At 43.0% G+C, this 72,089-nt stretch overlaps 1 protein-coding gene across 3 annotated transcripts; it reads right to left on the bottom strand.

The window, feature by feature from the left end:
- Positions 1-19,138: 19,138 nt before the first annotated feature.
- Positions 19,139-57,226, bottom strand: LOC147608764 (putative protein S-acyltransferase 22). Of its 3 annotated transcripts, none has more exons than XM_086788144.1 (9): positions 56,726-57,226; positions 56,379-56,492; positions 21,775-22,119; positions 21,622-21,690; positions 21,435-21,506; positions 21,077-21,205; positions 20,918-20,998; positions 20,657-20,833; positions 19,139-20,531 (listed from the first exon to the last, which is right to left on the bottom strand). In XM_086788144.1, exons 1-9 carry the CDS (start codon positions 56,765-56,767, stop codon positions 19,773-19,775), a joined length of 1,788 nt encoding a protein of 595 aa, XP_086644270.1. In that variant the 5' UTR covers positions 56,768-57,226; the 3' UTR covers positions 19,139-19,772. The 3 variants fall into 3 exon arrangements, with proteins under 3 accessions (XP_086644270.1, XP_086644272.1, XP_086644271.1); XM_086788146.1 differs by having other exon boundaries at positions 56,366-56,492; positions 56,726-57,158; XM_086788145.1 differs by lacking the exon at positions 56,379-56,492 and having other exon boundaries at positions 56,726-56,914.
- Between the last annotated feature and the right edge of the window lie 14,863 nt (positions 57,227-72,089).

Raw genomic sequence — 72,089 nt, 5'->3', positions numbered from 1 at the left:
TGGTGCATCAATTCATCCACCAAGAAACTCTATCAAAATTGGAGTTATCACAAGCATGCTTCAAAGAGAAACATGTGATGGAGGGCCACATCATCAGCATGTGAATCTTTTTTTATGTTTGGAAAACTAAAGTGTGGCTTGCTAGTGCCAGATTCAACTAGATTGGTCCTTCTTTGATAATTTGCTTTCCCCCATAACATTTTAGTAGCTTATGTGCTTAAGAACTATATGTAGAAACAATTTTTGGAAGTGTTTATTAACGATTTGTGCTAATTCCAAGTTGAAGGACCACTTGCTTACTTAAGAAAGGTATTTCTAAGATATCGATAGTATTGAATATCCCTAAATCCATTAAAATGATAATTTTGGGTAAAGCCTAGGAAAATGGTATCTATAGGATAAGAGCAAAGTCAAATTAATCATAGAATTACCTCCACCTAATAACTTCAAGGGAGTATAATGATTCATGGGATATGTTGGGTACTACCAAAGATTCATTGTATTCTATGTGTAAATTGCAAGGCCAGCATATAGACTACTCATGAATGGGGACTAAGGAATGTCAGTAGGTGTATTATAAACTGAAGAAGGCCTTGGCAAGTGCACATATCTTGAGATCCCCAAACCAGGACATACTATCTTTCATATGCATATTGATGCTTCAAATTTTTCCATTGGTCGTGTGCTAGCACAACTAGGGAAACATAAATTGGACTACCACGTTTGCTTTACTAGTAGGCAACTCAATGAAGTTGAGATGAATTATAAGACCATAGAAAGAGAGGGGCTACCCACCATGATCTATGATGACCTTCTAGCCAACAATTTTGTATTCTTTGTGGACCACCAAGCATTGTTATCAACAAGGCTTGCACAATGAGATGAATTACTTGGATGGTTGCTTTTACTTTTGTAATTTAACTTTATATTCACTATGAGAAAAGGATTGCAACATGTTTTAGCTTATCATATGTCATAGAAAACTTGCCATTTGGAATATATGGTGATCTCCCAAATGCATGCTTGTTCAAAATTGTAAGGGGGAGTGACAAAATATCCTAATACCTTGCTTATGGTTTTCCACAAGATCGAACCTTGAACAAAGATAGGATGTGGCAGCTCATCAAGGTATTGCATAAGAGAAAATTTTATTGGGGAAGTGACATCACAAAACCTTCTCCAAGAAAGACTATGGTGGCCCAACATTGTATGGCGATGAAACAAAATTCGTCAAAGGTTGTGATGATAAGTTTCCAAGATAGTTGTACCAAGCAGGATTATGGTCACCCAACATTGTTTGGCGATGAAATAAAATTTGTCAAAGGTAAGTATCCAAGATTCATTATACCACAGTAGAGGGACATGATGCTCCTCACTACTCCAGTAATATTCTAGCAACCTTTTGAGAAATGGGGAATTAACTTTGTAGTACGCTAACCTTGACACACATAAAACACAATCCTGCCACATCATAGTAGCTACGGACTTTTTCACTAGGTGGGCGAAAGCCGCATCTCTACGGACTATTTCACTAAGTGGGAAAAATCCAGGGCTACCAAAAACGATGATGCTTATACCACTACCAAATTCTTATACAAGCATGTCATTTCTAGGTTTAGATGCCCATTGGAGTTGGTGAGTGATTCCAAAGTCACACTTTGTCAATGAGGTGATTAATTGCCTCATGAAGGGCTTGAGGATAATTCACAAAAAGTCTTCACCGTACTATCCATAATCCAATGACCAAGTAGAAAGCACAAACAAAATCTAATGTGGCATCTTAACAAAACTAGTTCAAGCCAGTAATTAGGAGCATAAGCTTACAACTACACTATATGCACATCTTACAAAGTGGCATCTTAACAAAAATCATTCAAGCCAGTAAAATGGATTAGGATCATAAGCTTACAACCTATGTATACATCTTACAAAGCTTACAACTAAGCTATGTATATATCTTACAAAGTGGCAACTAGTTATACATCGTTTTTGTTAACCTATGGGGTTGATGTTGTAATGCCAGTGTAATGGATTGGGAGATATGGGATACTAAACATCTTACAAAGTAGCAACATAGTATACACCATTTCTGTTGACCTATGGGGTTGATGTTTTAATTCCCATGGAATATATAGTATCCATCTTGAGAATCATAATCAACAAGAGATTGACTAAAATGCTATGGCTAAGTGACTAATTAACCTAGAAAAATTGAAAGAGACCAGACTCTTGGGTATGCATGGGTTAATGGTAGAAAAGCTCCAATGGAAGAAATGGTTTGACCAAAATGTTAAAGATAAGAAATCAAGGAGGGCATCCTTATTCTTCTATTTGGAACATGGAGTAATAAGTAGAAAAAGCTAAAACTTTGGGGAATGGGAACCTTTAGAATAACAAAAATTAATCCACAAGGGTCGGTCAGAATTGAGACTCTTGATGCCATAGTAGAGACTAATGGGTACATCAATGGGAGTAAGCTGACAAACTATTATAGGCCCTTGGCCCAAGACATGCTTACTCAAATCCCTAAGAAGAAAGAGGAGAAAAAATAACAAGACATACTAAAAAGACTCACCCAAGAAGAGGCTACTAAACAAGGCTAAACAGTAGTTCTAGGGGAAAAACTCTAACAACTATCATACATGGAGGATGAAGACCTAGATATTGAGCCTGTAAGGATCAACACTCAAGTGTATGTGGCTAAAAACCATAACATGATCATTGCTCTAATTGACACATGAGATAAAGATACAATTTGATGTCCCTTGAAACATGGGAAGATCTGGGTAAACCAGAATCGTAACCAATAAATGTGAGTACTCATAGTTTTCATAGAAGTGTGGTAAAAGTTGAAGGGAATTTAAAAGTTAAAATAATTATCAACAATAACCATGTTGTGGCTAAAAGATGTATGTTATGCCTTTGGGATTTATGGAAGAATAGGTGTTGTTGGGAAGAGCATGGATTGGTGCAACCGATTGCTCTAGTCAATATGGAAGAAAAGAACAATCCAAATGTAAACAAAGACTAGCAAAACAATGTTACATGGTACCACCTTGGTCTCTAGTTTCCAATAAATTCTCATCTTCTACAAACACTGTGAAGGTGGCTTGACCTCAACGATCAAGGACACCATGATGACTACACCAACATATGCTCGGCCATGGCTACTTCCAGGAACCATCATAATTCAAGCCAACAAACTATAAAGCAATGGTGCACTCCTATGAACCTCTTGAACACACAAGACTATAATGAAGGGAATAGATAGACTTGGATACCCAAACACAGAGTAAAGAAATCCATAGCTCAAGATTGGGAAAATCTACAATATTGACAACAAAAATGGGAAAGAGAATTGACAAAGGGTACCTAAAGTTGCTAGGTACCTAAAGCCAACCTAGCAGTACATGGGTATTACCAAGTGGGATGCATGATTTTCCTCATATAGTAATGTCGTGAATATCTCATGTTTTTTGACACGAGGATCCCTACACAAGGAATTTGCGAAAGATAATATCTCAAGAAAATTAATTATTCAACCATGCAACTGAAGCTATTTCTACAAATTTAGCCATTCAACTTAAGATATTGCTACAAATTCAACATAAACCAAGCTTTAGAACTTAACACATGAAAATACTTAGCTCTTGTACGACACCACAAACATTGGGTAAAATTCCCCCCCCCCTCATGTGTGTGGCCAATTCACCACACATGAGTATTTTTTAGCATTCCATTGCTAAAATAAATCATAGCCTCCAACAATACAAAGTTGTGTTTTTCTTGCACAGTACTCTCTCTTTTCCCAAAATAGAGAGCTCTTCAATATTATATTACTTGGGGCTAGGGGAAAGCTTTTAAGCTTTACAAAATAAATATTTGCAAGTCTGTGCTTAAAGTCTAACCTTGTAGAAATAAATAAATGGATGTAGCACATATATGCAAAGCTTGTCCAAAATAATGAATGCCTTCCAAGAAAAATAGTTCGTGCACTTTCACCTCAATCTTTCGAGTCCTCTTCACTTATAAATATCCAACTATAAATTTGGTAATTAATTATTCCCTATACATACAAAACATCATCACACACGTGTTCATCAGGCATAAGTACTCCAAGAATCAACATGCCATACAAACCAATTGCTAACAAACATAGGAAGCCCACAAGCATATGTCAATGTGCACCAAATGTATTAATATTTAAAATGGCATTATCCATGATAGTAACATAATTTGGCATGATGTAAAAATAATCCAAGCGTCCCCAAATTATCTGACAGGGTAGAATAATATTTCTAAGAGGGCTTAAAGGTTTGTTAAAAAGAACGGAGAATCTCAAGAAAAGCACAAAAATATTTCTCAGGCACCCACCATCTTACATCCTCACGAGCATGATTTTGAAAAGGCATTAAATATTTGATATATTGATTATGCAGTATGGGTCCATATATTGATTTCCTTTATGGATTGATGTAATCTACTAGTTAATTATAGTATCTGGAATAAAAAATTCTTGCTCACCCTTCTTTATCATCTTTCATTAACCATACTGTATGACTGTCATAATCAATCTAAGGGAATCAATCTAAGGATTATGTTTATGTCTCGATAGTATTCCTAATATGACATAACACCTTACAAAGGAGCAACTAATTATTCTCTTTTATTTCAATGAATTCATTTATAATTCAAGATTCTTAACCTCTTTAGTACAATTGCACTTAGTTCCTTGAAATAGAGCTCTCTAGAGTGTAATACATCTAGGTTAAGTGCGCACCATAATACTAATTTTCAATTGATGTGAATTTCTCCACATGCCATGCATGAAAAACTACCTTGGTTTTTCACATCATAAAATCTTAAAATTTACTAACTTCACCTCATCACCCCTAAGTGGTCTGTAAATGAAACTTGTCAAAGTAAAACAATTTTTATAACATGAATATCTCTAGATATTCACACCATGAAAAACTAGACTAGTTTTTCACATCAAAAAAATGTTCAGGATGAGAGTATACACTAATTACATGTTTTGACATACTAGACCATGTTAACATCTTTTTATCTTTAAATGCTAACAATTACAGATGTGAATAACCAGCCTGGTTTTTCACATGGGTGGAAGTTATCATGAATGAAATTATTAACTTTGATCTCATCTTCTTTTTTTGCATTACTGAACCATTCTAGTATGTTTGTGTTTCAAGATGATGTCATTTTCTTGACGTGAATATCTTAAGATATCTACTCATCACGGTCGTGAAAAACTAGTCTGGTTTTTCATGCCTGATGAAACCCTTCTAGATCATCACACAAGTGTATAGGTAACTTCACTAATAATAGCTTCTAACACTAACATACTAACATCCAAAAAAAACTGGGAAGGAGACTAAGTAGTTACCCTACTAGCTAGCTGGTGGCTGACAAATTTGATGATTACTTTTATAGGATGACTCCCTAGAACAAAGAAAATGAGGACTCTAACTACACCTCAACTAGGCTTGAGTCCTCAGGAGATATCAGGACCACCCTAACTAAGAAAAATGGGAAGAAGAAGATCTCCAAGGCCCAAAATTTGACTCACCTGAGGCCTTATCTCAGGAATGTGGCTGGCAAAATTATTAGCAGCAAGGAAGTGCCAACCACCATATGGGGTGGGTAGCCTTTCAATATCACTCACCAAAATGCAAACTATTCCTTGAAACCCTAGAGATCAAGACTAAGTTGGAGGTGATAGGGTTGGACCAATATGTAGAAGAGCTTCCAAGAATCATCAATGCCCAAATGTGCATGGAATTCATCAAGTCCTATGACAACATGACTCATGGGGCACTTACCAATGCTTCGAGCTTGTGTCCCTTGAGGTCTCCAAGCTCACTTGAGAAGCTCCATTCCTCCAAGCTCCACCTCCACACTATCACCGTAGAGTTGCTCACACCACCACATAAGGCAATCACTCTCTCTCAGTTCTCCACACAAGCATACAAGTATAGAGAAGGCACATGTGCTAGAGTACTCTCTCTCAATATCTCTCTCAAGACAAAAGCAAGAACTCTCATAGCACAAAGGGAGATTGTGTCCATTCATTTATGAGAAAATGTCTTTTGTACAATTGGCCCTTATTCACACTTGGGTGCCCAAAACTTAATAACTACGGCCTTGGGTGGCCAATATCTCATAATGTAAAACTTTTATAGTGCCTTTACATGACACTTATCAATTTCCTCAAATGGAGGAGCATAATTGTTAATCCAAAATGGGATTAACATCCCCCCCTACCTGACATCCCCCCCTACCTGATGTAGGTTCTGTCCTCAAAACCTGTCACACCGAGGTCTAAATACCTGGTCGCAGAACTCATGAGATGATAGAAGTTATGGCATGATTAAAGCTTTTTGAGGGTTCTTCTAAATGGAGAGTGTGATCTCTAGAACCCGGTGTCAACCATATCTTCAAATGTTACATGCATGTATGATGGTAGACACCTTAGGGGCGATGATAATATAACGTCATGCCTCTATCACTAGGTCCTTGATTCATGTCATCAACATCATATTCATCATATCTTTCTTTAGGTTTATCTATGAGGACCATGATCAATTTCAAAAATTGGACACTGGTGACAATTGCCGGGTCCGGAATGCAGCGCCATGCATATTTCCAAGTCAACAATTACTTCCTTGGCTCTCCTATATCTGTAAATGTTGTTGGTAAGAGTAAAGAAAATTTGTAGTAGACGTGAATCCCTTGGTTTTTCCTCTTGGAACTCCAATGGTGTCCACCTTCTTTTGACTATATATACAAAGGGTCCACTCTATGTGTTGGTGGCGCACACATATACTGACTATATTCTTGAATAGTCAGATACTCTTTCCTCCATGCTGGTTGTATTCCAAAATCTTTCAGTTTGGGGTTGGCATCATCTGTGACAATGGCTGTATATCCCCCTTGTGTATGGATTGGATTTGCTTTTCTCCACCTCCTGCGAAAGCAATAACTGATCATGAATGTGACAATTCTGATTTCAAGTAGATTTGCCAAGGGTGGGTTTGCTAGCTTTATATGTCATGCCACATTTGACCATAATGTGCCCTCTCCAGCCAAGGGCAATAACTCTTCTAATTCTAGCTTTGGTGCTCGGAGAGGGTATAGTACATATGGTTGCTTTGTTGGAGTAACATCCGAATAGGCCTTTTGGCAGGATCCACCGAGTAGGTTCAAAAGGTGTTATTTGCATTAACACTTTGAACACCTTGGCTTGAGTAGAGGATTCCCTGCTCTAATTAAACCCTCGTATTTTGCAGCAGACAAAGACTCAAGAATAGTATTATCAGTAAATGGATCAAGAGTATCTTCGGGTAGAGTGTGACTAACCTCTTGAGTTGGCTATGGTGGAGACAAGTCAGGTGCCGGCAACTCCTCGGGAGCGAGAGTGTTAGTGGGAAAATTGAAAGGTTGAGCCAGAAGTTTACAAAATATACAGTCAGCCTGAGATTTGTCAATAGGAGGAGCACTTGGGTATGGATTAAGTAATTTACTTGCGACATTTGAATACACAGGGTAAGTCGGATTAGGTGATGAACTTGATGCTTCTTCTTGGCCCTCTTCGAAACTAGGGGGTGGGTGGATGGGTTTGTTGAGCTTCATAAACTCTTGTAGCTCAGTGATATCCTCCATGAATATGTTAGGATATTCAATATGTATTTAATAAAATTATAAAGTATGCTAGTTAGCATGGCATCTAGATGTTTGTGTATATTCTAATATAGTTTAAGAATGCCAAAAGGATGATATAGTGTAGATTCACAGAGATTTAAATGTTGGTGAGTATTATATACTTCTAGCCACCCATGGCTTATGATCCACTAGTAACTGCGAGCTACAACCTCGTAATTGGCCCGTGTATGAGGAATATCATCTAGAACAAATAGGTCTAATTTGTCGACACTGTTGTCCAGGATGTCTGAGTTTTGTAGCACCCGACACCAACTACGAAGGTTGAGCATAATGGGGTGTAATGGATAGAAGAAAATATCCTTAGGATCAGTCAATAGTACTAGGTCCCCCCAGAAAGTCCCTATGATTACAGTAGGGTCAGCATCATGCTCTGTATTTTATTTAATAAGTGTTAAGTCTCCTAGGCTAAAATCATCAGATAGATTAATATCATGTTGTAGTAAAGAGAGTGTTAGTGTAGACAAAAAGAGAGTCAAAGTTTGAGGAGGGGCTCGAGGAGTTAATGGCAACAAACCTATCTTCGAGGCTCGCTCAAGGAGTAATCACAACTCGTCAATTGGCTCTTGTCTTTGGCTACATTCCTAGTTAATGGCAACAAACCTATCTTCGAGGAGTTAATGGCAACAAACCTATCTTCGAGGCTCGCTCAAGGAGTAATCACAACTCGTCGGTTGGCTCTTGTCTTTGGCTACATTCCTAGATTGCCAACAACTGGTGCCCCAATTCCTTGGTGTTGAGAAAATCTGATATGCTGGTTTCTCGCACCATTCTTGCAATATCCAATTCTTCAATCGTCTTATTGCTGCCTCATGTGCTTGTCTGGCCGTCTCGCAGGTTCCATTCCTTGAGCCTTTGCAATCTTTTAAAGTCTTTCAGCGAGAACAAAGACTTGACTAACTTGGAGTTGCTAGGTAATCTGTAGCATTGCCTCTTTGTGTGTGTCCATCATCTTCTGTGTTTCCAAGTTTTTGGTGTTAATGGTCTCATTGAGTGCTCTAACTTTTTCTGCATTTGCTATATTGCTTTGTTCTCTTTCTTGTTGTTGAAGTTGGAGCACTCTTTGTTCAGCATCCTTAAGGGCTGCGGATAGTGATTTCACGTTGCCTTGTAGTTCTTCTTCGTTAGGCTGGAAGGTATTCCGGAACTCCTATAGTAGCTATTGAGTTTGGATGCTTGCATGTTCCTAGTTATGTGCCACTTCTCTTTGAATATGTTCCTTTGCCTATTCCAGTTGTGCTTTCAAGTATGTATTTTCCTTGATTCTTTGTACCAAGGTTTGGCTGGGAACAAGGTTATTATTTTCAAGTGTTTGGTATCTCACATCCTACTCCTCGGCAGCCTTTAAACTTTTTAGGATTACATCTCTGTGTGTTACTTTCACTGCTGTTAGATACTCTTGGAGTGTTTGAACTTGATTGGTTGCATCCTAGACCTACTTCCATAGCATTTTATTTCTATCATGAAGCATATGAGTGGTCAAGAGATGGCATCACCATACTCTCTTCTCTTGTTACCAAAGAGAAGCACTTGTTTCCGCTGCTCCTTCCAGTCCAAAGTGTGGCAATTGTAAGAGACTGTTTAGGCCTTCCACAGTCTCATGAAGGAATTTGTCTTAATCCATGTTATAAAGGAAGGACGTCTTTGGAATCCCCTCTGCATCATCCAAATGTTGCCTCTTGATGGGGCTTGATGTCTTCTCTCAATTCTTTGTTGCTTTCCTGTATCCAATTGTTCTTAGGGGAGTCCTTCTTGTAGTGATGTGGCTTCTTCGTGGCTTTGGTGCTCTACTTCTGGCAATTTTTCCTATTGAGTCTCTTTATGTAGCTTAGCAGAAGTAGGTGTATCTAACATTGTTGAATTCTAAAGAGGGGAAAGGTTTTTGAAAATCAATTGTGCCAGACTTGGAGGGGGCGTTTGTTGATGTGTTTCTTCTGTCGTCCCCTCTGGAGGTGCTACTGAAACTTGTTGTTTCCCACTGCCCCAATACTTCCTGGTAAGATGCTATCTCCTGGGCTAGCTCGGCCTTTATTCTTTGTGTTTCCTCTGTAACGTCAGGCATTATTCCTCTTATCTTCCTTTTAGTTTTCTTCTTTCTGCCTTTCTTGAGCTCCTTCATAAAGCAAAAAGAGGAATTCCCATCATATTCTAGGCATAGATATTTTTATGCTAAAAGAATGATTTTTGTTACATTTATGAAAAATACTTTTATATTATTTATACATAATTGCTTAAATAGAGAAAAGATGAATTTTTGTTATATTTATCGTTATATATGTACATGCATAAATAAATTTTATGCTAAAAGTGGAGTTTTGAGCATTATTCAATAGGCAGAAAAATAAAGAAGGTTATGCATAAATTTTATAGAATCATTCAATTTATGAGAATTATGGAAATGATTCATTTAGATAAATGGATTAGTGTTTAAACTAAAAGAGTAAATATGGGTATAATTGATTTTGTAAATCCCATGAATATTTTATTCAAAAAGAAGAATTTTGAGCATATTTTATTTTGTGAAATTTGAGAAGGAATGTGAAAATATTCATATGAATGCATCGAGAAAACATGGATAATTCTTAATCAGAAAAAGGAATGATATGAATAGATATGAATGGATGTAAGAATGATGTGAATGGATGTGAGTGGATGTAGGAATGATGTGAATGGATGTAAGAATGATGTGAATGGATGTGAATGGATGTGAGTGGATGTAGGAATGATGTGAATGGGTGTGAATGGATGTAAGAATGATGTGAATGGATGTGAGTGGATGTAGGAATGATTTGAATGGATGTGAATGGATGTGAGTGGATGTAGGAATGATTTGAATGGATGTGAATGGATGTGAGTGGATGTAGGAATGATGTGAATGGATGTAAGAATGATGTGAATGGATGTGAGTGGATGTAGGAATGATGTGAATGGATATGAATGGATGTGAGTGGATGTAGGAATGATATGAATGGATGTAAGAATGATGTGAATGGATATGAGTGGATGTAGGAATGATATAAATGGATGTGAATGGATGTAGGAATGATATAAATGGATGTGAATGGATGTAGGAATGAGACAATTGAAGTAGAAGAATGTGGAATGATGAGAAATGACGTGGAATGATGTGGAAAGATAGGAGCTTGTTGGAAACTGTATTTGTATATGAGACCTGTTTTTAAAGATTGTTTTATGTCAAGAATGTTGGGGAAGCATTTTGACTATCTTGTCAAACAAGGTCGTGAGTGAGAACCTAAGTGAAAAGGTTGCAACAGTTGACGAAGAAGTCAATAAAGGACGTCTCGCGTGGCAAGATCAGCCGAGGTCTTGACCAGCCTCGGTTTGGTTAAGATGCTTCCGGTACGGTGGATGAGGGACCAAGGAAGCGGTCTATGAGTGAAGCGCTAGGTGACCTACGAGCGACGAAGGAACCTAGAGGATGCTGACCATACGGTGCTCGGGCTCTGAGTCGCCCAGGATACCCACGCGTGCGACGAGGAAGAAAAATGAGTTGGATCTGTTTTCTAAATACGGGCATGGATCTGGTTGATTGGCCTTACTAGTCTTCAATAATGAATGAGTTCATGGCTCTTTTACATGGATCTTGTTGGTTGATCTTGCTGATCCCCAACTGAGAGTCCATATGGTTTTTATGTGATTAAACTCCTAGGTACTATGGGCTAGGAACTATTGAAAAGGCCCCTGAGTGATCAAGTGGTGAGCGTTCTGGTTTACCGATGATGCCATAGGTACACTGAGGAAGGAAGGACTGAAATTGGGATTTTATGATTGGAAAAGGGAAAAGTTGGAAATTGGATATGGAATTGGAATACTGAGGATTAGGATGGAAACATTGTGGTTTCATTCTAATTTTGTTTTAAAGACAGTTGAATCGTTGAAAAAAGGCAATTTCATATTGGGTGCGTAAGTGGTATGTCTATTTTGTAATTTGCTTGAGTGCCGGCTAGGGGGCCTGGGAACTCTTTTCCCTGGTACCCGGGACAAAACAGAACCAAATTTTCATAATATCAATACAGTGGTTGGGCGGTTGGCTAACCCATGGGACTGGATGGGGTTAGGCTGGACTGATAGGGATCCCTATAATTAAAATTCAATTCTGTTCAAGTTACGATAGTTGAAGTAAGTCCCAAGATAATCCTTGTTCTATACAAAAAGGAATCAACAGTTGTGCCTCTAATGATGAGGAAAAAAGCATTGGTCTCTATGAACCAACTGCAAGTTTTTCCCTTGATTCGGCCATGTGATCCGCGGACTCGGTCGGAATGCAAAAGGGAAGTTAAGACTCTTGACTACGTTAGAATATTTTCATGGAGGAATTGCCTATGCTTTCTGGGTGGGGAAAGTTTTTCCGGGTTCGGTTTTGGAAGAACCGAGGGATTAGTCTCTTGACTAGTAGACATTTGTGGGGCGAGGCCCTGAGTGGGAAGCTCTGCTCCACGCATGGGGCTGCTACTTCCGCTGGCCAGCACTCCGGAATTCGACATGCAGAGGGGGCAAGGATCTTTCACTACTTGTCTCTCGATGGTGGTTAGATTCCTTAAGACACTCAATTGAGTGCTCACACTGAGTGGCCTGAACCAACACTCTTTTGATAGGAAGATCCTGGGTGATTTGATGCACTATCGTCAGGAGTGAGGTCGTCTCCGATGAGCTTTCTAGACCTCAAGTGCATGTGAATGTGTTTTGATACTCTCGCTTGCATTGTGTGCTTGCTTATAGGTTTCTGGATTGCCCATCCTTGATGGTATTACAGAGAAGACATGTCTCAAGTGCCGCAACTATAATTGTTGGGTTGCTTGGCCATGTCCACCTTCGAAGAAACCTGACTCAAGGCCGAAATTAAAAATTTGCAATAGTGTGGCACCCAACATGGTTTGAGCACTTTCAATGGGAGCAAACCTTGAGTTTCCTAGTCCTGCTGCCGTTCTTCACACTGAAGCTTCACCCAAAGAAGATATGAGTCTTGCCTTCTTAACATGAGATCACTCTATTGAGTGAATGATCGTATGATGGAATTAAAGGCTGGATGGGTTTGAGGAGGTATAGTTTAATGCACTATAGCCAACTAGATTGTTGTTCTCCCCACAATTACTCCGGATCCAATTCACATGAAAGGGTTTCTCTCTAGTGAATAGGTCTCTAGCATGCACGCCTAAATAGATTCAGATATGTTTGCTCTACCCAAGTTGTAAAAATAAATAATTCTTTCTAGCTTTTTTGGTTTCTTAAAACTATTTTTTATAGGCTCATGTCACGTAAGTGGACTAACGTCATTCAACTCATGCCTTATGAGCTCACGCATGTTAGCTCACGTCTGTTGGCTCACAGCTCACATCTCTTGGCTCATAACTCACACTGTGTGGGCTCATAGCTAGCTGGTACATTTGGTTGCTTACCTTTTTTGTATGAAATAGGGTCATGCAAGTCTAGTATGTTGGTAGGCTCATGTCTATATGGACTCACCTCTGTTGGCTCATGACTCGTATCTAGCTGGGCTCACGGATTTTTTATGAAATAGGCTCACACACGTTTTATGAAATAGGCACACTTAGGCATAGATTCCAAGTGGTACATGGGACCCCAGACCTATTCAAGATTGGTGAGGCCAATAGTACTTAATATTCCAATAATTACAAAGGACAAGAATTTTTCTTAGAATGTGTCGCTGGTACAAATTATATGACATGAAAATCTTTATAGCGCATTGTTCTTAGAATCTTCAAGAAGGCAATTTTAATGGGCTCATATAATAATAGGTTTAACTACCTCTAGACTGACGACACATCTCATGTATGCAAGGTCATGTCACGTCCCTTTAGACTCACACTTGCTACTCAAGTTTGCTTTTCAGGAGACTAAGGGCTCATGTCTCCAACCCAAGAGATAGTTTAGCCTGGTTTTTTGTGGTTTTTCAATGTTTCTTAGACTTGATTGGGAATGACCAAGGTTTTCTAACCGTAATAAATGGTGTAGATGAAAGTGATTGGGTGGTTTTTTGTTGTTTTTTATTGATTTTAAATGCTCTAAGCTACCTATGTCACAATGCATGAACAAAAATTATGAAATGCATGAACAAAAATCATAACTTTCTCACTCTAATCAGTACCAAATGGAGCTTGTAGCTTATGTTCTCCTACTTACAAATGTTAAGATATTTCTTTGCTTAATGAAACAAAATCAAAGCCTTTTGGGCTTCAAAATCATGCAAGTGGCCAAGGAAATAAGGGTTTCTCCCTTCCAAAATATGCAAACATAATGACCTAATGCTAACCAAGCTTCAAAACAAAATAAAAACAATAAATCTAACACATCCAAAGCTTCAAAACCATATTGTTTTCTGGTATGATATCCTAATCACCGAGCAATATTGGATGATCTCAATAGCTTGGAATGGACAAAAATAAGAATTAAACCCTAACCTAGTCCCCATCAATGGCACCAAATATTTTTAAATCTAGGGCTTACCTTAGCCTATGTCAAAACAAGTTTTGTTTGATACTTTACCATAGAGCCGCAAATGCAGCTTCCCTTGTGGGTGTGCTAACCCGCCGATCCATCCACTCTATTGTCACACTAAAATGCTTCCATGGCTATGAGGTAAAGGTAGAGCTCTCTTTGCCTCGATGGAGGCAAGAAGAGAAGAGTCTCACAAGGATTCACTCCTTTCACAAGAGGTGGGTAGAGAAGAAGCTCATGAGAGGAGAAGGCTACACTCAAACCTATTCAAGCAAGCAAACCATCAAGCATGCAAGAATCTAACAAAATACAAGCAAGCAACAGAGTAGAGAAGAGGGAGATCTCACAAGTATTCTATTGCAACAAACTAGAGAAGAGGGAGATCTCACAAGTCTTCTATTGCAAGGGAATGAATATGTGTTGCTTAACATTGAAATTAACTTACATACAAACGGTTAGAGTTCGCACTTGACTAACCATAACTTGAAAATGGACTTGGGCCACTAGTTCTAACCTTAAGCAAGTATATACATGAGGTCCGTCATTTCCCCACTTAGCATTAAGCTCAAGGTAAGTTAAAGTCCATCATCATCTTACAAAATATGGGCTGCCATTACGTGCAGGTAAGATGACAAAGTGCCTTACAAAAAGGACGCATGTGAAACCATGTTAATCTATGAAGTGGTTAACAATGACACAAGGCAGTTGAATTGGATGACATCACTCCCAAGACCAATATTGCAAAGCCAAATTAGTACCAAAAGAGTGCCATCTCAAGATATATTCGACACTCACAGAGCAGTAGCACCATGACAAGGCAATGTTTTACACTAGCATTTGGAGAGTCAAGGGACGGCTCTAGTGAAGGAGTGTACATTCAAATCACATTGGCTCCATGGAATACTATACTTGGCTACTTCCAAATTTCTTTTCAAATGACTAGCACTTAATCGACATTGTGTACAACATTTGGACTCGTGGGTCATGCTTGGCTCTTCACATCTCTCTCTCTCTCTCTCTCTCTCTCTCTCTCTCTCTCTCTCTCTCTCTCTCTCTCTCTCTCTCTCTCTCTCTCTCTCTAATAAAGTAAATTTGCCAAACAAATGCTCACAACTAGCACTCGAGGGCCACCTTGGAGTATGCTATGTCCTAGTTTCCACTTGGTTCTCAATATATGGGCTCCACATGGACCATCTCCCACCCCTTTAGTACAGTTTGGACTCCCCTTTTCTCCAGCTCTCTCATGAGGACACCAACCAGGTTATCCGGTTAGATCTTCTCAGCCTCTACACCCACTACACATGGATCACACCTTCCGAGATCCCAAACGAAGATGCTATCACTTCCTCACACTCACTTAGCTGGGCTACTTGAGTGTTCACGTGTCCCATGCCATGCAGATTGTGATTGGCCAAATACGTGTTTCATTACACCGCCTCAAAGTGGAGACGAGTAGAGCTGAGCGCATCTTCAAAGCTGGGAAGCTCATACAAAGACCCATGGAGGAGAGGGTCTACCCACATGCAACACAGAGGTTGAGACATAGTAGCATTGCATATGTCGATGTCCTATACACTATGAGATCCATGGGAGGTTTCACTGTCTGTTTCGTGAGGGATAGGCTAGTCCACTCTCCAGGATTATTGACTTCCCGGATAAGCGTTGCTTGGGGCTCTTCCTGCTTAAGCTATGCAGACATAGGGACACTTCTTTGAGAGAGCTTTTCCCCTAGCCATTTCGACCCCTCCCTCGCCAATCAACCGTCACCAGCTTCTTCTGGACTCGGGAGTTGGAGGACACCTATACAGTGGATCCTGTGGATCCATCTCGGGCTGCCACCTCGCCCGAGAGGAGTTACTCGGACCGTGCCTCCGCATTCTGACACGCCCAGCCCCTCTCGGACATCGGCCATGCTCCTTTCATCAGCTCCAACTCCAAGACATGCTCCACTGCCATCGAGCTACCTTTCTACCTGACATAGCTGAGGGAGACCTCTCGGCTAATGAAATTCATGTATCAAGCTCCCTAATTATAATCAACTATCTAATTAGATCCTAATCCTAATCTAATGCTACATAATCAAGTTTCCATCTTGTAACCTAATGAAATTCATGTATCAAGTTCCCTAATTATAATCAACTATCTAATTAGATCCTAATCCTAATCTAATGCTACATAATCAAGTTTCCATCTTGTAACCTAATTAGTTAGGTTAAGTTTCAAGATGGAAACTTGTACTCATAAAAAGACTTGAGATGTTGTGCTTGTATTCCAATGCTTCAAATGTCCTCCTTTTATATGAGGAGAGTACAACTAAGCTATGATAGCTCATGTGGGATAAATTGGCTAGGTGACTTGGCACTCTAGTATCACTCATTTCAACACCACCCCTTGATGCTAGATTGGGTACAATTTTTAGGCTTTCACTCTTCCTCTCTCTCCCCTTGTGCTAAGTTACTTTGGCCTTTATGCTACTTTGGCATTATAGTGACTTTGGCTGCTATGAATTTCAGCTTGAGTATCATATGGCCTCAAAGACTGATTACATCACACTTTTTGTAAAGACAAGAGGGTTGAAAAGTATAATGGTTCTTTCTCTAGAAGAGCACGTCTTCAACTGGGACAGCTTTGGCCTCGATGTAGTTTGCCTACTTCTTTTTTTTATAGCAATCTTCTTCTAGGTGACCAGTTTTTCCATAATAGTCACAAACAAGCTTTGGTTTATCTTTATTGCGACATTCATTCTTGGTATGACCAAGTTTTCCACAGTGATAGCATCTTAGAAGTTGAGATGTTGATTGATTTGTCCTTTGAAATCTCCCACCCTTTGTATACAGTGCTTGCTCACTTGAATGTGATTTGAATGATTCTTTATCTTTGAATTTGGATTCTTGTTCAAGTACAGATGATTCTACATCTTGAAGTTTAGTGTTGGGCACATTTTTAAGTAGCAACAATTGATTCATAAGGTTCTTTGTCAACACTTTTTAGTAATACAGTAATAGATTCATCTTCCTCAATGACTTTCTTTAGTGCACTTGTGCCATGGTCTATATCTCCTTCTTGTCGAGCTTGTAGAACTGCATGAGAAGGTTGATCTTTGAGCTCTTTGAGTCGGTGCCGAAAATCTTGTTAAGTTCCTACCATGCCAAATTGGCATCCTTGATGCCAGCAATGTGACTAATCACATTATCACCAAGAAATCACATTATCACCAAGATTTTTGAGGCCCAATGCTTTGTTGTTTTGAAGTGGCTCAATCTCCACCAAAGCCCCTTACGCATAAGCAAGTACATGGTCTTACTTTGCCATGTGAAAAAATCATCACCATTAAATTTTGAGACAACTTCTACATGCTCCATGATTGGAACGAGGTCTTACTTTGAGCCTTGATTTTAGTGCTCAGGCAGTGTCTAACCCTTTTACAAGTGATTGCAAATTATATGCAAGAGATAAACTCAGTGCGGTGAAAAAATCACTTAAGTTGAGCAATGCAAGTGGTTAAGATGGATTTTGATATAACAAAGAGTTTTCCACAATGGAATAACACTCTAATTTTTCAATTTTGAATTTTGGTTGACCCAATTTCTGCTAATATTACACTAATGATAGTGATTAGTGCTTAATCACAATGATTAAGAGAGCTAAAATTTGGAGCCTTCAATTGAGCACGAGGGAGCAAGCATTGAAGAGGCTTTTTACTTTAACTCTTTGCCCTTGATGAGAAGATAAGAACCACAAAGAAAATCCAGCTCAAAAACTCAAAAATCGACCACACTCTGTAGATTTAAGGTGACTGGTTTTTTGGTCATAGTAGCCAATTTACTTAACCATTTAGCATAAGATTTGATTTGTAGATGCCTTAGGGTATGTGAAAGAAACACCTAGTGGAGATTGGCCTATTATGAAGCGTATGTGGAGAATAATCAAAAAGACCAGTTCGTGAAAGTGCGTCGATTTCGGCCAGATTACAGTGAAATCGATGAAACCCTCCTGACTGTGGTTTAGCCTAGGATTGAGCAACACTCTCCTAAGAGGACTTGGCTAATGATTGAGAGGAAAAGCAATGCCAAGCACTTGAAGCTTGGGCCACAAAGAGGATAATGGGATAAGATAAGATTAAGTCTCCTAGTGATGTGATTAATGAAGAATAATGCTAGAGCTAAGCTAAAGGAGAGCTTAAACCAAGCTCTGATACCATGATGAAATTCATGGATCAAGCTTTCTAATGATAATCAACTATCTAATTAGATCTTAATCTTAATCTAATTTTACACTAATGACATCACTAATCTAAGGTGGATAAAAAATGAACAATACTCATGGTGATGAGTGTGTACTACTCAAGTTCAATTAGGTTACGAGATGAAAACTTGTACTCATAAAAAGAGTTGCAATGTTGTGCTTGTATTCCAATGCTTCAAATAACCAACCTATGATAGCTCATGCGGGATAAATTGGCTAAGTGACTTGGCACTCTAGCATCACTCATTTCAACATTGGCCATACTCAATAGCCCCATGCTTGATATTTTGGAGAGTAGTATGCCATATATTGGGGACTAACGCTTCTCTCATGTTCGACGTTCCTGGGATTCCATGATGAGACTCCATGGACAATTTTGTATCACCCCAATGAGATAGCTCCGTTTTGTTTGTTTCTATTTTATTTTTCATTCCATGATGAGATATGCCATGGACATTATTGTATCACTTTGGTCGTCTCTCATAGGCCCATTGGGTCTTTAGTGGACGCTTAATATATCTTTCTTTCTTTCTCTACAAAAAAGTAAATTTCAAATCATCATTGAGGATACAATACCTCTGTTTGCATGAATCACAAGTCTAACAAATTAATATTCCAACACTAGAAACCCATAGACTTGCATGCTTGGTTCAGATTTAAATCAAGACTTCGCCATTGATTTGAAAAGATTAAAATCTTTATTAAGATTTCTAATGAATTGGTATTTACAAGAGTGACCCATGTGGTCTCCAATGGGTCAAAAGAATAAGGAATGAACTATTTCCGTCCCTATTACCATCATCAGGTGTGCTAGATCCACACGTATATCAAACTTCTATGGGAGAAATGAAGAGCCCACAATGTTTCACGCACTCCTGGAGGTGATGCCAAGACCCATCAATCTCAAATCACAAGCTTAGCCAGATAGTAAAAACATCAATGATGTTTCACAAGCATTGAAAAATCATGAATTCAGGTGGGCCTTGTGAAGATAGAGTTGAACAATCACATGTGCAAATGTAAGAGACTGCACACTCTGTTCTGTCCAATTGTTGCTTGGCATACAGTGATATGAATAGTGCTTTCGTTTGAAATGATTGCACAAAACAAGCTTGCAAGTCAGACAATGTTCAGCTATTTGATAGGAGCTGTAAAGACACAGCTTAAATATTTGAGCCTCTTAGAAGCGTTTCAAAATGATGCTGTTGGCAACCTGTCCAGATACTTACCTGCATGATCAACAGCGGATCTTTAAGCCCTTCACTTGGTGACCTTTCTGGAATCCAGGACCGGAAGTGATCAATTACAAATTGTCACATGCTGCGTCGGTGCGAAGCAGAAAGCGTCTTGTGCTTGCTTGGTGTGCATGGCAAGCTTTTAGCTCCATCACTATCCTCTGCACTCTCAGCCCCTTGTGCATCATACTCAGGATTTTGTCTCCATCTCCAGGCTGTCAAGGAATGAGGTCGCTCGAGCATGTCCCGCTGACATGGTCTAAAATGCTGAGCTCCAAGAGAAGCATCACTGCTTTCAGATGATGAGACTGATATTCTACCATTCAGCAAGCCACGACTTATTTTGAACGCATTCCTTGCCTCTATTTGCAAGGAGTTCAGCGTCTTCCTTCCTTTTTCGGAAAGCGTATGCATGTCTCCAGAATTAGTTCCATTGCCATCAGATTGTTTCAGAAAACCAAGAGGAGTCTGACCGGGCAACATATTTACTGTGACAGACTGATCTGACGAGTCTACATCGACCTCCGCTAGCTTCTTAGTGGCACCCTCAATCTCTTGCGAGGGGATAAACCCTACATTATCACCTCTAGTGCTGTCAACACTGCTATCTGTCACTTCAACCAACTTTTTCTCGTTGATAGGAACCACTGGCCGTAAAATAGATGATCTGTTCACAGCTAAGGTAGTTGAACGCAGAACATCATCTTTGTTCAAAGAAGCCAAAGCCCATGGGCTTAACTTCACTGGCGTCTTCCTTCTTAGATTCTCCTCACTGAATCGCAGGGCTGACTCAATGTCTTTCACTGAGAGTGATCTTTCCAGTGGAAAAATGCTTTGCTGCAGTTCAAGCAAGATAATTACCAAACCGATTAGTTGCATATATGTGTGTCCATGGGGGGGGGGGGGGGGGGGGGGGGGGGGGACACACATGCATGAGAGAGAGAGAGAGGGAGATTATCAACCTCATGGTCGAAGACAATATGTGGGGGTGTGCACCAGGCTTGGCCTTGCAAGCTGCCACTACTAGGGGCTGTTCTGGCAGAGCTTACTACTGATGTATGAGAATCATGGACAGATTGGATCCCTGCCACCTGCTCTAGCTCCCTCATTGCAATAACATAATCGTACGTACTGATACCCTGTCAAAGACAAGTGTAAGGTAGACTTTTATTCAAATTCAAACAAAAGAACTCTTGAAACCGGACATAGAAGTGTGAGGGCACCTTCTTAAGGAGTAGGATATGAAAGACAAAAAGGTAACCTAGTGGGTAAGTTGCAGCCATGGCCAAAAGCGTGCACAAAACCTGCAAAATACTCGGGCTTTATGGAAAGAAAACTGCCAGGTGTATTACAAGACGTATGTTCCGTCAAGCTATACTCACCACCACACTAATGTAAGCAAAAAATGAAAAGCTGCTGCCCAGTTTCGAAGCAATGACACTCTCAAACTGACTTAGGTTCATGAAGCCATGTACCAGCACCCATAACCCGACTGACCAGTGCAGGATGAGCTGCCATACCAAGCCCACATAACACCCTTGTCAATAACATAAATTTCAGTACATTGATACATTGTGCTTGAGGAGATCTTTATCACTAAACAATATATTGACTCATGCATCTGGGTCTGCATGCATATCCTAACATCCACTCCTCTTCACTGAAAATCTACTTGTTCATTAATCACCTCATTATCATATCAACAAACAGAAATGAAGCGGCATGGTGTGGTCCCATTACCATAACTACTGCAGAGACCATGAGAGCAAAAAAAACATTGTAGTTCTTCTTACCGATACAATTATTCAGCCACTGCACAAAAAATCAGGGGAAAAACCAGCGACATTTTTATGACATGGCAGACTTACACTGATCGATTTCACAATACAAATAGAGATGGAAAAATTGCAGGCCAATAGAAACATACTTGGCAGTGATGATCAAAGCCATCTACACACTTGTCACAAATTCGGCAGTGTCTACTGTGCATGGAAATCTGCCCAAATCATTTGAGAAAAGAAACTTTTAAAAAGATTCCATAGTTAGCAAGAAAAGTGCACAAGGAAATCACTTTCCTTACCTCAACTTTACACAAACTGCAATAAAGCATGCTGGCTTCAGGTAAAGGCAAGTCTGAGCGTGATTTTTGTGTGCAGCATTGACTGAAACAAGCAAGTCTCTGATCCTGCTGTCTGCTTGACTTCTTGGCTCTAGCTTCATCTGCTTCTGGATGGACAGAAGTTGGTGATCTATCTACCAGTGGTCCAGAGGTAACTGTAAGGTCATCCACCTTAGAGGACATTATTGAGGAGGCTGGCTTGTTTTTTGCACACGATGATGCATCACAAGTCCTGGAGTGGAGCACTCCTGCATCACCTGGGTTTACTACCACACACCAAGCATACAGCACCAAGACTGCAACAACCTGAGCAAACAAGTAAAATCTTCATATAAATCAAAGTATTGAGGTGTATCCATATTTTTGCACCAAAGCTTCATGTGAATCTCTTAATAAAGAAATTATTGCTATCACGTGCCAGTGGCCACATGAACAAAGAAAATCTAGAAAACATTACTGCAAACATTCATCAAAGCATTTCAATTCAAAAAAGAGCAAACCCTACCCTTAAATGAATATGAAGCACTCTCACGCACAGCTTGATCTCTCTCACGACACAGCTTGAGATCAAAGAGAGCTTGCACCATAAATGAGCTTGTGTGACAAATACTACAATAAGCTCACAATTGAGCTACGATGGTGGAAGCCTTTACACACATTATCGATGGCAGTACGTACTACAATATTTCAAACTAATGCAGGCATGCACCCGTGCATGTGCACACAAACACAGAATGTGTGTGTGCGCACGCGCATGCATGCACCCACATGTGAATCATAGCAGGGGGGACAACCATACCGGTGGTCCATAATGAGAGGCGGGCTCACCACCGCTGTCAGTGAGAAGAGGGCCGTGATGCCAAGTCTGCAGGAAGGCCTCACAGCGCTTCCGCATGCGATCAAAGCCACCCTGAAGCTTCCCCCCAGTGTCGACAGAGGGTGTGAATGATATCAAGCCATATTCTCCGGATGGACTCCACTAATGAGGTGGGGGTGCCCTCGATGGAATCACTACAACAAGCTCGCCAACTATGCCACGCAGCAATACTGCTGCAAATCTCCCATCTTTGGCAGGACCTGGAGTCCAGTGAACAGAAGAGGGAGCCAGAACAAGAGCTGTCGAGATCTGATGATGAACAACCTACAGTGCCAGTCCCCCACCATCCTCCTCATATGCCATGGCTGCCTCAGCCTCTATAGCCCAAGCAGCTGTGCCCCAAGTAATTCTGCAGGGGGGGGAGCCCTATCAATAGTGAAGATGCGGAGAAACATCTGCCAAACCTGCTGAGCCTTCAGGCAATCTCAAAAGCAATGACGTTGGGACTCTGGCCACACCTCAAACAGTCTATTGATCTACCTCCTCTCGCCAACCAAGTGCCAACCGGCAGGCTCTTGTGGGCTAACAGCCATAGAAAGAGTGTAATCTTCCACAGCCGAAAACTGTCCCATGGCCTCTTCCAAAAATCTGAAAGAAAATGTGGAGAGAGACACTAGGACTGCCAGTGCCCCGCAACCACTGGAGTGCCCTCAATCTAAAGCATCTGAATCCTACGGCCCATCCGTGCTGTGTACTGAAAGAAGGGGGTGCCAAGAGCCTCCTCCCTAGCAAAGGGATCTTGCCAAGTCCACTCTCCTGGGACCCACTGAAGGTGCGTGAGTGGGCAGCTCCCCCATAACCATAAACATCAAAAGCCACCTTGGCCAGTGGAGGGTGAATGTGCCAACCATGCTCGTGAAAACCAATCACCCTCACTCTCTACAGAATGCATCCAATGAGGTCCTTGGAGGGGGACCCTACTCTAACAAGTCTACCATGAGGTCCAATAGAATAAGGAGGGTTGAACTCTCATCAGCACCATGCACTGCAAAAAGGTATGTCATGTCTGGTGAACACTCCTAGCCACTACGGGGGAGAGGGGTCCAAGATTGAGGTAAGCCACTCCAGGGGGATGGAAGAGTCGATGTTGAGGCCGAGTCTATCACTCTTTCATACCCTAGCGAGGCTCCTCGCCTAGGTCTTCGGGGGAAGCTGTCTGAAAGTTACCAATCTCCCAGAGATTGTGTTGGGCCCATGCTGATAGCCCACCAAGATACGTGTGGGCCGGCTGTGACCACTAGGAACCGGACCAGAGGGTTCCATATCAAGGGCTGCCAGAGACGCTCCTCTATTGCATCTGGGAAGATGTAATGCTGCCAATGTATTGCTCCTTTTCCAGGCCTCTAATGAAGCCTCTTACTTTTTGACAATTGTCTATTCCCTTAAGCTTAAGACAATTTATCTATAGCAAGCTATATATTGAGTGAGATTTAAATTCTTTTATTCCATAGAACAATTATCCCACTCCTCACAAATTCGGTCTTATTCATTTTCAGGAAATCCATTAGAGGGCCAGGCCACAATCAACCAGCAACCAGACTTCAATTGGCCACCACAATAGCAAGTCGGCCAGCCCATGAAGATATTCCTTGAATGAATCCCAAGAATCAGGTACTTGCCTAGCTTCCGCTAAACTCATCCACCACTTACAAGCTTTGCCTTGAAAAGATAGGCTAGCTTCAATGGGACGGTTATGATCAGGCACATTTCTTAACAGATACAAATCTTGCCATTTTTGTAGAAAAATATGGACCGCATCTTTATTTCTCTCCTTCTCTTCTCCACTAAAAGTGGGTGCCTTTAAATCTTTGAATACCATATCCTGGTCTCTAGTTTTGGGACCCTCTTCAACTATGGTTTCATTCAATCCTTTGTTTAGAGTTTTTTCCTTTCCCTCATCAATGTTATTTCTAGATATTTCTTTTACTCCCAATCCTTCTCCTCTCATCAAGGAGCTAAGAAGACCTATCATTTTCTCAAGTTTATTCTCTATATTAGAGATTTTTTCTTTCATTTCTATATCCTCGTACTCATTAAGATCTAAATCTTGCATATCTATTTCATTTGTTTTTATAATATCCTCTTCCATGCAAAAAGAGGACATTGGGTTTTCCCCTTCTCCCCATTTTCATCTTTCCCACCTTGAGAAGCCATTTACTCTTAACAATAAGCAAAATGAAAAGTTTCTTGCAAAGCAAAAAAGATACAACACAACGACCTTACTTGGTAAATATGTTGTCTCTAATGATATGAAGAACAATTCTGTTGATTCCTGCTTGTTGATATTTGCTTCAATGATTCTTCAAGGTTGTCATGTACTCCACTTGCTTCATGTAGAATCTCCAAAGTATGCCCAATTTATTAGGCAAGAGATATGCTCAATCTATTAAGCAAGAGGTATGCCCAATCTATTAAGCAATAGGTATTTGTATGAAGAAGATTTGAGAAGTATAAGGATAAGCTTATGGAAATGAATAGAGAAGAGATTTAGAGCTTGGAGTTAGCAATGAGTAGCTCAATGGAAACGTGGAAGAGATAGAACTTAGCTCTGATACCAATGTAATGCTCCTTGCATTATAAGCTTGATGACTTGTAAGACTAGTACTTTGATTCTCCATCCAACCATATCCCAAATAGGTCCTAAACTCATGGTTATATAGGCCTAAGTAAGTGGTACTTGACCTTCCAACTTCAGCCCCTTGACCGTTCATTGGCTAAACATTGCCTTTTCATTCACCAATGCCTCTTCAACTACCCCTAGAAGGGGACGCCCTCCTCTGTGTCCCTTGGGCTTCCATTGTACACCATTTACTTCCCTTTTTACTTTAACTTTAATGCCTATTAACCATTGCTTGGGTATTTCCTATTTGAAATCCCCTAAACCTTATTTGTATGCAAACCTTTTACATATAAATAATCATTTCTAGTCATTTCTAGTCTTCAATGTTTCCTCTTAAGTCTCATAGCAGAAGGACTAGTGGAGGGACCAGTCTAAGGTGGTCCCAAGCTCAAAGGAGGCTGGCTGCAAATCTGTCCTCAAATATGGAGCTAAAGTCACAAGCCCGCATCTCAGTGAAGATCCATCTTGGATTTTGCGACCAAGGACCTCCCAGAATAGGGGTGCGGGCTGAGATCCGAGCTAAGAGAAAATCCTTCTAGGGTTCACTACCCAAAAGAAGTCCACAAACGATCAGCGTGCCCAACACGGCTTGACTTTGGATAGAGGGATTGATGATGCCTAGGCCTCCCCATTAGCGATGCTGAATGATCACTCTCCAGGCTACCTTCGCCCGCACAAGCCTCCCATCACTACTAGCCCAAATGAAGTTGCAGATCAACCGTTGAGCTTGACTACTGCATGTCCGGGAGAAGGCCCAGCATGAAGTGATGTACCACATGCTGGCAAGAAGAACCTAGTTCGCCACCACAACTCGGCCAGCTAAGGAAAGCCTAGCTGAACTACAATATAGCAACTTCCTCCAAATGCTCAGAAGAAGAGAGGCTAGCTACTGCTCCGAGGAAATGTAAATACCAATCTAGCATCCAAGATAACGAACAAGAGTGCCGCTTGGGATCTGCTGAAAAGTCTCAATCAGCCTCCAAGTCGAGGCAGACGAGGAGCCGACCCAAAATCCACACGACTTGTGCAAGTTGATCTGTGCACTGGATACACGGCACAAGATCTCTATCGTATCAACGAATCTCTCGAGATTCCTCTCATCTCATGGCAAGTATGCTGCTGTATCATTGGCAAACTATGAGTCAAGCAGCTCCTCTGAGCAGATAGGAAGGTGCAGTCCCTGTAAACAGGTCTCCTAGGTGGAGAGGAAACTGCTCATGGCCTCGGTTACAAACACGAAAAGGAAGGGCGCAAGAGGACTACTAGTTTCCATGGTGCCAGGATCATCACACAAAGACATGGAGGTGGAGATGGAAGCCCAACCCATGGTGATGATGGTGATGGAGAGAGAGAGAGAGAGAGAGAGAGAGAGAGAGAGAGAGATGTAGCACTCAAGCAAGAGATTGCACAGCAACACAATGATTGTATTATAATTGATAAAACAGCCACCATGTACATTTTCACAGCTAGGAGCTGAGAGCGGGTGTTAGAAGTCATCTCCTGTCTTTATGTAGACACCATGGCCTTTGTTGTGGGTGTGGCCACCCTTGTAGGTGTTGTTCTCATTTTTCCTCACTCCCCGTATTTTTCCCCCATTTTTTCCCATTTTTCTGTGGCTTGGGTGGCAGCCCTGTGGTGGCAGGAGGACACTTGTCTTGGCCGACTGTACCTTCAATACCCGACTTCAGTTCTAGTGCTGGCCGACTGTGGTACAGGTCGTGGACACCCTGATGATGCTGGCCGACTGGGTGTCTTTATGCTGGTCGTGGAGTATTTGGTCCTGTCGGCTGCCTACAGCAGGCCGACTGCTACATGGGGGCCATATAAAATGGCCCCACAGCCCCTTGCCACATTGTATCATTATTTCGGGATCTTCTTTGTGTATATAGAGCAAAGTTACACGCCTCTATCTCTCTCCCTCTCTTGTGCTGTTTTTCTGCATTGCGTTTGCTCGTGTTCCCAGATTTGGTCATCATCTCCGCTGCGTATTCTGACACCACCATCATCATCTGGATACATCATCAAGATTCAAGGGTACAAAGTAAAATGAAATGAATTGAAATGAACCGGTAGTATAGAGAGAGCTCCAAAAGTGGGTATAAAAAACATCATCATCCTCGTGTGTTTGAACTTTGAACTTTGGGTCTTGAGAAAGGCTTAAGGGAGGGAGGGAGAGAATGAGGGAGAGAGAGAGTGTGTGTGAGAGGGGCTGCCTTGGGCCCTTAAAGCCCCCGTCTAAAGGCTCAAACCAACGAAAAAAAAAAATGTTGACGCCTCGATCAGGCAATCGTACGCCTCGAACGCCTCTAACCGTTAGATGCGTGCCTCGTAACAATTATGCCTATGCTAGTAGAGGCCCTCTTCCAAACAATCTGCTTCATACAGAGGATCAGAGATATGCCATCAGATCGACTCTCACATAGAGCTTTTGAGGCGTCCAGGCAGCTCGCAGAGAGAGGAGATAGGAGATCATGGTATTCACAACTGATATAGTGGCTCACTCAGCATGGTCTCGACATAGATCACCTGCCACCTTTCCAGTATGATATACATGCACCACACATCCAGCTCTCTCACAGTGAGAGGAACAAAGTCCTTCGGCAGGATTTATAGCAGCGATACACTCAAGAGACTTGGATTACACCCAGTCAGCCTCTACCGCCGAAGATGCTATACTACAGAGATCAGTTTATGCGTATCTCAGCAGATGGATTCATACAGAGACCTGGATACATGGATGTGTACATGCCTCACAGTGCCCGAGTGGCAATTGGCCAGCTCAAAGTGTCATCACACCAACTTGAGATTGAGGCAGGTACGACAGCACGGATCCCCAAAGCAGAGAGGATATGCAGACTATGCCAAGAGGAGGTTGAGAGTGAGGAACATTATGTATGCAAATGCAGAGCATATACTGTCATTAGAGAGAGATACACCACCATCTTCAATGGACATCCCTCACTCCGCCAGATCATGGAGTCCGCAGACCAGCGGAGATTTGGCCAGTTCTTGTTAGAGACAGCGCCATAGAGAGACACTAATACGGACTCATACCACAGGGAGAGATGGGCGACAGTTCCAGCTCACTGATTTCTTCCAGAGATCTATCCCAGTGCCTACCCTGACACAAGAGGGGGTTACACTTCAGCGCGCTATGGACCTCCGAGCCAGACGGAGACTGAGAGCACCAGGCTACCAGACTCCCAGACTACATCAGAGGGAGATCACAGTGATATGGGCTCGACATCAGCACCATATCCAGGAGCGGCTAGCTCACTTACACTCGCACCCGGAGATCATGCTCCGAGGTATTTTTGCCTCCCCATCGCCTATGTATCACATATTACACCCCCATTATGGTACTGGTTGGAGCTAGACCGATCTGCATTGCATTCTTCTATACCCTACGCATATAGGTTGCATACTGAGCCTCTAGCAGTAGTGCTCCACCCATCACACCCCCCCACTAGCTCAGTACTTTCATACTTTATTTCATGTTCATTTTGTCCTCTTTTTTTTTGGACATCCAGAAGACATTGACAGTTGTACATTGATTTGTCTCATAGGTCGAGTTCAGCCTCTAGTACATGTTAATGCAGCTTTCTTTCTTTCTCTCTCATGCTCACAATGGTTAAGACACGATGAGGAGGCTCGTTTTATGTGGATGCAATTAGCCAGGCCTGGCTTGAGAGTGATGCATATTGCAGTATGCTACTTCCCACCAGAGAAATCAGAATATGCATGCAGGTTGACAGAGAAAGGGGAGACTCCCTATGCACCATTATTTGCAGACATTGCAGAGTTCTCCCAGCAAGGAGAGGTCCTCCTATTAGGAGACTTTAATGCATGGACAAAAGGGGAACAAGTGCAGACATATCAAGGTGGTTCCAAACGCTCTGGTGCAGTCGGCCAGCACATAAGCAGTCGGCCAAGTGCTAGACAGCAATCAAGAGAAAATCCACTAGTCGGCTAGGTACACAAAGGTAGCCGACAGCCCTCCCACACCCAGAATGAAATGGGAAAAATATGGGAAGTGGGGAAAAATGAGAAAACACCTAAATCGCGCGTGCACACCTACAACAGAGGCCTTGGTGTCAATATATAGACAGGAGATGACTGCTAACACCCCCTCTCAGCTCCTGGATGTGGAACCAACCCCAGTGAGCTGGAGTGCCGCCGGAGCATAGCCTGAGGTAGAGACTTCGTGAAGAGGTCTGCCGCATTGTCCTCCGTCGAACAATAAAGAAGCAAGATGTCACCAGCCAAGATCTTCTCACAAACAAACTGATACTGTATCTCTATGTGCTTGGTCCGAGCATGGAAGACTCGGTTCCGAGCAATAGCTATACAGCTCTGGTTATCGCACTGGATGATTGTGGGCTCCTTCTGTGGAAACCCAATCTCACCAAGCAACCTCTGCAGCCACACAACCTCGCAAGCAGCACCACAAGCAGCCCGGTACTCCGCCTCTGTCAAGGACAAGGCAATAGTTGGCTGCCTCTTACTGCTCCATGAAACCACTCCTGAGCCAAGGGAAAAACTATAGCCTGATGTGGATCTCCTCGTGTCTGGATCTCCTCCCCAATTTGAGTCACTCCAACCTTGTAGTCTGACTCCATCCTTCAATCCCCCTCCTGTGTAAAAGAGTCCAAGATCCTTCATACCCTGCAAATACCGCAAGATCCGCAATCCTGCGTCCCAAAGAGACTTCAACGACGTCTGCATGAATGAGCTCAACAGCCCTACAGAAAAGCTCAAGTCCAATCTGGTGTTCAACAACCAGATCAATGAACCAACCAGCTTCCGGTATAGAGAGGCATCAACAGGGCTTACAAGGATCATTCACTGTAAGTTTCGTGTTCGGGTCCATCGGCGACATAATAGGCTTGCAGTTCTCCATCCCAAAGACCTCAAGCAACTCATGGACATACTGCTGCTAAGAGACAAAGAACCCCCTCTGGGTCTACCAGATCTCCAATCCCAAGAAGTGGAGTAAGCCTAAATCAATCATCTCAAACTCCTTTGACAAGGCAGCCTTCGTCACTGTAATGTGCTCCACATGACTGCCGGTGAGAATGAGGTTATCCACATAAAGGATGATCAGCATGACCATGCCGCGTTCCCGAAAGTGATATAGGTTGGGACCTGCAACCGATCTCTGAAATCTAGCCCGTAGAAAGAAGAAATCAATCTTCTGATTCCAAGCCCTGGGAGCCTGTTTAAGACCATACAAGGCCTTCCTCAACCTGTAAACCATACCCTTTGATCCTGGAACCTCAAAGCCTGGAGGCTGCTCAACATACATCTCCTCTTGCAGTTCACCATTAAGGAACGCAGATTTAACATCCATCTGATATACGGGCCACCATTGAGAAGAAGCAAGGGCAAGAACGGTCCGAATCGTGGTCATCCTCGTTGTCGGTGCAAAGGTATGCTCATAGTCGATGCCAGGCCGCTGAGCATAACCTTTAGCCACAAGTCTGGCTTTGTGTCTGTCCATCGACCCATCTAACGTATACTTGGTCTTAAAGACCCACTTGACACCAATGACAGACCGTTTCGACGGCCTCAGTACCAACTCCCAAGTGTTATTCTTCTCAATGGCATCCAGTTCCACTTCCATGGCTTTCCTCCAAGTATCCTGTGCAAGGGCTTCCTTGACGGAAGTGGGCTCTTTGTCCCACATGATACAAGACATCAAAGCATAGTTTACCTATAAAGCTCCACTGCATGACTTTTATCACGGACTCTGTGCGATCTTCGAGGTCCGTCCTTTGTAGTCCATTCGGAGGGAAGCTCCGTGACACCCGACTCCCGAAGGGTGTCCACTAACAACCTGGGTACTCGAACAGAACGCGGAGCCTCCTGTCAAATCCCCATAAGATCTCCTCGTAGAACGCTCCTGGTACAAGACTCGAAACCTGCAAACAAACCAAACAAACGTGAAGGGAGTGCAGGCCTGACTCACCTTCCAACCTTGACAGCCATGGGCAAGCCCACAAGTCTTGGTTGTCCCCACCGAGCCACGAGCTGAGCTAACTAGATGGACGTACCGACCAATCTCTACCTCGTGACGTCCCATAGCGCCACGAAGCTACCCTCGCGGACCTCGAGACTGTTACTGGCCTCGGCTGCGTAAAGCAGGTGCACGTCTGCACTAGATCCAGGCTCCTGACCATAGAGCTCTCACAAAGACACGCGAGACTCTATATATCTAATGACTAACCTTGGCCACCCTTTTATAGGCTCTTGGCCGGTCATCGGGCGTCCACACTTGGACGCCCACCCGTCCATACTTGGGTGCCCGCCCGTTAGTCTATCCCTAACTCAGCTCGCCAATCAGCCTGCCTAGCTCCAAGCTTCCCCAAACCTCAAAGCTAGTCTTGTGTGCATGTAGCACACGGTAGATACACACTGTGCACATGGCATACTCCCCTTCCTCTAAGAGCTCACTCTTAAGCTCACTAAAAAGCCAGGGTAATCTCTCTGAAGAGTAGTCAATGTCTCCCATGTAGCGTCCTCCTCAACACGATCCTTCCACTTGATCTTGTATTCCGTGATAAGCGTATTACGCAATCTTCTTTCACGAAATTCAAGAATCTTTTCAGGTTCATGTGGAACAAATGTCATGTCCTCGACATCTATGATTTCTTGAGGAGTAACTAACTGATCTGTTCCACCCAGTACTTCCTTAAGTCTACTGACATGAAATGCAGGATGAACTTTCACATAAGAAGGCAAATCCAATTCATATGCGACTGAACCAATCCGTCGTGTAATATGAAATGGTCCACAATATCTAGGGGATAATTTCGGAGATCGACTTGTCCGTAAAGTCTCGGAATCTTTCGGAACTCGCAAATACACCATCGTTCCTTCAAAGAACTCTCTGGGTGAACGATGTCTATTAGAATAAAATCTGTCTCTATCTTAAGCACTTCTAATAGATTCTTTCGCAACTTGTAACATTTCTTGCATATCTTGCAAAAAATTACGTGCTGCATCATGCTGTTGAGTGCTGAGGAGCTTTCTCAGTACAAGGAGGAGGGTAGATGTTTCTTTTGTCACACAAAAGGACATACTTCTCGGGATTGTCCGAAGAAGCCTCCAAAGGCCGCCGCCGCCGCCTCCATAGCTTCCGTGGTGGTGAGCACAGCTCCCACACAGACCCCAGCGGCTACCCCTAGTTCTTCAACCCCCGGTGCTTCAGTTGGAGCAATTATTAGCCGGGAGCTCGAAGATAAGCAGAAGGGCGCCCATGACCAGGAGTATGAGCGCAACGAATTGCTCAAGTCCTTTGGCTACATAGGTGGCCAGAGAGTCGTTGTCTTGTTTGACAGCGGCAGCACGGAGAATGTGATCACGGAACAAGCCGCTAGGCGTGCCCGTTTCAAGCTGACTCCGGTGGACAAACAAGTTGAGGGTTTTAGCACAGGTATGACAACGAGCGTCAAGTATGAAGCTCTAGGTGCTAAGTTAGTGATTCAGGGCATAGAGTTTGTGCATGACTTTATGGTTGCCCCTCTTGTAGGAGCAAACATAATTTTGGGTATCCAGTGGTTTCACAAGTTTCTTCCTGATGTCAAGTGGGACAAGCACACGTTCCAGATCGATCGGAATGTGTCAAACACCCCGGTGACCATTAAGTGTGAGCCAGGTATTCCAAACTTTCCGCTCATAAGCCACTTGCAGGCTAAGCGAGCAGTCAAGAAAGGCGCACAGTGTGCGATGATTTACATCCAGACAGCCCAGACGGTGGCCAGTGCTTCCGAGAAGTACTCGGTTCTCCATGAAAAGTTCCAGAAAATTTTTCTTCGGGACAGTCTCCCTCCCCAGCTCCCCCCGTCCAGACCGGAGGATAACAAGATTGACCTCCTCCCAGGCTCGGAACCCCCGAGCAAGTTTCCGTATCGCCTTTCTAAGGCAATGGAATCGGAGTTGGACCGCCAACTCCAAGAATTGTTGCAAGCTGGCTTCATCCGCCCCAGCGTGTCGCCATTTGCAGCACCGATCTTGTTTGTCAAGAAGAAAGATGGGTCTTCTCAGTTGTGTGTCGATTACCGTGCACTCAACAAGCTGACTATCAAGAGCAGATTCTCGATGCCTCGAATTGACTATATTCTCGAGAGGCTGAATGGAGCTAAGGTGTTCTCCAAACTGGATTTAAAGAGTGGGTACCACCAAGTACGGATTGTAGAGGGGGACATCCCCAAGACAGCCTTCCGTACAGAATGGGCCCACTATGAATTTGTGGTTATGCCATTTGGATTGACTAACGCCCCAGCTACATTTAACCGCATGATGATGCGTATTTTCCGGGAGTTGATTGGAGAGTGTGTTTATATTTCTGGACGACATACTCATATTTTCAGCTCCAGTTGACCAGCATGACATTGATGTGGAGAAAGTCCTTAAGTTGCTGGAAAGCAATGAGCTCTATGTCAATGAAAAGAAGTCAGAATTTTATCTGTTCCAGGTACATTACTTGGGATATATAATTAGTGCTGAAGGCATTCGACTTGATCCGGCTAAAGTGGCCGAGATTGTTAACTAGGAAGTACCTCAGACCGCTTATGACATTAGATCATTTGTGGGTATATGCCAGGCATATTCCACCCACATTGACAAGTTTTCTGATCTCTCGGCAGATCTCACCGATCTGCTAAAGGGAGTGAAAACAAGAAGGCAAAAGATTCGAATGACTCCACGAGCGTTGGAGGCATTCCAGAACCTCAAGGTGGCTTTATCAGAAGCGCCTTGTTTAGCCCTTGCCTCGTGGGACGAACCATTTCAAGTGATCACCGATGCGAGTAACATCGCAATTGGAGGTGTATTGCAACAAAATGGTCATCTGGTAGCTTACATGTCTCGTAAGTTACTACCCGCCGAAAAGAACTACTCGGTCTATGATCGTGAACTCCTAGCAGTTATACAGGCCTTGAAACATTGGAAACATTTCCTGTATGGCCGTGACTTCGAGGTTCGCACTGACCATCAGGCATTGCGCTGGATTCAGACGATGCCAAGTGCACAGTGGAGTGATCGACAACACCGCTGGAGTCAGATATTCCAGCAGTTCGGTGGCATGATTGAGTACCTTCCAGGAAAGGCCAATCCAGTGGCCGATGCTTTGAGCAGGAAGGGACAAGTATCTGCGATTCAGACCACTAGACTTGACCTTGTTGGTACAGGACTAGAAGACATGAAGCACACGTACGCGGATTCCGAGAAATTCGGTACTCAGTGGGAACAGGCATTGGATGCCACAGGACCATGCCATTTTCTGATACGCGATGGTTGGCTTTTCTACAAAGGCCGACTATGTGTCATGAAATCATTCCGGGCAGCTCTTCTCCATGATGCCCATGACGCCATTACAGGTGGTCATAGGGGCATGAATTCGACTCTGGAGAAATTAGAACGGCAATACTATTGGCCAAAGATGAGGCGTGATGTGTTTACATATGTACAACGCTGTGACATTTGTCAAAAGGTGAAAGCTCCTCGTGGAAAGAAGATAGGGTTGTTACAGCCTTTGCCAATTCTTGAGGGTCCTTTCCAGGACATTTCGCTGGACTTTGTCACAAATCTGATACCACTGTCAAATCCCCATAGGATCTCCTCGTAGAACGCTCCTGGTACAAGACTCGAAACCTGCAAACAAACCAAACAAACGTGAAGGGGGTGCAAGCCTGACTCACCTCCCAACCTTGACAGCCGTGGGCAAGCCCACAAGTCTTGCTTGTCCCCACCGAGCCACGAGTTGAGCTAACTAGATGGACGTGCCGACCAATCTCTACCTCATGACGTCCCATACCACCACGAAGCTACCCTCGGGAGCCTCGAGACTGTTGCCGGCCTCGGCTGCGTAAAGCAGGCGCACGTCTGCACTAGATCCAGGCTCCTGACCATAGAGCTCTCACAAAGACACGCAAGACTCTATATATCTAATGACTAACCTTGGCCACCCTTTTATAGGCTCTTGGCCGGTCATCGAGCATCCACACTTGGGCGCCCGCCCGTCCATACTTGGGCGCCCGCCCGTCCATACTTGGGTGCTCGCCCGTTAGTCTATCCCTACCTCAGCTCACCAATCAACCTGCCTAGCTCCAAGCTACCCCAAACCTCGAAGCTAGTCTTGTGTGCTACAGCACACGGTAGATACACACTCTGCACACGACACCTCCTGCTGTTGCGGGGACTCATCTCCAGCTGCTGCGGACTCAACCTCCTGAACTAACTGAGGATGTCCAGCTGGAACAATCGACTGGGAATCATTATCAGAATCCTCTGGGTCTCCAAGAAGTGGCAGCTCATCAACAGTGGAAACCAGAACATGCTCATCAAAGACCATATCCCTGCTGACAACAACCTTGTTCCTCTCTGGATCATATAACCTGTATCCCTTGGAAAGAGAGTTATATCCCACAAAGACAAGCTTTTGGGACTTTGAGTCAAGCTTCCCCCTCTGCTTCTTCGGAATGTGAACATACGCATCGCTCCCAAACACACGGAAATGGGAGACATCAGGTTTCCTGCCAAAATATGCCTCAAAGGGAGTCATGTTCGGTACTGAAGTCGTCGGAGAACGGTTGAGGATATGGACAACCGTAGCCACAGCCTCTCCCCGAAGTGGACGAGGAAGATCACGATGCTCCAGCATCGTCCTCGCCATCTCCACCACCGTCCTATTCTTACGTTCTACTCCATTCTCTGGCGGTGAACATGTATTGGCCAGCTCCCTCTTAATGCCATGTTCTACACAAAATCTCACGAAAGCATTGGAAGAAAAGTCACCTCCTTTCATAGCCCAATGAGTCTTTACCTGCAAGCTAGACTTTCTCCACCATTACATGCCACTCCTTAAACCAAGCAAAAGCTTGGTCCTTCTGTGAAAGGAAATAAACCCATGTGAATCTGGAACAATCATCAATAAGCAACATGAAGTACAAAGAACCTCCCAAGGATGCTGTCTGCATAGGTCCACACAAGTCAGTGTGTACAAACTCCAATGGTTTCAAAGCCCGCCTAGAAGCCTGCTTCGGAAAAGATTCCCTGTGCTGCTTACCACGAATGCAAGAACTGCAGCGTCCTTGCCTGCTGCCAACATTTGCAAGCCAACCACCATCTGGTCCCAGAAAGCTCGCCTCAACGCATCCACATTTAAGTGGCCAAACCGAAAGTGCCACAAGTCACCAACCTGAGAACCTGTCAAAGAGGAGAGTGCGGAGAGTTTGTATATACCATTCTCTACGCCACCTTCCCAAACAACCTGGCCAATCTCGCGGTCCCATAGAGTAACAAAATGCTCCTCAAACTCCACCCGGAAGCAAGTCTTGCACACCTCATGCAGCACTGACAACAGATGAAAACCAAGTGCTGGGACGTAAAGAACACGAGAGGAATGCTTCCCTCCTCTGCCATCGGGAATGATCTCCATCCGGCCCTCACTATGTATCGGTATGGTAGAATTGTCGCCAATAAAAATGCGACCTGACTGCCATTTCAGATCCAGAAGGAAGTCACGGGAAGAAGTCATGTGCCTGGAAGCACCACTATCAAGAATCCATTCCCGAGTATCCTTTGCGGTGAAGCCAACTGCCTCCTCGCTCGAAGAAGATGAAGTATCCATGTCCATCATCTCTAAGTGCGCAAAGGCTGGAGTCTTTGCGGCTAAAGCTGAAGAATCAGCACTCTTCCCAGTCCGCTTGGGACACTTCCTCCAATAGTGGCCTTTGCCTTTCTCGCCACAATCATTACAGGTCCTATCGGCCTTCAGTTTCTCTCGGTCTGAGTTGGGCTTCTTCTCAGAAGACTTCTCCGATGAAGCCTTCCCTTTGCCCTTGTTGTTGTTATTACCGCCTTTCGACCATTGGCCAGTTAAGGCCTCAGAACCTCCGCCCTGTGGAGGGTTTGTGAATTGCTCTTCCTAGTCCAAGACCATGGGCACAAGCTCCTCCCATGTGATGGTGCTAAGCCTGCCACTGGTGATCAACGAAGAGTAAAAGGCTGAGTACTAAGAGGGCAAATGTGACAACAATGTTATGGCCATATCCTCTGACGATATCTCTTTCCCTGCCTGGAGAACTTCCTGTTGAAGAGCCTGCAGCTTGTTGATGTGCTCCCACATCGTCGACGATTTTGCAGGATTCATCACCCCCATCTGAACTTCCAAGGAGATTCTCTTCATGGGTGATACCCTCTTGTAGAGAGAAGCCAAATGCTGCCAAATACCTCTGGCCAGTGTCATATGCTTTATATGATTGATTACTTGTGGTGTGCAATTGAGGAAGATGAAAGAAGGGACTCTGGTATTGACACGATACCAAAACTGTGCCTGTGCCTCCCGTTCCTTCCGAATAGAGGGTAACTCCCCTTCCTCTAACTCCGGCGGTGGAACCCCAACAACAATGAAATCAGCCAAGTCATCAGACTCCAAAACAGATTCCATCATTACCTTCCATATGCCGTAGTTGTTGCCGTCCAACTGATGGTCCACTAGGAACGTGGGGAGTGTCGGGATCTTCACGTGCTTCTCAGCCATCTCAAGCAAATCTACTATTGTGGGGGTGTAACTGAAAAGGGAGGGTGGGTGGGAAAAAATGAAGAACTAAACCTGCAAGTGGCTGTCCAGCAACACGGCCCGCCTTTCGCTTGCTTCTCCTCTTCCCGTACGGCCCAAAACAGTCCTCCAATTAGCACTACTAACAGCCCCCCTCTTGCTCACACAGTTCCCAAGATCTTCCAAGAGCCTAGAGCTCTGATACCATGTCAGAATATGTAGCGAAGATGAAGACAAGATCTGAAAACACCAAGAGCAAGTGCATAGCAGAAAAACGCAGAACTGAGAGAGAGAGAGAGAGAGAGAGAGAGAGAGAGAGAGAGAAGCATATAACTCTGCTATATACACAAGAAAATCCCGGAATACAATGTGTACTGTGTGGGGGGCAAGGGGCCATTTTCTATGGCCCCAGGCAGCCAGTCGGCCTACTGAAAAACAGCCGACAGCAAGCAATGTTGCCCACGACCTGCTATGGTGCAGTCGGCTAGCACATAAGCAGTCGGCCGAGTGCTCGACAGCAATCAAGAGAAAATCCACTAGTCGGCCACGTACACAGAGGTAGCCGACAGCCCTCCCACACCCAAAATGAAATGGGAAAAATAGGGAAAAATATGGGAAGTGGGGAAAAATGAGAAAACACCTAAATCGGGCGGACATACCCACAACAGAGGCCCTGGTGTAAATATACAGACAGGAGATGACTACTAACAGATACCTCCTCTGAATGGTATCCCACAATTCTTTTGCAATTTCCTCATCATTATCGTCAAATTGACAAGCAATAGAGGGTTTTATGTTGAAGAAGACAAAGGCATGAGCCCTTGCATCTTTGTCAGCCCAGGCATCAATCTCAGCCTGAGAAGAAGTAGCATCGCAAGAGGCATTAGTACCAGAAACAATACCCCATAGCCGATGATATCAAAGAAGAGTCTTCATCTGTAGTACCCAATCAAGATAATTGGTTCCATCTAAGATGGATTCCTTCGGAAGTTGAGAAATGGATGAAGAGATGATAGTCGGTGTAGAAGCCATGGAATCCTCCTGTTGATTTTACAACGGAAAGGCTGCAAGTAGGTACCCAGGGGTGGCCCACTCCTCCCTAGATGCTAGGTGAGGTGAAAGAAAGATGTAGAATTGTACTCCTATCGAAGATCAAGGCACACGGGTGAAGACGAGAGCCGACCCGTTGCGCGATGAAGTAAGGGAGGGAGAGGCTAATGGAGCAAGTGTACGATGCTACCACTAGTCCACAGTAGACAGGAAAAAATTAGGAGAGGAGAGGGAGGGCTGGGAAAAAAAAGCGCAGCAAAGTGCTACTATAGTAGAAACGCTGATTTGTACGATGACATATATCTCCAAAAACGCAAGTGCTGCCAAGGAAGCAAAGGAATAAAAACAAAGGCTCAAAACTCTTCTTGCTAATATGTAGAAACACAGGAGCTCTAATACCATGTGACAATATGTGCATGTGAAGCGGAAGCAAATAGAAATCACACAAGAGAGAGTAGACAGCCACAAGAGAGATCCAATACTTGAGCTAGAGACTGAAATATTTAATGTATTGAATGAATGTTGAATGAAATATGAAGGCACAATGGGAATGCTTATATACATCTCATGTAGAGCAATCGGCCAGTAGCATTGGAAAACAAATGTACATGACTGATATAAATGCCTAAAATAGGCTATAAAAATAATGGAAAAATAGAGGGAAAATCCCTTAAAATATCATATAAATATATGGATAAAAAGGGGATAAAATGAAGTAAAAGAGAGCTGGAGATGACATGTCCAACACACCAGGCAGTCCTTCAAGGGCCGATGACATGAGTGTGCACGACATGTTCCAAACGATAATGTGAGCAATCACAGACCAAAGCATCAAGTTGGAAGAGCAAAAGGCGCAGATCTTGGCTGTAACTATTTGGTCCCCCATGCTCTTCACATGATAGAACTCATGCCCGGACACATGGACAGGATGATGGACACATGGAATCAGGATTCCTAAAGTTGGAATTGGAAAAAAAAACACCCGTCTTGGCCAAAAATCAAGAGAAAGCAAAAGTCAAACTTTGTTGATCAAAAAGCTAAGGGCACCATTGGAAAGAGGGCATCGAACTTAATCAAAAAGCTAAAAGCTGCTTTTACAAAAAGCTGCTCTTGGCAGAGTAGCAAGGAACGCCGTTTCCCCCCATGGGGAACGGTGGAACGTGTTCCCCCATGGCAATCTTGGACAAAACGGGCGGAACGTTTGCAAGGGGAACGTTTGACGTGGAACAGCTGGTGGAACGAAAAGGAACAAGGGGAAATGCCGTTGTGGAACGACTGGCTGTCGTTCCCACCCCACGTGGCTGAAAGCGACCTTTGGTCGAATTTTTTATAATAAAAAAATTAGATAATCGTACGCCCGCCTCTGTCTGCCCACAACGCGTACCTGCCTGCCCATGACTATCGCCTCACTGCCGCCCACGTACCTGATCGGTGCTCGCTGCTGTCGCCTCAAGCCTCGTGTGACGTGTAGCTTACCTACTGCAGCCTGCAGGCCGAGTCGTGTAGCACTGTACCAGCCACGTGTAGCACACCTCATCGTGATTGTTGACAGTGCTGACTCCTGGAGTCACCAACACCACTGACGACCTTGCTTATCATATTAAAATTTAAAACTCCTCTCTTTCTCTCTCTTCTCTCTCTCTTTTTCTCAGTTTGAAACCTTATAAAATAGGCAAAAAAAGACTCATTTCTCTCACGCTCTCTCTCTCAAGTCTCAAGGATAGCTTTGAAAGGCTGATCAGTTTGTTGCCCGAATTTGAAAAAATCATGGCGTCTGCAGGCTCAAAGCGATCGGCTTCGAATGCAACTTGGTGAGACGAGGTTGAAAGGCTATAACACTCTTCACCTAAGGGAGGTGCAACACGATGGAAATGTAAGCAATGTAACAAAGAGAAGTCAAGAGGAGCAAACCGTGTGAGAGCACATCTATGCCATGTAAACAATGAAAAAGCGCAAGTGAACAAATGCCCAGAAACAACACCTGAAATGCGTAGAGAGCTTTTGGCAAAGTACCAAAGTGAAGAGGTGAAAGCATGTGCACGAAAGAAACTAGCCATTGATACATCTGACTTCACTAGACATGGGAAAGATGTAAGCATGGGAGATGGACAGCAGTATGGGAGACTTGAGAGCTTTGCATTTTCCCAGGATTCGCAGCCTATGGGTGCAAGCTCTGGCAAGCAGCAAACCTTGGAAGCAGCTTGGGATCCCCGCAAGAAAGAGAGAGTGGATGCAGCTGTTGCTAGGTTCTTTTATCATGATCATGTAGCATTCAATGTTGCCAAGTCCCCATATTTTATTGAAATGGTCCAAGAGATTGCAGAGTATGGCCCAACATACAAGCCTCCTTCGTATGAGACAATACGCACCACCTTGTTGCAAAAGGAGAAAGCTGCAATTGAATGTGCTTTAGAATCTGTGCATGAAAGTTGGGCACAAAGAATGGTGTCACTTATTGCAAATGGCTGGAGTGACACTCGAAAGAGGTCCATTCATGGTATGGTTGCTTATTCTCGAGGAAGAATGCAATTCATTTCCTCACATGATGCTTCTAGGACAGGAAAAATTGCAGATCATCTTGTGGAAGAGTGGGCCCAAGGTATTGAGAAAGTTGGCCCACAAAATCAGCCGCCATTTGCAGCACCCCGTTGCACATCAGCACTGCCCTGCTTCTTCTACACCTCTTGTGTGCCTGCGCTGACCAAAGAAGAAGCGCCGCCGCCTGTTTTGCCCACTAATCGATTGCTCCGCCTACCCAATCAACTCAGCCACCCTCTATAGCCGTTAGCAGACACCGCTAGCAAACGCCAACACCACCACTTATCTACCTTACCCAAAGCGCCGCTTCTGCCCAGCAACATCGTCGCCGCCCTGTGCGCTGCATCCACCAACAGTACCACCTACAGCACTTCTCTGCGTATCGTGGCCGCCTCTATACAACAACAGCGCCGCCCTATTTAGGCTGCCTTCTCTGTCTACAAATGTCGCCTTGCATCCAACACTGAATTCGCCTCTCTCGACGCCATCTGCACTGTCTAGTTAAACAAGCAGCGCTTGTCATATAGTAGCACCTGTGCCCTTCAGAAGTTTTGCTGCTACCAGTTCTCCTAAACCTCTACATAGAAGGGGAATACTTTGTGAAGACATATTCTCACTATCTTGGTGTGAAGTCTCTTGGATTGTTTTTGTCCGGATTGAGAACAAAGAACCTTGTGGATATTGATACTAGCCCAGAGTAAGTCTCTTGTGGGTCATCCTCGTGGTGTGCTCGACAGCGGAAGTATTCGTAATTAAGTATCTTGTCACACAAGTCTCACACCACCTTCTGTATCATGAGTTTCACGAGTTTAGCAATCCACTTTTATGACTTCAAACTTTAAGAGATTTAGAGAGAGAGAGAGAGAGAGAGAGAGAGAAACTGTACACCGTATGGGGTCCCGAATTACCCACTGAAGGGCCCCCTATCCCGCTACCAGAATAGTATTTGCTTTATTACTTTGAAGAGAATGACTTTGGACTGATGATAAGCCAAACGCGAGATCTCGGAGGACCAAGAGTCAGGCTGAACTGTACACGGCTATAGAAGCACCAATAATGACCAATTCTTTCCAATGAAATGAGGGAAGGCTGCAAATCTGAGGCTGAGATATGGACTGTTTGGGACTGTTCTAGGCTATGTATGAATGCTGAAAATGAATGAATGCATGCGGGTTACCTTCACCGAAGTGCTGTAGCAAAGCGATGATGATATGGATGCTGAAAACTGGTTCTATGCAGAAAAAGCAAGGTCTTCTGATGGGCTGAATGCTGTGAACTGTTGTGTTTTGTTGATGGAAGCTTAATGCTCATGCGTTGATGCTCCTAGATGCTGTAGGATGAAACGCTGGCTGAAAATGCTGAAGGCTGAAGTGATATAGGGGCTGAATGGTCAATCGTTGATGCTCCTTATGCTGAAGGCTCCAACGCTTGATGGCTGAATTATGAGATGATTGAAATGGTGCAAAAGCAAACCTATTTATATGCTCAAAAGTGCTGGTCGGTTGGCTGTGAAGCTGGCCGACTGTAGCATGTTTGCTACACAACTTGTTCATCATGAATAATGGTATTAAATGCTGAAATAATGCTGGAAAAGATGGGAAAAATGCCACATAAATGCTAATAAATATCCTAAAAATACCAAATGATATTTTAAAGCTTCTGCAATATACTATGTGATCTACGTGCATATGGGATGAATAATATGCAATATGCAGAATGCTTTCTAATGCACACCCTAAGGTTTCTACTGACTCTACATACATGAATGATTCTCTCCAAGTGGGTTAAGGGACTTGACTGACTCACTCACTCACTATGGCTGAGAAATGACCTACGTAGCTCGTGCCTGACATATCCTGGACGGAGGATTACAATGGGGTCACGGCGTACGACAAATATCATCCTAAAGGGTTCTAATACTCTACAATGTTGCACTGATGATGATCCATCTTGTCACCATGCACTACAATGCAAAGTGCATGTGACAGATAGCTTGTGCCCCGACATCGACTCGGCCCGATCTCGACATCGACACTTTTGTTTGATATTGTATTCATTTGTGTATTGGTCCTAGCTTGGAAAAGCCCGTGGATTGTTCCTAGAATAAATTCCTGAAGAGAGGCGCAGGGCCTGTTCCCCGCTCAATGTGGTGTACTGTGTGAAACCCCTAGTCCCATCTCTCTCTCCCCTCTCCCAGTATGGTACAGGATGGAGCTAGCTAGGGTGCATATCATGATTGTATACTCCATGCATATAGCTTTGCATTCTCCTAGTAGTAGAGCTCCTTCACCTCCCCCACTCATTGTACTTATTGCACACCCAGATTCAGCTTTTTTAGTTCAGTACTTTTTCATTTTGTTGGGATAACAAAGGATACCCCACACAAGGTACACTGATTTGTCTCATAGGCCGAGTTCGGTCTTTTGGAAGACGTTAATAAAATCTTTCTTTCTTTCTTTCTTTCTCTCTCTCTCTATCTTTATCTCTCATACACGTGGTTGCATCTGTCACATTGCACACTCCATTGGGCTTACATTGGCCCTGGAAGAAAGAATCTGTTTTCCGGTCCCTTTTTCTTCGTCTCCTCCTCTCTCTCCTTCTCTATCCCGATAGCAAATCCTCTTCCTGACAATCCTTTTGAAGGGTTACCACTGCAGCCGAGTTCAACACTCGCATTGCAGATGAGAGCATTGGAGATTCGATTGATGGAAGACCATGCGGCAGCATCCCATGCTGCTTCACAAGAAGACGCCAGGCGACACGTGGAGTACGAAAGATTTCTTGCGACGTTAGACACAAGAGTGACACCAGCTTCTTCCTCTAGTCATCCTCTCGAGAGGATGACTAAAGGAAGAACTTTAGTAGGTATAATGGTAAACTCAACCCCACGACCCTTTATTCCTGGTTGCATCAATTTGAAGCTTATTTTGCTACTTTAAGAAAAAGGGATACTAACAAAGTGATCTTGGCTAGTTGGTATTTAGAAGATGAGGCCATTCCATGGTGGACCCAATGGGCTCATGCAGCAACCATAATTTTGGGAATTCAATGGTTTCAATGGTTTCACAAGTTCCAGCCAGACATTGATTAGGACAGTGACACTTTTCGGATTACCCGGAATGTGTCGAAAGCCCCAGTAACCATTAAGTGTGAGCCAAGGATCCCGAACTTTCCTCTCATAAGCCACTTGCACGCTAAACAAGAAATACGAAAAGGCACACATTGTGCAATGATTTCTATGGAGACTGCCTAGACAATGGCCAATGCTTCCGAGAAGTACCAAGATCATCACAAGTTCCAGAAGATTTTTCTTCTGGACAATCTCCCTCCCCAGCTCCCCCCATCTAGACCTAAGAACAATAAGATAGACCCCCTCCCAGGCTCGGATCCCCCGAGCAAGTTTCCATACCTCCTGTCCAAGGCAATGGAATTGGAGTTGGACCGCCAACTCCAAGTGCTATTGCAATCTAGCTTCATACGTGCTACTATGTCGCCATTTGTAGCCCCGATCTTGTTCGTCAAGAAAAAGGATTGTTCTTTCCGATTGTGTGTCGATTATTGTGCACTCAATAAGCTGACTATCAAGGGCAAGTTCCTGATGCCTCGAATAGATTACATTCTCGAGAGGCTGAATGGGGCCAAGGTGTTCTCAAAATTGGATCTGAAGAGTGGGTACCACCAAGTTAGGAGCTCCCTTTCTAACAAACGTCACAGTGTTACATAGGAGTGAACACATTTCGCCTCATTCTTGACCAATAGTATTGCCTTTCTAGCTTCTCCAAAGTCGAATTCATGCCCTTGTAACCACCATGGGTTCACGGAGAAGAGCTGCCCTGAACAACTTCATGACATAAGGACGGCCTTTGTAGAAAACCCAACCACCTCGTATCAAAAAGTGGCATGGTTCTTTGGCATCCAATGCCTGTTTCCACTCTGTACTGAATTTCTCGGAATCCACGTACGTGTGCTTCATGTCATCTAGCCCTATATCAACAAGATCTAGTCTAGTGTTATAAATCAAAGTCATTGTTTCCTTCTTGCTTAAAGTATCGGCCACTAGGTTGGCCTTTCTTGAAAGGTACTCGATCATGCCACCAAATTGCTGGAAAATTTGGCTCCAGCAGTGCTAACAATCGCTCCACTGTGCACTTGGCATGGTTTGAATCTAGCGCAATGCCTGATGCTCAGTGCGAACCTCAAACTCTGACCCCTAAAGGAAATGCTTCCAATGTTGTGAGTACATTGGTGCCCCTTTTATGGGCTGAAAGTACAACCTCTTCTTTGACCTTATTAAATGAGGTGTGACATCATTGCTTACCTCAAGGGAAGATTCCTAGGCTAAGAGATTGTTCCCACACTTACTCCAATTTCCCAATAAACCCCCCTTCGAAGTGAAGGAGTGGTGAGACCCTTACGCAAAAAAGTTTCATCACCTACTCTGCTTTCCAGTCCCCCCCTCGACTGATTCACCACTCAACACCTCGTGTTGTGGTAACAAAATCCCAAGTAAAGCTAGGCAAAGTATAGCAACTAATCTTTGTCACCCCCCCCCCTTTACTCCTGGCTAGGGTTTAGAAAATTTCAGAGTTTAGAATATACAAAATAAAGCAAAATATACACATTTTGGGGGACGACCCGAGCAAAGGACCCTTATTGACTCAAACACACACAGCTAAAACATAAAAATGTGGAAGTTGTAGGGACTTCCTATGCATGATGTTTGCCGGCGTAGATCCTCTTCCAGCGGCGACGCTAAGCAGTGGACAGTTGGCTCGTCATTTTAGCCCTGAGTGCCAAGGCAGCGCACCCAAGGGACTCTCAATGTGTTGGTGGAGGCTTCATTTTGATAAAAGAGGCATTAGATTAAAGAAGCCCTAAAATCTGTCAACTACAGTGACTTAAACTGAGTGCCAATGCTTCAATTTCTCAGAAAGCCCCAAATGTGAGAGTATGCAGGTACCCTTAATTAGCCAATTTTGGCTTCAATTTTGAAAACCCCCAAATTAGGTATTTGAAGGGCCCTTAACGGTACAATAAACCCCCAAATATTATGACAGTTGTACCATCTAATTAGACATATTTAAAAAATTTTAGGAAAGCCCCAAAATGCTGCAAACCCTAATTTCTCACAGAGTACAATCAACAAGCTGATGATGTCACCATTTGGTCTCTTCACCAGTCTTGACCAGTGTTTCACACACTAAGTGGAACCAAGGTGTGAATGGGGATTTTCCACAGAAGAAAACTCGAGCATTAACTGGCAAAGTTTGGCCTGAAAGATGGCTTCTAAGCAGAAGCAACGTGGGGTTTTTATCAATAAAGTGACTTAGAAGCAACGTGGGGTTTTTATCAATACAGTGACTTATAATGTTTATAAGTCAGTGTGTTCACACATCATTAAAGACAAGCTGGATATATTATTATTTTGGGCATGGACAGGTGGACAAAAGGAGGCGCCTATTTGAAACTTGGCCACCAAGTTAGGGAAAAGCATAAAACTAGTATTTTGCGCACATCAGCTACTTTTGGCAGAAAAAAGAAAAGCACATCAAATATAGCTGGTCGATTTTATTAAAAGGGGGGTGGGGCTTCTCTTTTGGAGCATGTGCATCCATCCTCAACCGATTGGAGTCTCTCTCTCTCTTTTGTGCAGGCTGTACAGTAGGGGTTCCCCTCTCTCTCTCTCTCTCAACTGGCTGCCACAGAGGTTACTAATACAGCGGTTGCGAGTGTCTCTCCCTGCAGGTTGCTCTCCACGCTGAAAGGGCAGCAGCTGTTTGTTCTTCTCTCTCTCACTTTAGTGCTGGCCGTACAACAGTCAGTGCTGGCTGTACTCAGCAGCCACACGTGTGGTTATTTTTCCAAGTGTTCCTTCACTCTCAAAGTCCTAGCCTTGTCATGGGCAGATTTGGGGCTGTTTTGGAGGAATCTGGTACAGTTTTGAGAGCTCTATGTTAGAAGTCATCTCCTGTCTATTTGTATACACCAGGGCCTCTGTTGTGGGTGTGCCCGCCCGTATATCATTTTTCCACACTCCCCGTATTTTTTCCCTATTTTTCCCATTTTTTCCTAGTGGTTTGAGGGCTGCCAGGTGATGCCAGGAGCACCCCATTGCTGGCCGACTGGATCTACATCAGTCGTGGGCTTTAGGAGTGCTGGCCGACTTGTTTTGCTCAGGCGTAGGCATCAGATTGCTGGCCGACTGCTTTTTCAGCAGTCGTGGTATTTTACTCAGTCGTGGGCACCATCTGTAGCTGGCCGACTGCCCACATGGAGTTGTATATATTGCCCCTCAGCCCCCACCACTTTCTCATTCAGTTTTTCGGGATCTTGTGTATAGAGAAGAGTTTACACACCTATCTCTCTGTGTTTCTTGTGCTGATAATTTTCTGCAGTCTACTTGCTCTTGTCTACCCAAGTTTGGTTGTCATCTCCGCTGCATATTCTGACATGGTATCAGAGCCCTAGGCTCTAGGAGATCTTGGGCGTTTTTCTGAGCAAGAGGGGGAGCAACAGGTTGCTGATCGGTGGACTGTTTCGGGCTGAACGGGAAGAGAAGGTGCAAGAGGAAGGCCGGCAAAGGGGCTGGACAGCCACTTGCATATTTTCTGATTTTCAGATTTTTCCCAGCCACCCACCCTTTCAGGTTACTCTCCGAGATGGCAGATTTACTAGCGATGGCTGAGAAGCACGTGAAGATTCCGACTCTCCCCACGTTCCCAGTGGATCGTCAGTTGGACGGGTCCAGTTACGGCATCTGGAAGGTCATGATGGAGTCAGTTCTGGAGTCATATGACCTTGCTGATTTTATTATCATAGGGGTGCCACGGCCGGAAGCTGAGGAAGGGGAGTTCTTATCGACGAGGAAGGACCGCGAGGCACAGGCACACATGTGGGACCGTGTCAACACCAGGGTCCGGTTGTTTATATTCCTCAATTGCACACCACAGGTGATCAACCATGTGAAGCACATGACGCTGGCGAGAGGCATATGGGAGCACTTGGCTTCTTTGTACAACAGGGTGTCACCCATGAAGCGGATATCCTTGGAAGTGCAGATGCGGGTTATGAACCCTACAAAGTCCTCGACGATGCGGGAACACATTAACAAGCTGCAGGCCCTTCAGCAGGAAGTCCTTCAAGCTGGGAAAGAGATATCATCCGAAGATATGGCCATCACGTTACTTTCCCACTTGCCTGGTCAGTATTCCGCTTTCTATTCCTCGTTGATCACGAGTGGCAGGCTCAGCACCATTACCTGGGAGGAGCTTGTGCCAATGGTCTTGGACCAGGAGGAACGTTTCACGAACCCTCCTCACGGTGGAGGTTCGGAGGCCTTAACTGGCCAACGGTCGAAAGGCCGTAATACCAACAAGGGCAAAGGGAAGGCTTCACCGGAGAAGTCTTCTGAGAAGAAGCCTGATCCAGAACGAGAGAAGCTGAAGGCCGAAAGATCATGTAATAAAGGCCACTACTGGAGGAAGTGCCGTAAGCGGACAGGGAAGAGTGCTGATTCCTCAACCTCAGCTGCGAAGACTCCGGCATTTGTGCCCTTGGAGATGGTGGACTCCGATGCTTCATCATCTTCGAGCGAGGAGGCAGTTGGCTTCACCGCAAAGGATACCCGGGAATGGATTCTCGATAGTGGTGCTTCCAGGCACATGACTCCATCCCGTGACTTCTTCCTGGATCTGAAACGGCAGTCCGGTCGTATCTTTATTGGCGATAACTCCACTATTCCGATTCATAGTGAGGGCCGGATGGAGATTATTCCCGACGGCAAGGGGGGCAAGCATGCTTCCCGTGTTCTTTATGTCCCTGCTCTGGGTTTTCATCTTCTGTCAGTGCATGAGGTATGCAAGACTGGCTTTCGGGTGGAATTTGAGGAGCATTCAGTTGCTCTAAGGGACCGTGCGACAGGCAAAGTTGTTTGGGAAGGCGGTGTGGAGAATGGCATCTACAAGCTCTCTGCACTCTCCTCATTGACAGGCTCTCAGGTCGGAGATTTGTGGCACTTTCGTTTTGGCCACTTAAATGTGGATGCTTTGCGGCGCGCCTTCCGGGACCAGATGGTGGTTGGCTTGCCAGATGTTGGTAATAGGCAAGGACGCTGCAGTTCTTGCATACGTGGTAAGCAGCACAAGGAATCCTTTCCGAAGCAGGCTTCCAGGCGGGCTTCGAAACCTTTGGAGTTGATTCACACTGACTTGTGTTGACCACAGCAGATACCATCCTTGGGAGGATCTCTCTACTTCATGCTGCTTGTTGATGATTGTACCAGATTCACGTGGGTCTACTTTCTTTCCCAGAAGGACCAGGCTTTTGCTCGGTTCAAGGATTGGCACGTGATGGTGGAGAAAGAGTCTGGATTCCAGGTCAAGACTCTCAGGGCTGACAAAGGAGGTGAATTCTCCTCGACTGTATTTTTCCGGGTTTGTGCAGATCATGGCATCAAGAGGGAATTGGCCAATACCGGATCGCCTTCGGAGAATGCAGTTGTTGAACGTAAGAACAGGACTGTGGTGGAGATGGCGAGGACCATGCTGGAGCATCGTGATCTTCCTCGTCCACTTTGGGGTGAGGCTGTGGCAACAGCTGTCCATACCATTAACCGCTCTCCGACGACTTCTGTACCCCATATGACTCCATTTGAGGCATATTTTGGCAGGAAACCGGATGTCTCGCACTTCCGTGTCTTTGGGAGTGACGCGTATGTACATATTCCGAAGAAGCAGAGGGGGAAGCTTGACTCCAAGTCCCGCAAGCTGGTATTTGTGGGGTATAACTCTCTTTCCAAGGGATACAGGTTGTATGATCCAGAGAGGAACGAGATTGTTGTCAACTGGGATGTGGTCTTTGACGAGCATGTTCCAGCATCCACTGTCGAGGAGCCGCCACTTCTTGGAGATCCAGAGGAGTCTGATGATGATTCCCAGTCTACCACTCCAGTTGATCCACCTCAGTCATCACAGGAGGTTGAGCCCGCAACTGGAGTTGAGCCCCCGCGACCACAGGAGGCTCCACGATCTGTTCGAGTACCTAGGTGGTTGTTAGACACCCTTCGGAAGTCAGGTGTCACGGAGCTACCCTCCGAGTGGACCACAGAGGACGGCCCTCGAAGATCACATCGAGTCCGAGATAAAAGCAACACGGCGGAGCTTCTTCAGGTGAACTATGCTCTGATGTCTCGTATCATGCGGGATAAAGAGCCCACTTCCGTAAAGGAAGCCCTTTCACAGGATACTTGGAGGGAAGCCATGCAGGTGGAACTTGATGCCATCGAGAAGAACAACACTTGGGAGTTGGTACCGAGGCCGTCGAAGCGGTCAGTCATTGGTGTAAAATGGGTCTTTAAGACCAAGTACGCGTCTGATGGGTCGGTGGACAAACACAAAGCCGGGCTCGTGGCTAAGGGTTATGCTCAGCGGCCAGGCATCGACTACGACGATACCTTTGCACCGACAGCGCGGATGACCACGATTCGGACCGTTCTAGCCCTTGCTTCTTCTCAGAGGTGGCCCGTGTACCAGATGGATGTAAAATCGGCGTTCCTTAATGGTGACCTGCAGGAGGAGGTGTACGTTGAGCAGCATCCAGGCTTTATTGTTCCAAGATCGGAAGGGATGGTTTACATGTTACGTAAGGCCTTGTATGGTCTTAAGCAGGCTCCCAGGGCTTGGAATCAGAAGATTGATTCCTTCTTTATTCGGACTGGATTTCAGAGATCGGTTGCAGATCCGAACCTGTATCTCTTTCGGGAACGCGGCATGGTCACACTTATCATCCTTTATGTGGATGACCTCATTCTCACCAGCGGTCATGTGGAGCACATTGGAGTGACGAAGGCTGCCTTGTCAAAGGAGTTTGAGATGACCGACTTAGGCTTACTCCACTTCTTCTTGGGATTGGAGATCTGGCAGACCCAGAGGGGGTTTTTCGTCTCTCAGCAGCGGTATGTTCATGAGTTGCTTGAGGCCTTTGGGATGGAGAACTGCAAGCCTATTACTTCGCCGATGGACCCGAACACAAAGTTACCCGTTACAGATCCTTGTGAGCCAGTTGATGCCTCGCAGTACCGGAAGTTGGTTGGTTCATTGATCTGGTTGCTGAACACCAGATTGGACTTGAGCTTCTCCGTGGGGCTCTTGAGCTCTTTTATGCAGACGCCATTGAAGACTCATTGGGACGCAGGATTGCGGATCTTGCGGTATCTGCAGAGTACGAAGGATCTGGGACTCTTTTACACAGGGGGGAATGGAGTCAAGCTCCAAGGTTGGAGTGACTCAGATTGGGGAGGAGATCCAGACACGAGGAGATCTACTTCAGGATACACTTTTACCCTCGGCTCAGGAGCAGTTTCTTGGAGCAGCAAGAAGCAGCCAACTATTGCCCTTTCTTCGAGACAGAGGCAGAGTATCGAGCTGCTTGTGGTGCTGCTTGTGAGGTTGTATGGCTGCGGAGGCTGCTAGGCGAGATGGGGTTTCCACAGAGGGAGCCCACAGTCATCCAGTGTGATAACCAGAGTTGTATAGCTATTGCTTGGAATCCGGTTTTCCATGCCCGGACCAAGCATATAGAGATACAGTATCACTTTGTACGTGAGAAGATCTTGGCGGGTGACATCTTGCTACTTTATTGTTCGACGGAGGACAATGCGGCGGACCTCTTCACGAAGTCTCTACCTCAGGCTACGCTCAAGCGGCACTCCAGCTCCCTGGGGTTGGTTTCACAGCCAGGAGCTGAGAGGGGGTGTTAGAAGTCATCTCCTGTCTATTTGTATACACCAGGGCCTCTGTTGTGGGTGTGCCCGCCCGTATATCATTTTTCCACATTCCCCGTATTTTTTCCCTATTTTTCCCATTTTTTCCTAGTGGTTGGAGGGCTGCCAGGTGATGCCAGGAGATGCCAGGAGCACCCCATTGCTGGCCCACTGGATCTACATCAGTCGTGGGCTTTAGGAGTGCTGGCCGACTTGTTTCAGCAGTCGTGGTATTTTACTCAGTCGTGGGCACCATCTGTAGCTGGCCGACTGCCCACATGGAGTTGTATATATTGCCCCTCAGCCCCCACCACTTTCTCATTCAGTTTTTCGGGATCTTGTGTATAGAGAAGAGTTTACACACCTCTCTCTCTGTGTTTCTTGTGCTGATTATTTTCTGCAGTCTACTTGCTCTTGTCTACCCAAGTTTGGTTGTCATCTCCGCTGCATATTTTGACACTCTACTGGGGCTGATTTGAGGCTCTGTTTTGGGGCTGTTTTGATGCGGAGTTCGGGGCTGTTTTTGGCTCCGTACCAGGCTATTTTTATGGACTGTTTATGAGCTGATTCATGGAACTGTTTTGAGACAGTTTTCGGATGGCTTTTGGTGCTGTGTTTTTATCTTGGCACTGGATGGATATCTAGGCAAGAGATTTGCTGATGCTTTGTACAAAATCCGGTGTTGTTTGCACCCGCACCTTGGTTTACTGTAAAAGCTTCTCTCTAAATAAAGAAGTTCCTACGGGGGGCCAGCCGTTCTGGCTCAATGTGGTGTTATTATTCTATTTATTGTTCTTCCGCTGTGTTTTCATGCTCTGTGTCTGGTTTTTAAGTGTTGGTCTATTGTTCTGGGTCCCCGATTCCGGTGACATATGATGTTGATGTTTGTGTCCTTATGTGGAGGATCATGTCTATGGTGCTATCCTTTTTGCGAGCTGTATATCTGGTGAGTTGCGCATATGAATGCTAACGTAGCTTCGTAACCTTTCAAGTTGTCGCCGATGGCGTTGATGTGTGTAAGGTTGAGATGCGGCAGGCAAAAGCGACCGTGCGGGGACGAAGCTACCGATGACTTCAAGCCTTTTAATTTAGTAAGGCTTTAATAAGGTTAAGGCTTAAAGACCACACGTGGAAGCCGGGTGGCAAACTTGGTGGTGAGCGCAGTACGACGGCCAACATCAGGCACGACAAGGCACAAAAGTGAAAAGCGAATACAAAAAAAGTGGAACGAGGAGATCGGGCTAGCAAACGCAGCTGGGGCTGACGAAGAGGCAGCATGCAGATCAGCACCAAGATGATCAAGGCTGAGCAAATGGATTGGGGCAAAGACCAAGCTCTAATACCAATGTTGGATTAGCGGCTATGGAGGTTTCTATACAACAACAGTCATCACTATGATGCTGATGGAGATATGGAGAGAGAGAGAGAGAGAGAGAGAGAGAGAGAGAGAGAGAGTATACACGCCTAAGATTGCGCACAAAGTACACTGTTGATTAATTGATTTGTGAGTACATTGGTGCCCCTTTTATGGGCTGAAAGTACAACCTCTTCTTTGACCTTATTAAATGAGTGTGACATCTCTGCTTACCTCAAGAGAAGATTCCTAGGCTAAGAGACTATTCCCACACTTAACTCCGATTTCCCTACATTCACCTAAATTTTGATTTTCATTCATCCTTGAAGAAAAGAACTTTTGCTTAAGGAATACATTCGAGTTGTTATCTTGTTGCCGAATAAGTCCCCACCCCTTTTGGGCCAGTGCAACCTCATTCCACACACTGGCATCCAGAGTCATCTCGGTATTCTTGTTGCTGCTCCTCTACAACATGGAGGCATCCAGAAGCAACATGGCAGTCCATGAGTTTACTGGGGTAAACTTCCCTACGTGGTGGCAGACCAAGATCCAACTCCTCTTGATGCAAGGAGGAGTATGGCACATCGTCAAGGGAACAGAGAAGAAACCCGCTCCGCAGATACTCAAAAAATCTTAATAGGGCAAGACAAGAATGACAAAGCAATAGCCTTGATTGGTTTGAGACTTGCTGATGACAACCTCGTCCACCATGTGGGCTTCGACAAAACAGCTCAAGAGATATGGGAGAAACTCCCTGGACCGCCCAGTCCGCTGCTCTGCCCGGTCCGGCCGGCGGTGCAAGCGGGGAAAGTCCGCTCACGGGCAGAGCTGGCCGCAGAAGGTGGTGATGTTGGGAGCCCGGCCGGCGGTGAGAGTGGGGAGAGTCCGCCCACAGGCGGCGATGGCCAGCAATGGGTGGTGCTGTTGGCAGAGCCTTCACATGGGACGAGCGGCAGTGTGCTCACAGAGGCAAGTCAAAATGCAGATCCACAGCATGGCAGAGCGGGAAAAGAAATGCAACTGCCCTCCACTCTGAGTCTTGGGCGTGGGTTTGGATGGTGAGTAATCACAATCCGTCATGGGGCGAAGCCTCGCTAGATAGTCACGAATGCTACCCTCCATGTGGAATCACTCTAGCCGGTCCCTGGGGTAAGCGTACTTTGGGCTCCATCTGTCACAGTGTAGGTATCTGTGGAATGGGGGGAGGGGTACTACCATCAAGACATGAAGAAATACGAAGAGAAGCACCTCCACGCTAGAGGACACCAACTCCCCACCCTAATCCTTGTGGCTGGAGCCACACCACACAACTCCATCAATGCTAGTGACCAAAAATGAGTGAGAGCATGTTAATCCACAGGTCCTGCAAATGGCTCTACCATCTTCCCATGGATGGCAGTAGACACGGACTCCAGGCTCCATACCGTCCCCGGAGCTGCGCTCAGGGGAAAAAGAAGATCATCGCTCTACTCTCTGGGGTAGAAGGCTTGGAGTGATGTAGAACCTCACAGATGCAGATGGAAGCCACCATCTCCTCAAAAACACCGGCTTCCCAACAAAAAGACATTGAAAGAAACTACATCCACGGGCTGCCCCAAGACTCAAGGGGGGCCACCTGACAACTCTAGGAGGAGAGCACACACCAGAGAGGCAACAATGGTCATCTCGACAGGCTAAATAAAATGGTGAATCTCTCTAGATTGGGCGTGGTCGGTGGACAGCAGGCATGCTTAGGAAAGGCAGATGGGGGGGTAAAGAGGGGGATCTGACAAGGCAGAGGGGGGTGGAATCACCGGAGCCCACGGGGGGGGGGGGGGCATGCAAGGGCAGGGAGATAAGGATGGGCACGTGAGGGGAGTGAGGGGGCGACAGCTGAGGGGCCACGTCCACCGGGGGTGCGGCAGAGCCAAAAGAAACCCGAGGTATCTGAACATCAGGAAGAGGATCATGACAAGGTAAGGTCACCAGAAAGGGGGGACTGCTGGTACCCAACACATTGCAAGGGGTGGCCCATCACCATCCAAAGGCTGCTGAGATAAACGTTCAAAACGGTTCTTTGACAAACCTCTATCCTCCTCTTCCTTATCAAACAGGGCTCCTACCTCACCTAGACTACTTTGTACATGGCCTCAGTAGTCATGACACATGCACCACCTTCTGCATGTGACGCGCTGGGCTTGCGCATTTGGCGCTTTGTCTGGTCTGCAGCAACATGCTGGTCATGGTCTAGATGGCTACTCATGCCGCAATTCCTTGACTGAGAGTATTCCAACTGCCAGTCTTATTTTTTCTGTCATGAACGCAGCTCTCTTTCCGTTTGTCTACCCTAATCCCGCGGTTGCCTGCCCAGCCTTGCCATGCAAAGAGCTCACATGGTAGAAAGCGACAACCATGCCACAAGCTTCAAGGTCGAAGTGGATGCATGCACAAAATCCAAGGTAGAAGTGGAGGCATGTCACGTCAGTTCCAATCCTCGGCAATGCAGAGCTCACAATTCCCAGCCTCATGATTTGCTCCTACTCAATCCTCTGACATCTTGCCTCTTTCTTCAAAATTTAGATGCTCTACCATCTCACCGAGTCAAATAGGCTTTGTCACACATTCTGCTCCACTTTCTTCCAGCAATACACATTCAGAGCACATCCCATCTATGCCTTTGCACTAGCAAGGAGTGTTAATCTAAAAGGCTCTTTAAACAGGTGCGATGTATAATTTTGGCCATATCAGCAGTGACAGATCTTCTATTTTACACATCACATTTTGCAAACATATGAGAGAGTCAGAAATCAAACCAGATGAGCATACCGTGGGGGTGTACAGAGCAAGAACAACAATTTCTACAATCATGGATCCAACAAACGGTATGAAGAACACGCAGAAGGCAAGCACCAGGGCAAAGAAAACGGTAATAGCAACCACCTGGAAGCCATGATAGGATGTAACGGCATTAGCTTATGGCAAAACCTTACTTCTTCTACAATAGTGTTGTAGGTTTAAGAATTCCATTCAAATTCAAGGTGAAGAGAACAACATGTTGTCAGATACATCTGAGCAAGTAAAGGTTCACAAAAGTTCCACAGAAAGGCCAAAAAATAGCTTGGATGCAGAATCCATGGCAATTTAAAAAATGTGAAAAGGTGAAGGCAAAGTACCTGGAGAGGATGGTAGGGCGGCTGCCAACCATGCTTCCGCATGCTGCCTATATTCCTTTAAAGAGCAGGTTCCCTTGACTCCTTCTTCTTCTTCTGCTTCTGCTAGGAAGGTCTCCCTGTGTATGGCTTTTTTCAGAAATGCAAATGCCTGCTGATAAAGATGAGGTTAGGGCTTTCTGATGATGAACGCGACCCTTTGTGAAGCAGTTTATAGATGGTGAGCTTCTTGGTAGAGATGGAACTGCTCTGCATGTCTCCGATTCTAGCAAAAATGGGCATAGGCATACAATTGATTGAAGGTGCAATTTGATCATTGCAACAACACAGGGGCCCTTCTTGGATGGAAATCTGTCATCTGGTCGCCATTGCTTGCAGATAAGTACTATAGCACTTTTCGTACAAGAGCCAGACCCAAACTGCTGGTGGGATTGCCTAAATCAGGATGTGGGGCAAAACAAAGCTTTTGTTGTTTAGTCCCTTAACCATAATAATAACACAATTAACTATAATGGAGGTTAATCCCTTGTAATAATATCACACTTAAGTGAGAGAGAGAGAGAGAGAGAGGGGGGGTAAAAGTGTGACCATATATTCAAAATTCACTATACATACTAGTAGGCTACTTGTTCTCCCACTAATTATAATGGTGTTGATTAACATTGTTTAAGCAACTCGAGCTACCACTAATCCCTTGGCTAACTGATTCTGAGTAGTCTTATTGAGATCAAAGGCAAATTGTGCAAAAGTCTCCAATGTCGATTTTGATTTACCAACCACTTGTTTCATAGCTTTAATTTGAGTTGCATAGCCCTATATGATTCAAAAATACCCAATTCCATTGTTAAATGTATTTGCTTTGCTTTCCAATCCTCTCTTTTTCTCCTTTTCATAAGAAACTCTTTTAAATATAATTTTTTTAAAGCCTTGGCTAAGCTCCCTCATTGGTAATCATACAATATATAATATTTGATACCACCTTGTTAGGTAAGTAGATGGAATAAGAGTGCCTATGTTCATCATTTGGTACACTAGTGCCGCTCACTTTTACATGCTCCAAATCTCACTTTATGACCCAAATGTGATAAGAGTGCCTATCCTATGTTCATCATTTGGTACACTAGTGTCTCTCACTTTTACATGCTCCAAAACTTGCTTCATGACACAAATTTCATATCTATGTCTTATGTGGAGCAAACTACTCTTCATTTATAATTGATTTATGGCAACAAAGCCATTAATAATATGGACCTTCTTTGTAAGCTTGGGTTTACACAAACATTCACAAGGACGATGGTGTCGATTGATTCTTCGTATTTTATGATGCAAAACTATGGACAGTGTTCTTATTTGAATTAAAGGATTCTTAATGGAGACTTATGTTCTCAAGTTTGCCGTCAAAAGATAAAAAGTTATTTTCTTATGTTAGGATTAGCTTGGATTTATTCAAAAGAGAAGTTTAACATTATAGAAATAAATAGTCTAAAGTGTGTGATCAACTTGCCGTCCATGGGCATAATGGACCATTTGTCTCTTTCTTTTGAACTTGTTGACCAAAGCATACTTTATTAACACTAGTAGAGAAATGTAAGGCTTTATCAATGAGGAGTAGAGAAAGCTATTAACACTAGTAGCTACCCACCATCATTGAGTAGCTTTATTAACACTAGTAGCTACCCACCATCATTGAGTAACTTTATTAACACTAGTAGCTACCCACCATCATTGAGTAGCTTTTGGAAATCCAAACAACTCTCTCTCTCTCTCTCTCTCTCTCTCTCTCTCTCTCTCTCTCTCTCTCTCTCTCTCTCTCTCTCTCTCTCTCTCTCTCTCTCTTTGAGATTTGGAGGTCCCTTCTTTTAAATAATGGTTCCTTTCTTCCACAAAAGTGCAAGCATATAAAGGCAAGGAAAGGATAAATAAAATATATAACAAGTGGCTTGACTTCATGCTTTTTTGCATCTCTTTGGCTTTTTCTCCTTGAATTCTTTTCTTCTTTTTCATTTCGGCACGAGATAAAAATGACAGCACACACCACAGTAAAGATTTAAGATTTCAAAATTATGTCAAGAAGCTAAAAAATATGGATTTATCTTGTAAGTAGAAGCCTAAGCTCAAAAAAATAGGTTTATCTTACAAGTAAAAGCCTGAGCTGATTTATCTTGCAAGTAAAAGCCTCAGCTCAATAATATAGAAAAATAATCCTTTCACCTCCCATAGATAGGCATCTCTCTCTCTCTCTCTCTCTCTCTCTCTCTCTCTCTCTCTCTCTCTCTCTCTCTCTCTCTCTCTCTCTCTCTCTCTCTCTCTCTCATGCGCATATCGCAGGTCGAGCCTTCGTTAGCATGTGGAAAAAAACAAATAGGTGCATTCCAAAATAAAGTGCAACAAGGAGGAGAGGGAGGTGAAGGAGAGAAGTTGCACAGTTGTTATACCCCATTCTAGCCCCTCCTAGAACTAGACTCATTCACAGTAAGACAAGAATGGAATGCAACTTGTAATAGGGAGCTTATATTTCCCCTAAGCTTGAGTCTCTTTTGAAGCCAACAAGCCCAACTAGTATATTTAGAGTGCCAATATATAACACTTATTTGCTCTCATGTGTAGTGGAGAGCAAATGTTAACCCAAAATGGGGTTAACATCCCCTCCTACATGATGATCTTGTCCTCATCAAGAGTTTGTCTACGTTTGAAAGTTGAATCACCAAGAGCGTGGTTGCACTGATTCCTATGCTCTATAACCAATGAAGGGTTCATCTGAAGTATGTCAATGCTACGCCTCAAACCTTACGTCGATCATATCTTCAAAAGTATGGTACATATACATAGGCAAGAAGTAGTGTAACCGTCGATGATGGTAGTAATTACTCTCAATTTTAGACCTATGTCCTATGTCAATCAAGTAATTCCATGATCAGCTTCATGAATATATATATAGCCACAATAATTAGATCGTGTATGATGCTTTAATGGAGAAGAAGCATGCATTACCGTATTGGAGCTATATGCATGCTGGAAAAATGGAAAGTTGTGGAAAAGTGTGAATCCTTCTACTTCTCACCACCAAACGGTAAAGATATTTACTTGCATTTTATCATCATGTAGCATGAATCTATCCTTATACCTTTTAGGTCATGCATGCACATCCTTGTGCAGCCATGGTCTTCAGTTTTCAGAAAGTACTTATCCTTGCATGGACACCCTTGTATGGTCTTAACTTTTGCAGGAAATATTAGCACACAATGAGGATGGAGTGTACACATCCTAGCATTCATTACATGGAATGCACACATGAGAAGTCATACCACCATGAAACCTTGAGCAATTAGCTTCAAGAGAGATTGTATATTCAAAAGTTGGTAAATGAACATGTCCATGGGCTTGTATACTTGACCCCCTTCCACACTACACTTAGTAATGTCCCTTTTACACTTGTCCATGGCCTTTGGCCCATACCATTATTTACATGGTATTAATAACTTTGTTACAAACCAACCCTTCCCATTGGTTTCGAGGACGAAACCATAAAAAATCAGTTCATGAAATGGAATGTAACTCCAATGACCATGTAGACTATATGTAGCAAATAATGGCGTTGATGTACATGGCTCCAAATCTATGTGTAAGAACATAATGCCTTCCATACAACAAGAATTGCATAATATGCTCTCAAATTATTTCCAAGATGACCCCAAAGTCAATGTATAGTCCCTATGAAAGGTTCCTTGCATGAAAGCTCAAATCTTCCACTTATGGGACCCCAAAAAACTGTCGTAAGAGTAAATTCCAGTAATCAAGTAGCTTACATTTAGCAATCAAGTAGCTTCCATTTAGCAACCATATTGCTCATGATATATGTCCAAAATCCCTTCAAACCTTTCCACCATAAAATCAGGCTAGCAAAAAGACTCCTCAAGAGGTAATCCATACGATGCTTCCACAAATTCCTCGTAGTTTTCTTGGACATAAGTAGTTACCAAGGAACCTCACATTGATCATATAGCCTTTGGGATCAAATGGAAATTTGGCATCATCATCATAAAAAATGTAGCCTCTGGAATCAAATGGATACCCTCCATGTGTACAATGCTCCCATAAACTAAATATGTAACTACTTGGATCCATTACATATCCAAATGGATCCATGCTTACATCCTCTATTATAATGCCACCCACGTCGAAGGGAAAACTCAAAAGCCCATCCTTATGACCATAGTAATTATCCTCATCAACATTCGTAATATCATCAACAATGTTATGAACATCCATATTAACCGCATCAATGACATGATCCACGTAATGCTTAACGTCAAGACTACTCTGATGATCCCCATATACATAAGCATCATTCAATACTTCATGATCATCATGTACATAAGCATCATCCAATGCTTCATTATGACATGATCCACATAATTCTCAACATCAAGACCACTATCATGATGATCCCTATATACATAAACATCATCCAATGCTTTATAATCATCATGTACATAAGCATCATCCAATGCTTCATACTCATTATATGAATGTTGTCCAAATCCATGAAATGCCTCCATATCACCAAGTATATGTTCAATTTCCACCTCTCAGTATGTATCTCACATTGATGTTGTATGGTACACATTTGTATGGCTCCCATTACGAGGAGAAGCTATTGGTGCATATACCTTTTAGTGGGAACCCTAGCTTACATGCTAGGAGGGGTCATAGTTGTGACCGTTGATGGTTAGGAGATGATAAGGGGTAAAGAATATTCCTTAAAATATTCTCTTGATACTAATTTCATCATTAGTGGATGGCAGTCGATTGGGACGTGTTATGAATATGCAGGCGGTGAGCCGCGTCAATGCAGCATAGCCACCCATGTTGGACGCGTCCACCACCGCACTACCTATAGCACTATAAATAGACATAGTTGGGCACAAGCAAAGGCATCAATGCTTTTAAGCATATATTCCATATACTCTCAGTACGCCCTCCATACAGAGCCAGTCTAGATCGCCATCTAAGCTCTACACTAGAGCGCACGCTAGTGTACTTTCTCTTGCTATATCTTTTTCTGCTATGCCATATTCTTACAAGTAACATCTCCAAGAGTGTAAATAGATGAAGAAAATAAACTCTTTTCTTTGTGATCCACAAGATGAATCCATGGATGTTTCAAAAGATACACATGACAATCCAATAAGGATCACATCAAGGCAAGTAACTCCATATCATGCAAAGATAATAGCTCCTTATAAAAACTATCCAACTCGTCATCACTCACATTCTTACCTTGTATGTTATCACCACAAAAGACATGATTGTCAACATCCATCTCGACAATCCCACGAGGCACCAAGTTATGATTTGAACATGCATCTATAATGGTCCGATCAACCAATGCATTATGATCTCGACATCTTTCTCCACAATTAATGATGGCAATAGTATCCATAAGTGACGATAAAGGGTTTGCTAAATTTTCAACACTTGCATCACTTTTACAATAATAGTAGCTTCCGATAAAAGTCTTGGACTATAGTGAACTCCCATTTTCAAGATCATCACATTCATGTGCATTCTCCCCAAGTGATACCTCACTATCTTGAGCATGGATGTCCACACTCTCACCATTCTCATGCATCCACCTGTCATTCATTATCTCCACACCCTCTTGGAAGATATGCCCATCACATGATGTAAAGGTTCTATCATGATCTTAACTTCGCAATTTTCACATAATGTAGACACATGGAATTTTGCATAGTACTACTTCACATGATGTAGACACATGGCATTCCATTCCATCCTCAAGATTTTGAAAATTTTGTAACACAAAATCCTTGATAGTTCAAACCTTTGGTTCTTTTGCATCAACACCACAATTAATGTCATCATATACATCCTCCAAATGGTCATAAGCAAATAGGTCATCCACATTTAATGACTTCATAGAAATCTTGGGCTTTGGTTAGTTTTTGGGCTTGATGTAGATGAATATGAAGTATATGCATCAAGCTCAACATCATCTTCCTCGTGGATCTCATTACCATATGACTGAAGCTTCATCTCAACCATGCATGCATGAAATTTAGTCACCTTTACTTCTTTCTTGGCATCCAAAATATGCTCATGGTTATAAGTGGACCATCCATGTATGCTCATGGTTATAAGTGGACCATCCATGTATGCTCTTATCTCTTTTGGCCCTTTTTTAATTAGCGCACAAAACCAAATTCCTTTTCAAAGACATGTACACTAGGTTGCTCAAAGACCAAAAGTATATTGGACCTGACACCATTTGCATCATCGCACAAGTACCCTTGAGTACACAAATGTATCAATCCTTTTGCTTGCTTGAGTTTTATGTGGCTATCCACTATTCCGATAAATAGTGTGACTTCTCTAAGCGTATAGTTGTTCCAATCATACTTTAGACTATATGATAGAGATCAACACACAATCAATTCGCAAACTTCTTGATTGCCACTTTCTCATTATAGCCACCAAGGAAGAAAGAAAGATACCAAAACTTTTTGGAATAGTCTTGGAGATTACCACTTTGCGAAAGCTTCATACATTGATTTTCCAAAACTCTTTGTTCATGAAATTGAACAAAATGTTGAACTATGTAGTAGGATAAATCCTCCCAATCCTCTATCTCTTTCACATCAATAAACTCTTTGTGCCACAATTACTTGTCTTTGCACAACCATGAAGATGAGAAGTCACCCAATTGAGCTTTGTGGATTCTTTATTCCATTGGTGAAGGAAGAAAATCTTATCCCACTTCATTATCCAATCGTTGACAACTTTGGATGTGACTCCTTCACCATTAAACCACATTTGTTCCTTTGTAATTACCAAATGGCATGGTACCTCCTGTTGTATCCACCTTGAGCATACATTCTCATGCTTCAAAACATGTATGAAATACTGAAATTTAATAGGTCTTTGTACCCACAAAAGCATGTGATTATATGCCCTCTCATACTCATGGAAGATGTCCTTATCCAAATCATAAACATTGAGATAGTTTGAACCCTCATCAATGCCTTGCATGGTTGTAGAAATAAAAGATCCACTCTAGGCATAGAGGCACCTACATCCTTATCCACCTTGATGAGAGCCTTATCCATCAAAGAGGCAACAAGCTTTCCATCGTTGAAAGATACCGATTGCCTTCCTTCATCCCAACTTCATGAAGAAAGTTTTTGACCCTTGATAGGCAATGATGTGATGAATGTAGCCAATTATCATCGTGTTCATAAATGTTTGCCAAAGGAATATCTTCATACAATTGCCCTTGATCACCAACATCCCTATAATCACATGTAGGCTCCTCTTAGACTTTGAATGCTCATCGTGCCTTCGATTGATGCACCCAGTTTGCCATGATTTAGTACTTTTGCACTTTGAAGATGGTCTTGAACTCTAATGAAGTGTTTTTTGACTCTATGGAACGGTACTGGAGTGTACTATCCATGTCTGCACAACAAGTACTCTCTGTTTTGACTTTTCTACAAAAACTCAAGTGGTGGCAAATTGCACTTTTGAACCCCAAAACAATATCCGATTTGGGAGTTCTTCGACTCTTTAGGATTTTCTAAGAGTGTACTATCCAACCATGAAGTCGATTTTGGTTCAGTCAAAGTGGCTCAAAACTATAAAAAATAGGGCATTCATTTTGGTTCAGTCAAAGTGACTCAAAACTATAAAAGACAAGGCATTCGGTACAAAATGCAACCCAGTTGATGGTGGTGATTTGTGTGTGATTTGGTGTAGAATAGCTCTCTTTTTTATTTTGTAAAGAATATTTTTAGCTTAATTTCTTGTGTTTGTTGTTGTTATTGTGGTTTTTCATGTTCTTAGGGCTTGCATATAGTTTTTATTAGGTTTAGTTTGCATCCATTGCATCAAACAATGCAATAGAATGCAATTATTAGTGAATGTTAGCTCTCTTTAGTGTTAAACATAGAACTAAAATCATTAATTTTAGCTTAATTATGTGTTTGTTGTTGAAATTATTTGCATTATAGTGTTAGCAAGCATTAGGAGTAGTTTAATCCTTCAAAAATTTTATTTTAAAGCCATAAAAAAACCCTTGAATTCGACTAATTTCTCTTAATGGACAGATTTTTATCATTAAGGGTGATTAATCTTGTTCAAGAGGTAAAAAATTTAGAAAATGTATTAATTGGGGTCTAAATCTATCACATGAGTAGTCGAAATTAGTATTTTGAGTGTTTTGAGAGCATCTACATGCATTAAAACACATAATTACCTCAATTTCTTTATTAATTGGAGAAATTTAACTCTCTTTGCATTTTTTGCCTTAAAAGAGGAGACCAAAATTAAGAGTCTAATTAATCTCCTATTTTAGATTAATTTACACATTTGTTGATGGACATAGATTAGCATTCCCTTGCTCTATCCAATGATGTGCTCAATTGTGTGAATCAATTAGAAATTAGTGGTTAATTAGAGTCCTTGATTAATGTAAAAGAGGGAAAGATGAGTGAAAGGATTAATTTTTGATTAATTATTACATAACTCATTAAGGCTAATGAGCATTCAATGAGCAGATGCTCATGAGTTATAAAATTATCCATTAATCACTTTTTTTTACATAACTCATTAAGGCTAATGAGAAGATGCTCATGAGTTATAAAATTATCCATTTTGGAGGTTATTTATGAAGAGTGTAAAGGGTGTCATAAAAAGGTTGACTTTTTTTTATTCCCACTCATATTTTTTGGAAAAATGCCCATATCTCCTTAATTTTAAATTCAAAAAATATCCCCCTCAAAAAAGGAAATTCATATTTCCCACTAGACTTCCAAAAAAAAATCGAAAGAAAATGGTTCATGCCGTGAACCATTTCTGCACTTTCACACCCTAGGAGTTCGCGCCAAAAAAAAAATATTTTGTGAAGTCTGGTTCACGATGTGAAATGCTAAGAATTCAGGGTGCAAAACTCTTCATTCACGCGTAAAAAAAATAAACAAATTTAATTTTTTCATGAAGTTCGATTCACGGCGTGAAACCCTTCGTTCATTAAAAAAAACAAATTTAATTTTTCCATGCAGTCCGCCAATTCACGACATGAAATGCTAAGGTTTCATGGCGTGAAACCCTTCGTTTACACCAAAAAAAAATCGAATTTAATTTTTCCATGAAGTCTCGTTCAAGGCATGAAACGCTAACATTTCACGTCGTGAAACCCTTCATTCACGCGCAAAGAAAAAATCAAATTTAATTTTTTCGTGAAGTCCGGTTCATGGCGTGAAACGCTAAGGTTTCAAACCCTTCGTTTACGCCGAAAAAAATCAAAATTGATAAAATTCATGAAGTCCGTTTCACGCCATGAACTGTAACCTGCTAGTTCATGATGTCAAAGGGGGTCCGTCGGTCCCAAAAAAAAAAAACTCTGGAAAACACCCCTGTTTGGAGACTCATATCTCCTAACTTGTAAATCTGATGATGAAGGCGCTCTAGGTCTCATCGAAAAGCTGACATCGAGCTCTTCAACTTTGGTCTTGGTCATCCGAAGTCAAAATCGATTATTTTGGCCTTTGACCAGCAACCTCAAAATTCAACTTGGAAATCGAGACAAAAACAGCCCAAAAAAACACGAAAAAATCACAAAAAAGAGCGTGAAAACGACGAACCATATTTAGGCTACTTTTTGAGGGAACGACTCAGGAAAACAAAGTTATAGTACTCCAAAAATACTACAACTCTCTCATACAGAGTTTTTCAAAATTCCTTTTGGAACACCCTAAAAAACGTGCTGCAAAATAGGAAAAAAATTCATGGAAAATGTTTTTGTCTTGAGACAGTGTTGGAAAATAGGTTTTAGGACGGCCTCTTCCATCTAGGAAGTTACTAGCATGCACTTTTTTCAAAAAAATATCTAAAGTTCACGTGCGCATAGCGCAAGCTAATTAGGGCGAACGGACACCCATTTAACCCAACAAAGAGAACGCCAAGCCTCTTGAGGCTGTGACAGGCTGTGAGAATATAAAAAGCTCACAAAAAAAAATGTGTGCTTGCTCATTAAGGAGCATTCAGGTAATCAAACATGGCAACGATAGAGGGATTACCAGCAGGGATCACACAAGGACTGAATCCAATGGCTGACATCTTTGAGCCATTTAGATCTATTCCGCATAAATGCACCTCCCAATACGATTGGCCATTCCTATAACAAGCTTGTCATCAGGTTTTACACCCCTTGTCACTTCAATTCCAACGGGCTTTGGTCCTTTACCTAGCACCTCCACAAATCCTATGGGTACTAACCCTTTCCTGGATACCCACACCTTGGACATACTAACTCATCTAGGAAGGGGGTAGCCCAAGGACTTGGTGAGTCTCTCCCAACAAGAGCACTCACATACGGCCTCAATGACTCATAAAAATATACAGTTATACAAATTTGCAAACTCATGGGGACAAATACGACATAACAATAGATCCTATTCAATTCATACAAATGTTTGAACAGAGATGTGAAGTCTTTGGAAACCCCAACTGCCCCACCAAGGTACATGCGTTGAACCTATGCTTAAAGGGAAAAGCTAGTCGATGGTTCATCACATTAATGCCGGCGATCAAGACCAACTTCAAAACTTTAAAGTTAGCCTTTATCCATGGCTTTTCAAGACAAGGTGATCGGTGGAGTGCAGCAAAAGAACTCTTCAATTGAGCGTAACCCAAACGAAACCATTAGAGACTTTATCCTACTGATAAAACTCTTGGACTCACGATGTGAGTCATGGGAAAAATTAAACGATTTTCAATTGAAGAGATGTTTCATGATGGGCTTAAAGAAAAACAGCTTACATAACTTGATCATTATATCCAACCTGGAAACATTCGATCAATGTTGCAAAGAAGCAGTACGTTTAGATGACAACATGCTGGAAGATAATCATGCTACGAGTTGTTCCTCATCTAAACCAAGTGAAGCAATGGCAAAAGAAAGATTGATCATGAAATGCTACCTACCAATCTCCTAACCAAGTCTTCCCATCCCCTTACCAAAGTTTAAAATCCGATGGCAAGGGTTGGGGCCTGTCTTCTCACATCCAATGTACCTAATCCCCTTTCATACCGCTTTACCAAGGTACTCATGGCACGAAAGGTTCAAGCCATGCTCTGCTTTGGCCTCTTCACCAATGCCAAAGGTGCCCTCTCAATATACTAGATTCTATAAGAATTTTGGATTTGGAATTTGAACATAACTAAGTGCTTGCAAAAATAATTATTTGAGAGAGTTCACTTACAACATAGGCATTTATAGTTGTATGCCAATACACAATCCCAATACAAAAGTTTAATGCCAGTGAAGAAGTTTGCAAGGATGAACTCCAAATGGTTACTTGCCAATGGTACAACTTCAAGTACTTGCCATGTACACTTCCCAAAGCTAAAACTAATCCCTCAATGGTAAATATGCATAATTCCATGAAGAAACTCATGTTTTTGATCAAGTGAATGGAAAAGATTATGCATTGATGTCCATTAGGCTTGATTTATGATGAATGCATACACAAATCCATGAAGAAATTGTGTCCTTGATCAAATTAATGGAGATGGTTATGCATTGATGTCCATTAAGCTTAATTACTAATGATTAGAGATGTAATTAATGAAAAGGATGAAGGTAAAGTCTAATTAATGGAGATGGTTATGCATTGATGTCCATTAAGCTTGATTATTAATGATTAGGGCTGTAAATTAATGAAAAGGATGAAGGTAAAATCTAATTTTTGAAGAAAGGCCTCAAACTTGAGGAAGTGAATAGGGCCAATAATGCTCATTCTTTTGGCGTCATAGCTCATTAAGATTGTTGATCCAAGGTTACGATGAGTGAAAAGCATAATGATCATGGAAACCCCAAATCTTAATTCAATGCTTTTCAAAGAAATGTAATTTTATCTCATGAACCAAGATTTTAAGAAGATTACAAGAGATGAACCAACATCATCTCATGAAAATCCCCAAATTATGATGAACAGGAAGCCTAACGATCATAGAAATTAATGCATTTTGTTGAAATTTTCTTAAGAAATGTAATCTCATCTCACACAAAAGCAATGGAGTATATGTGAGGGCAAGATTTATCGAGATTAGTGGTAAATGGCACCTTCCATGGAGCACTAAGGTAGTCGTATCAAGCTCCTATAGGTAAAAATAAATGTGCAGTGCTGCCAACTATATAATGCTATGCCACGTTGCCATATTTGCCTAACTTTGCCTCCCTAGCCCTTTCACATAGTATGGCACGCCTCCTTTGCTTTGCTAAACTTAGCAAGCTCTCTCACAAGCTTACAAAAACCCTAAAATGTGGAAAACCATAGAGCCACAAGGTGATGAACATACTTTCTCCATTGTTTTCAAATTCATGTTCACATGCGATGGCAATTTTTTTTTAAAAAATCCACTCCAAGATTTCAATGTCCATTTGGTAAAGTCTTGGCCACTCTTGTCCAATTTACTCAATTTTTTAACCATTGTTACACTCAAGATCACCATAGCTATGGTTCCTATCATCCAACTTGAACATTTTCCATGCTTGCCCCAAGATTTTCAAGAAAAAGTTGGGAAAGATCATGAAAACCAAGAAAATAAAGAACCATTTTTTAAATTTAAGTAGTGAATACAAGAAAGAAGAAGAAGATGGATCAAAGGCTTGGCTCTAATACCAATGCAAGAAAGATTAGCACTCAATAAGGATGGAGTGCACACATCCCAGCATTCACTACATGGAATGCACACATGAGTAGTCAAACCACCATGAAACCTCGAGCTTCAAAAGAGATTGTATATTCAAAAGTTGGTAAATGAACATGTTCATGGGCTTATATACTTGGCCCCATTTCACACTACACTTATTAATATCCCTTTTACACTTGCCCATGGTGTTTGTCTCATACTATTAACATGGCATTAATAACTTTGTTACTTTGTTACAACTTTTAAGAAAGTACTTATGCCTACTTGGCAGAATTTTGTAATCCTCAATGGGATAAGGTTTCACTTCATTTGATTCAATATCTTTGTACCCTTCCTTTGTGTGTGCTAGATGCTTCTACTTCCACATATGTGACTAACCTAATTTCCAAGAGAATTTCCAAATATGGATTGGGTAACTTTGAGTGCTTGGCCACATTGTCCCACAAGAGTGATTTCTCTATTAGCAATTAAGAACCACATGAGCGATTTATCGATTGAGCCTTTTATAGACACCAAACGTACATAAAAGTGAGCAACCAAAACTATTCCTTAGGATGCCCTACCTTAGAACCTTACAACCTTTTGCACACTATTTATTGATGGATCATTATTTGTTTATTTCTAACACTCCCCCTCAAACGATTATCTAGCATTCTAGATAGACACGTGTGGATTTACAAAGCAATCTCCAGCTTTAGTTCACCACCTTAGCCTTTAACATGTTTGGATTTCCCTATCAACATTTGGCTTAAGTTTCACCAACTTAGTCAAGGTGAGGCTTTGCAAAAGAGTAAACATATTATGTGAGTGGATTTGGTTCAAGGAAGCCTTTTAAAAGGCCCATTCATAATTTTTTAATGAGGTTGGCCTCTTCTTTGAAGGCCAGATCTTCTTCATTGCTTGCGTTACTTTTGCTGATGATGATCTCCTTTCTTTAATGACTAGGCTATACTCTTGTAAATCCCTTTATCGATGCTTTTGCTGATGATGATCTCCTTTTCATTGATAAATCTTTTCTTTAATGATTAGGCTATACTCTTGCAAAGCTCTTTATTGATTCTTTTGTTGAAGTAGAATAGTTGATCTTCATTAGCAAGTGTAGAGAACATTGCCATCAAAACTATCCCAAAACCATGGAATGAGATGCCGATTTTTAATATTCGGTGAAGCAATGGTTGATATGAAATTTAGGCTCTCTCTTGGTGGGCAACGTAAAGGTATCACCATAGGCTCCATAGTGGCACATTAAAGGTATTACCATCCTTTAGTTAACCAATCTAGATCGTATAATTTGTTGCATAGATCCACCTTCTTCCTAGCAACATTTTGTCTTTCATAGTTCATGTAGACATCGCATATACCTTCCCAACCCCACAGGGTTATTTCTAATGAAAATGTTAACTTATACCTTCCCAGCCATGGGGCTATTTTTTATGGAAATGTAAACACTTAAAACTCCTTGAGATTTAAATGTTAAAATGTGGTTATTTCTAATGGAAATGTTAACACTTAAAACTCCTTGAGACTTAAATGAGCCTAAAAAAACACCTTGTTATATGTGTATTTAAGATCTAGTCTACCTAATAAAGATTTCCATGGTTCATATGAGAGTCTTGCACCCTTATCTATTAATGCAATACCTGACACAAGGTTGCCTAAAGTTGATATCTCCCCACTTTGAGTCTTGTGGGTTTGATATCCAAATCCTCATCCTTCCATCAAGGTGAGGGTGGCCATGTTCACATGTAAAGTTTTGCATCTCAATTTTTATTTAGCCTTCATGCCTCGGCAAGGGCGGCCATGTTCACATGTAAAGTTTTTCTTTTCTAGTTTTATTTATCTTTAGCTTCTTGAGCCTTGGCCTCCATAGGTCCAAGATGTACCTAAGATGTTTGTTCTTCCTTGGAGCATCTAAGGAGTCCTTTCATCCACTGTTATGACATTTGAAATATTATGGGACTCAGAAAAGGCTCTTTACTATCCTCATCTCTCTTATTGGCTTCCTTCTCTGCTTCTATCAAGGCCTTATTCAGATTTAATAAGTCAAGGCTTAGATTTAAACTTAGATGGCTTATCCATCCCTTGTTGCTCCTCACACCTATGGCAACAATTCTACTTAACTCTTCTTCCCAATTGATAATTCCTTATACACTTTAGTGGCTTTATCGTATCTAAACCACTATGAGAGTTGGTGCATGTAACAAGGTATCATGGCATTTAGCATGATAGTGCTTTCCATATAGACATGAGTTTTTTGGCCTCTTTAAAGATAAAACAAAATTACATCCTTCTTTAACTCCTTCTCCACATACCTTCTTGTACCACTGGGTAGTATAGCAGTCTATCAATTATTGCAAGTATGTGCATCCATTTTTCATAAGACTCTTGGCTTGGAAGTATAGCATACAACTACTCTTCTTCAAAATCTGACACTGGCTCTTTTATTAGCTTGCACACTTAGACTATTGTAAATCTAAGTCATTTCCAAACAAACCACCATCCATTAGGTATGTCTTCCATCCACCAAATAAACCATCATCCATTAGGTATCTTCCATGTCCACAAGCCTACCAATGGAATTTGAGAATCCTTTGGAAAATAAATGTGATTGAACAAACAATCACGTGGTTGCCTA

The sequence above is a fragment of the Cibotium barometz genome, chromosome 52 (genome assembly GCF_041138505.1).
Source record: "Cibotium barometz isolate CiBa-2024 chromosome 52, ASM4113850v1, whole genome shotgun sequence".
NCBI lineage: Eukaryota > Viridiplantae > Streptophyta > Polypodiopsida > Cyatheales > Cibotiaceae > Cibotium > Cibotium barometz.
This window is presented reverse-complemented; position numbering and strand designations above follow the sequence as displayed.

Excerpts from the sequence above, each read along its gene's own strand:
- LOC147608764 (XM_086788144.1), bottom strand. The coding sequence starts at position 56,767 with ATGCGGAAGCATGGTTGGCAGCCGCCCTACCATCCTCTCCAG. Across the intron at positions 21,206-21,434 it reads TGGTCTCTGCAGTAGTTATG|CTCATCCTGCACTGGTCAGT; the intron begins GTAATGGGACCA and ends TTGGTATGGCAG. Across the intron at positions 20,999-21,076 it reads TTGCTTACATTAGTGTGGTG|GTTTTGTGCACGCTTTTGGC; the intron begins GTGAGTATAGCT and ends AGTATTTTGCAG.